The 60,948-nt window shown below is 49.4% G+C and overlaps 1 protein-coding gene across 1 annotated transcript; it reads right to left on the reverse strand.

The window, feature by feature from the left end:
* Positions 1-45,194: 45,194 nt before the first annotated feature.
* LOC142583611 (uncharacterized) lies at positions 45,195-46,529 on the reverse strand. Its single transcript, XM_075694100.1, has one exon. The coding sequence runs from the start codon at positions 46,527-46,529 to the stop codon at positions 45,195-45,197; it is 1,335 nt and encodes a 444-aa protein (XP_075550215.1).
* Positions 46,530-60,948: the final 14,419 nt, after the last annotated feature.

Raw genomic sequence — 60,948 nt, forward strand, 5'->3', positions numbered from 1 at the left:
GCTGGGTTTCTATTGACGTGCGCAGCTTCGCCGAGCTGGGGCGAGAGAGCTGAGAAAAAGCGAAAGCAGCGTATAAAAATAGCATCGCGCAGCATAGCGACGCGGTGAGGGTGGGTGGAGCCTAGCGAGGGACGCGGCCCGGATGCGTGCCCTCTCCTGCGGCGCGCGAGGCAGGGGGGTCAGGCGAGGGAGGAGGTGCGTTCTCCGGCGGCTGCTAGGCTTAGCAGGGTGCCTCGATGTTCTCGCCCACCGCTCATCGCGGACGCCGTAGGGACGCGTTGCGGCGCTCGTGTGTCTTGTGTGCGGTTTGGCACTACTTTACTGGCATTCCCCCAGCTCCACTGGTCTCTGATGTTTGCGATAGCAGAGCCACGCATAATTTTTGTGTGTATAATGTAGTCATACTTAGCCTTATTGCTACACGATGTAAGCAAATTTTGCCCCGCGTCACAACGTCACGAGAATGTTGATGAAGTGAAGACCAGTGTTTCGAGAACAACTTTAGTATCAGATTGAAACACAAGTGTTTCCCAACCTTCAGACTTCCCAAGCAAGAAGCAAGTTGTAGAGCGTCTACAACTTCAAAAATGTTATGCCTGCACCCCTTTAATGCTTTTTATTTTCTATCTTTTTTGAGGAGGGAGGGGAGGCAGTCAACCTTCGCATTTCTCTTGGTTGTTTCGCTTCTATTGAGTTACCTCAAATCAGCAGCAGGTTGTAGCATTTTCGCATATTTTTAGGGTGCCTCGATGCGCGCGCCCGCACAGCGGCGGAGGGGAGCGCGCACATCGAGGCACCCTAATATTTTCTTTGTGGACTGCTGACAACATTGAGGTAGTGCAGTGGTCATTATGTGTACGTGTGGATGTTTGTTCAGGGCAGAAAAACATGATATGCTGGTTTCACCATGCATTTGTAGATGAAAGGTGATTACTGCGGACTGAACTGGATTTTTCAATGCATGTACCAACGTAGTCCTCAAATGAAATGCAGTAACCCATTCTTTGCTAGTCTGCGATTCAGTGAAGGCAACGTTCTTGAGGAGGTAGTAAAAACGTTCACTTGGCACGGCGTCACTTATGTCGTTCAGACTGAAGTGTTCTTCAATAAAACGCTTCTAAGCTGTAGGGCCGCTTTTTGTCCCGGTTCGGGGCAAATTATTCAGTCCCGGTCAACTTGAGCATTAAATAAGGGCTCATATTGGTTTAATTGGTTTATGTTTGCCTGCACTGGGGTATAATAGTAATGACAGGGATAAAAGGGGAAGCGTATACATATAGATAGAAACTTAAAGGTGTAAATAAAAGAAAACAAATATGCCTGAATTTAGCAAAAAGAAAGACGTATATAAAATTGAAAACCCTGGAGAAGCCATCTCACAATTTGTTTACGTTAATGCGACCACGATTAAAGTAACATAGGGGAACACCATATTGCTGAAGACGCCTACATATAGAATCTGTAGTGGTCATTCTGGGATTTCCATTTTCCGCTTTATGCGACATACACTGTCTCCAGGATCGTCCCACCTTGTTATATGACGCTCGCCAGGGTCGGCCGTGACCACGACCGAATAACGATGACCGTATGACAAGGACGCAGTGACAGCGATGGAACTACGAGGAAGGATTGACGTTGATGTAACAAGGAAGGCGACATATGACAACGACAACATGACGACACTGGGATAACGACGGCACGGTATGACGAGGATTCGATGACGGAGCTGAGCTAGAATGACCACGATGGAAACAACGACAGCATCACGTCGACGGTATGATAAAGAATGCATGGTGAGCAATGTATGTCGATTGACGACGCATTATCTGACGACAATGACATGACAGTGGCGTCATAATCACGATTACTTGCGCTACTTCTTTTAAAGAAACTGCTGTTTTATGCATTGAAGCACAAAAGTAACTGGAACACCGATGCATTTCGTCGGACACATTAAAAATTAATATCTTGAAACTCTTGCAGTCCAGAGAATTTATTCCAAGTGGATACGCCTTGCGAACTCGCTAGCTACAATTCGTAGATCGAAATATGTGCCTCAAAGTAATTCATTAAAATATTAGTGTAATTGTGATCATTATTCAATTAAGTATATTTATTTATCGTAGAAGTAATGGCCGCCTCACCTAGTAATTTTAGATCAAGGGTTAGAATTCTGCTTTCTGCCACAGGAAATGTTTAAAAATTGCCGCAGTACAGTTATGTTACGCAATGAAGCATGCACATTATAGTGAATCATATTTGCCGTGCAGTGGAGCATACCAATAATGGAATGGGGGCACTGTCAAGGGACCTAGTCCAGATGTGCTATAAGAGTGGCACGCTTACGCAAGATGTCAGACCGAGGCAAGTCAGCGAGATGATTACGCTGACGACGATCGCACATGGCGCCCCCTACTGCGGCAGCACCTGCCCGGTTGCAAACTACCCGCGCGACCCACCTCAAGGCACCTGATGCGCGAATGTCCGGCACACGAAGTGGTGCGTAGTAGAAAGCTCCTCCGTCAGGAGGGCATACCGAGCTACGAGAAGTGGAGCCGACCGGTGGGAGGCTGAGAGGACCGTATCAGATGTCCCTCCTGGCTTTTGCCAGGGAATCCGGCTTATTAAACCGGCTGTAGATCCTGCTCCTCGCGTCGCGCCTTCCAGTCCCGACACACTTTTCCCATTTCCCATTTTCCCGGCATTAGACCATATAGACGCACCAAAAATGAAACAACCAATCAATACACGCGCGTACGCTCCGTATCCGCCACCGAGACGTCTACCAATTAAGTGAACTGGAATGCCTTCGGAGTTGTTTTTGACGTGGCTTTGGCGATTTGAACCCTTGTTTCGCCCACATTGCGCACTCTGTACGTGAGACCATTACGGGGCATAGCACGCGCGTTCTGACACTGACACGCCTAATAACTGTACATGGTTGGCCTTATCGAACTGTTTCTGACGTATACATAGCACGGCGCAGAGCACTTCAGCCTAAGTACAATGTGTGCAACGAAGCCGACAAATGCAAAATGGCGGCCCCGCCACCCAGATTATGCTGTCCCGGATGTTCGCTTTTTAACCACGACGCAAGCGCTGATATTTTGCGCATGCGTGGCTGCTAGTTCCAGTAACTGGCTCGCAAGCCGCCGTCTTATCGCCGAGATAAGCGCGACACAATGAATAATACAAAAAAAAAAAGGAAACGTTCCAGAAGCGCGTTCGATAAACGGCCCGACTGTGTATCGATAAAACGCTATCGCGGTCGTCCTCTTGCAGCATGACTTGCAACTCGAGAGTGCGCATCGGAGCAAGTTTCGAACTCTCCGCGTCGACTCCCATATTTCTGCTGTCTCGTTCCGTAGACAATTTCGCCGTCTGTTGGAATAAGTGAACGCATTTCGGTCGTTTCAATATTCAAAGTGCTTGCACTTTCTCGTTATGTCGGCGCCTGAAAAGACAGATGGTGTGACTTTGCTATATAGTAACGCGCTTCAACGGTGGGCGACGAAAGTAAGCCCTTCTTCACGTTCTTGGCATGAAATATAGAAGGGGCGTTGTGCCGAGGGAAGCATTACCATGCGCCTACGCGCCGTTCTAATGCAGATCGCAGCAGCCGCTGTACCCGCTGTATATGTACTATCCCCGTCATATACGCCTATACCGCTGCCCAGTGCATGGAAACGATGGACGCATCACCGGAGCCACCTCTTGAATCGGATTCACCAGCCTTAGCGACTGTACCTGCACGCATCACCGTCAGCAAACAATGCGTGCCGTCAACTGTCTCTCAACTACTAAAACAGCCGCCCCTCCCCGTCACGGCAGGGCCCGGTGACGACGAAGGCATTACAAGCGCCTACGTACGCCGTTCTAATGCAGGTTAGTGATGATACCTATCGGTTATACTACTCCTAAATTTAGAGAACCGCCGTTTGATTTCGTTATCACGCGCGTGTTTCTTGGTGCTCGCATTTTCGGAGTTGTGTCTCTCACTTTGTTTGACAGCGAAAGTTTTTGTAGGGCATCTGCATGTGTTTCTGCTTGGAGACTTCGAGCTAAACCCAAAGCCTCTAACTGAAGATCAGAATGCAAAAAATATGAAGGCTATCGAAGCTATTCCCTTAACTCAAGAAAGCCAGCAAATTCTCCTAAACAAGGAGGTCCCAGTAGTTCAAACCGAACGGAGAATTGGCCGAGTAACTATAGATTCTTTGACAGCAAATGTTATATAACGTAAAAGAAGAGCTCGCGACCCTCAGAGAGACATGTGAAGACAATGGGGAACCTTCAGTGGACCATTGAGTGTCTTACAAAACAGGCACATGATTTGTTAGGAAAAAAAATCAAGAAATAAAATAACGAAGACTTAGAAATGGAGACGATGTAACGTTGCACTTTATGACATTCCGGATACAGAGAGAGAGAGAGAGAGAGAGAGAGAGGGCAGAAGGGAAGAAAAAAACAGGGAGATTAGCCACTGTAAATACCGGCTGGCAACTCTGTGCTGGGGAAAGGGGTAAAGGGAATACAAGGAGAAAAAAAGAGAGAAAAGAAACGAGAAAAATTCACACACTAACGCGATGCTACGCGCAACAACAGTCAAAGGCGGTCACGCAATTCGCAGGCCATTAAAAACTTCAGCAAAGCCCTTAAGGCCTTGAGTGCCGAAACCCGTGTGGGGAAGAAACATGCATGGGGCCAACCGGGAAAGTATGCTATTCGATCGTTAATGTAATTTTAGGACGTGCTTGGCGTGAACATTTGTCACACTGTCCCAGTATATATGGATCGCGCACACAAGGATCGCGCACACAAGGTCTTAAAGCGCACAAGCCACGCCCAACCGTAGGTGCCATTTCGCCCTTCAAAACTAAGCAGGACACCCTGTTCCAGGGTCGGAAGCTAAGCTATTCAATCAATCAAAAGAACGTTTATTATTTGCAGAGGTGGCACACATGGCCGGGCTTGCTTATGCAGAAGGTGGTTTCTTAGCTAAAGGGGACCTCCTGTTTTGAGGCGCATGAATAGAAGTGAGTAAGCAACAGGGATTATACATTAACAACTAGTAAGTACAACATAATTCACATAGAACAAAACGATAGTACTAAACATGATGAGCATCAATCAGTTATTACAAACTGCTACAGCTGCAAATTGGGCCATGTGTTTTCCATATTTACTGTGTACTTTTGGTAGAAGAAAGGTGTTGTTCAAGGCAAACCTGCAGTGTTATTGGAATTGTGAAGGCACACCTTGTGAAATACAATAATAGGAATGACGTTGTTTATAGTCTTGAATAGCGTGATGACTACGTGATAGTTAACCATAAGCGTTAATGGAAAGACGTTGACGCGGAAAGAACTTGAGGTGATCAACCAGATGGCTTGGTTCTGTAAAGGCTGTAATAGGAGTAAATGTGTGGGGTAGGTATTACCCCAAGATGATATACAATAATTAAAATGGCTGTGAATGAAGGCGTAGTACAATGACAGTAAAGTAGGACGGCTAAAGTATCGTTGCGCTTTTATTGTGATTCTTATTACGTAGGCCATTTCTTCTTTTGGGTGCAAAATGTGTTTATTCTATTTTCAGCTGGAGTCTAAAATAACGCCTAGGAAGGAACATTAACAGCATATAATTTAAGTGATTGAAACGTAATTTCTGGAGAGTAGGTTGGAGGTTTAGAGGTACATAGAGTTAAATAGCATAAATATAGTTATCGATGGGTGAATCTGTAGAGAATAGAGTTCGCACCATTCTGTCAAGTTCTTAAAGCCGTTGTTAAGCTTTGCAGCTGAAGAAATCGTTGATTAATCTATTACTACTATTGTAGTGTCATCCGCCTAGAGAAATGGTATGGAGTTATAAAGTCAGTTAGCGATATCGTTAATGTAAATAAATAATATAAGCGGTCAAAATTTGGAGCCTCATGGCACGCCTTTTGTCGTTATTTTGAAGCTAGAAAATACTCAAAAGTTTGTCGTCTGTCCGATAAGCAACCTTTTACAAGGGCTAGTGCAAGTGCAACAATTCCATAAGCGGTTGGTTTGGTTGCAATAATTTTATAACTGATGGAACCAAAGGCCAATGAATAGCGCAGCGGCATATAAGGCTGAGTCGATAGCAAACTTAATCTGGTCCGTAAACGAAAACAGTGCTAGGTTACTTGAAAAAAAACTGGGCGGTATCCGACTAGATGGGGTGATAACAAGTAAAATTTAGATAGGTATTTCATTAAACGCCTTTCTTTACATTCTTCAAATATACCTTGCTAAACTAAAGTAAAATAGAAATGGGACGATAGTTTGAAATGAGTTTGTGGTCCCCTTTTTTGTGAATGGAAATTATTTTCGTTTCTTTTAGTTCTGGAACTATACCTGCCTTAAACATGAAATTTGTAATGTGCGAAAGAGAGCAAGCGATGATACGTGCAACTACCTTTATATTTGCTGGGCGAATATTGATTGTCAAGGCCGGCACTGGCTAGTTGTGTGGTGATGGTAGCTGTTTCTTCAGGACAAGTAGGAAAGAGCAAGAAAGATGAGGCACAAGGAATAGGTGACGCAAGTATAATGTCTTGCACTGATTGGAGGAATTATTAATAACGAACGCGCGAGAGTCTGGCCCTCAGATCGCAACTCGTCATTTGTTGTGTCGTGAGTTCCTGTTCAGGAAAAGTTTAGCATTTTTCCGTTGCTCCTCATTATTATTATTGGCTTGATGGATCTTGTTGTCATAATACGATCTTTTAACTTCTCTCAATACCTTATTTAGCGTCTTAGACTATGTAGAGTATACAGACTTAAGTTTAAGATGAACGAACGTTTTTGTTATACTTTTTATTAGTTTTTTCCCCACATGTAGCTTAAGAGAGCGTTAGTCAGTCCAGGATTGTGCTGGGCGGGGTATATTTCTTTTAGGCAAGAATTTAGTATAAGCCATGTGGCCAGTGAGCGTGTGTGAATTACCAGAAACACATGTTGTTGCAAGGGTTGGTTCGTAACTGTAGCCACAAAAGCAGTTAGTGTAACGAGTATAGTCGGAGGTGCTATCGTTTAAAATGTTGATATTGATGTCCTCGATGGTGGCAACTCTCTTCTGTTGCGCAGCTGTACTGAGTAGTGCATTGATTCAATACGAAAATCTGATACCGATGGGGATGGTGAACGATAGATGAAGCCAATGATAATTTTATTTGTGCTTGATGACATTGGCAACTGTATTTCTACCAATACTGCCTCACAGTTTTCGAAAGAAGGCTTAAGGTCGGCTCTTCGTTTATAGGACACTGTATATGAGATGAATATTGCGGTTCCATCGTGGTTGATCGATAAACGAAAACAATGTTCGGCAACATACGAAGGGAAATATTTTTTTTTTTGTCAGGAGAAATCCATGTCTCTGACATGCTGATGAATGAGCAGGGATGGTCTAGTGACGTCAGCAGAACATAAATTTGGCAATGACACTTTTTTTTAGTACTGTGCTTATTGAACTGGATAGCTGACGTAGAATCTTCGGAGAGAAAGCTCTTAACATGTTGAGAATAAAAGTAAGGTGTTATGTTGGCTAAGGTACGTATAGGACGTCAGGATAGAGTACTTATAAAAGTAGTTCCTATCGAAGTAAAGGTAGACCGATCAGCGAAAGATAGGCACATCAACCTTCGAAGTTGTACGGCAGACGCGGATATTTCAGGTCCGCTTTTCACACTAATTCACAGATCCGCAGTTCCGCTTTGCCAGCCTGCGCTGCAATATTTGAACAAATACACGACATTACGTTGTCAGCAAATGGTACGTTCCAGATTCCCAGGGGCCCAGAGATTACTAAAGTGACAAAGCCTGAATGGCGCACCAAACCGATTGCTAAAGGAATGCTCTGGATTTTTGGGCAATCTTTTTTACGCGTTGCACCTTAAGAGGAAGCTTTAGCTCGGGCGCAACTCCCATGCCGCCTATTCAAATACATTTAAAATGCGTGTGTGCTTTTGAGATAACCCCTGGGCTAATTTTAATGACATTTGTTGCATTTTAGAGAGAAAGCTAAATTCTCGTGTCTGCTGAAGCGAAATATTTATTCAGGGCCTGAATTTTTCAAAGAACTTATGAAATTGTAAGTTTAAAGAAAACGGAAGCCCAAGTTTACAAATGTGTCCATCTGCACAAGAAAAAGGTAGATATCTCTGTTTTTTAAACTGTATACATTAGAACATATAAAGCGGACAAATTTAATATATCAATTTACAGCTTACGTGAATTTTTTACAATGTTTACAAGTGTTTGCAATAGTCACACTCACCCAGTAATGGTACACTGCAGATCAATGTATAATGCGTCAATCTTTCTGCTTTATATGTACTATTAGATGCAATTTACAGAATTTCGATATCATTTTTCATTGCTGAGATACAGAGTTGTAAACTTGATGGTTTAAGTTTCTGAAAATTTGCGATCTTCGACAATGTTAATTAAAAAGTTGACAGCCCAAATCGAAAATCAGCTTCCACCAGTTCCTATATTTTAACTTCTTCTTTGAAATACAACAAACCTCACCAAATTTGGATCGATGGTTCCCGAGAAAAACGATTTCTCATTTCCCATGTCTTTAGATAGCAGGCCCCGAGCTAAAGCTTCCTCTTAAGTCATCGAGCGACGGAGCTTGACATATGAATGCAAATTTGTCTCTGTAATCCCTGCCAATAAGCAAGGATATCCAAATATCTCATAAAAGCTAATGAGCTGGTTGAATAACTACTTGACGAGTCGTAGGCAGGCTACTTTGATCCATGGACCCTTGTCATTATATATTCGAGTTGCGTTTTGCGTGCTGCAGGAGCTCCGTATTAGGCCACTTATTTTTCTTATTTTTATCAATAATCTCTATGATTGCATGCGGATGGCTGCGTTTCTTATCGCTCAGTGAACAAACCGAACGGCTACGATATTTTACAAAAGAGCTTAACAAGATTTCGGGATGATGTGCCACCTGGTGTGGGACGTTAAATTAATCAAAGTGCAACTATACGTGCGCTTTTCTGGGAAAAGAACTGACTCTTCGCACCCCCTCAATCTCATCAGTACGATAATTCAGATAGTATCAACGGTCCGGTATCTTCGTGTTCATCTTTCGAGCCCTCTCAGTCGGCAGGCATCGTATTGCCAAAACTGCTACGAAAACAAGCAGCATGCTAATGTTCATGACTCGAAACGTTCACCCATTTTCCCCATTCACTGAGAAGTTGTTGCATATTACCTTATTTGAGGGTATTATGTTCAGGTTTGTGACACGAATATAACACATTTCTTTTTTTTTCTTTTACTTTTGGCTTGTTCGCGCGCCGTACTGTCCGCGCCCGCTACCACTTGTATTCGCGCAGGAGAGGCAAGATAGGAGTTGCCACCGTCAATTTTTTGCATCGTCTTGCTTTTCCTGAATTAGAACTCCACTACTGCCGCATTAATGGGGTTACGGCGTATTTATCGCAAACTTGATCAAGAAGAAGGAGAACAACAACTTTATTGAAGAATAAAACGCTCAATGGGTGGAGCCCCTATGGACAAGGGCCCCACTGGCTTCCGCGCGCCGTCTTGCCTGCCGGATGATGGCCCGTTGGACCTCTTCCTGTGAGCTGGACAGCGCCGCCTGCCATTGTGTATGCTCTGTAATTTCTGCGCTTGTCTTTTGTGTATATGCCGTGCATGCCCATGAGATGTGGTCTAAGGTTGGCGCTGCCCCGCACCACGGGCATGTGTCCGTATATCTTTCGGGATGAATTTTATGGAGAATGTGCAGGTTGTTATATGTATAGATTTGGCAGCTTTCTCCATATAACCTGTTCTTCCTTACTGAGATCTGGGGGTGGTAGTTTCATTCTATTTCATGCTGCTCGTTGTCCTACACTGGCGAGACAAATGACTTTCCGGAGAGGTTGCGATAACATCGAAATGAAGGTGATGCCCTCAAGCGAATGTGTTGCAATCCGTCGAGACGCCGCAGTGGTGGCGGCGAGCGACCATTGCTTCTTTTTCTCGTCGGCTAGTCAGAAAGCGTCCAAAACTCTGTGAAGCCAAAATCCACTCGGCCAGAGAAAAACGAGCGCGCACCTAAGTGCGCCGCGCGGTTGTCATGGCAACACGTGAAAAACGCATGACCTTTGGCTGGCTCTGGCAGCCCGCGGTTAGTGAGAACAAGAAAATTGAAGAGGCTCAATGTGGTCCTCGTGAATAAAAGTCAAAAGTAGAAAAAATAAATAAGAATGTAGTTATCTTTGCTGGATTTATATCGTGTCTCGACATGGCTGCTTTGGTGCAGGTGAAAAAATGATAATCTTTTCTGTGACATGACGTCACAAATGAACTATCACAACGCTTCGTCTCATCGGATCTCGCTGCGTGGTTTGTCAACTTCTCTGATAGTGTGTTGATTTGGCTTGTCTCGTTGTATAGTTCGATGTACGACTTTAGAAAAGTCAATGCACCTTTGGCGTCTAATGTTTGAGAACACTAAACCCACAAATATCCGGAATTGAAAATCTGAAGCGCGACTTTGGAAATGACAATGCACCTTTCGCATCAAAAGTTGATCTGATCTTTATACCCATAAAGCTTTCGAATTGAAATGCATGCTCTCCGTAGATTCCGCGGCATCCTCGAGATGCCGCGACGAGCCCGCTCGCCATCAAAACGCCCTTGAAACGTTGTGCTCGGATGGGGCTCTTTGCGTTGTCTGACTCCAGCCGCATGGACGTTGCAACGAAATCCAGCCCGAGTTCACAATCTGCGTGCCGAAACGTCTTCTCGGGCGCGAACAATACATTCTGGACAAAATCCAGAATGATTTCCGGCGCCGGGGGTTGTTTTGGTCTCGGTGCATGACAGCACGAAAAAATTTCGGGGGGGAGGGAGCTGAAGCCCCATAAGCCCCCCCCCCCCCCACCCTGGCTACGCCCCTGTAATATACATAAGCACTCACCACTTCTCTTATCATCATCAGCCATCCCAGTACTTTCACTCCCCTTCCCTCCTCCCCAGTGCAGAGTAGCAGACTCGAGCGCAGTAGCTCATGTCTACCTCTCTGTTTTTCCTGTCGATAAATTCTATGTATTGTATCCTTGTACGAAAAAAAAATTATGTTCTGGAATACGACAACGCAGCCTTGTCACTTCGATACTTCGAATTGTGGGTTAGGACACCGTTATCGGTTCCAAAGATACTTTAGATGCACAGAGTCCGTAGATTTTTCGGACGAGATGCTTTTTCTGTCTTCGGTCAAGGAAAACTGCCTATATCTGGCCGCAGTGATATGCACAGTTGTTGTCGTCGTCGTCGTCGTCGCATCGTTAAAAATTAAATTATGGGATTTTACGTGCCAAAACCACGATCTAATTATGAGGCATGCCGTAGTGGGAGATTTCGACAATTTGGACCACCTGGAGTTTTTTAAAGTGCACCTAATTCTAAGTAAACGGGTATTTTCGCATTTCGCCAACATCGAAATCCGGCCGCCATGGCTAGGATTCGATCCCGCGACCTCGTGCATAGCAGCCCTACACCGTATCCACTAAGCAACCACGGCGGGTGTCGTCGTCGTCGTCGTCCTCGTCGTCTATAGAACCTGCGGCTCCTACCCACTATGTGGGATTGGCCATGAAATGGATGAATCATTTTAAGTTAATGAAAAAAATGTTGCTTTTGGTTTGCTTAAGGAATTTCTTGGGCAGCGGAGCAAGCATCCCTATGGCTGAATCCCAGAGTGGAGGCCCGATACGAAAGAGTAGCAGGTACTGGTAAGTTCAGGCCAAGTGCTCGAAGACACAGCCGCGCGCTAAATTACGTGAGGTGACAACTGACGTGGCCCTGTGGCTAGCTAAGCCCGAAACTACGTAGGTTGGTACTCCTGTGATGTATTAGAGCCCCCGCAAAACTCCAATACTCTTTTTTTCTTGCCGCATTAAAGCGGCAGCAATATAGAAGAAAGCGGAGCTGCGGAGCGGAACCCTCTTTTCCAGTCCCACTCCATTGCGGAGAATGGAGTTTATCAGTGATTCCACTTCGAACTCCTCAGAGCAGCGACAGTTGCACCATTCTCATTCCAGGAGTGACTGAATTGATCGAATTCATCCCTTCAATTCCGTTAAATTAAACACTTTCTCCATACTATTTAGTACTTGCCCTTGCGTGCCCATAGTAACAACAAATACATTTCAGAGTCTTAATAACGTAAAAAATAATGTTCCACATAGTATTTTCGCGAATACTGTTATTGTTACTTACTGTTTTTCAAGTTAAGCTTGTATTGGCTCACAAATGGCATTGTCGTGGTCACACAAAAACCCAGTTGCCCCCAGAGGAGAACAGCTGCGGCGAAGAGCGGTTTGATGAGTTTACAGCTGCGCCGGCGACGGAGCGTGAGTCATTACTAAGGATTCCAGGTGCATAGGCGCGCGCTCAGACCACGCGCGTAACCAATCACAGCCGTTTCGCTTCCGCCGGCGAGGGAAAGGGCAGGAAATGGTATCGCGCGCGCTGCGCCGGCTTCGTTTTCGTTCAGTTCAATCTCGGAAAACGGCTGGGACGGCCACGGGTTGTGCGTTCCCCCGAAGAACAGGCAGCGTTCGACGAGTTTCGGCGAGAACTCACCCGTGAAAGGGTCCGCTGTTGGCGTGCCGACCCAGCCGTTAGAGCCGCCCGAGTTCAGGCAATCTGAAGGCAACGAGAAGAAGATCTCGAATTGAGCAAGCTGAAGGCCGAAGCAATCTGGCACCATTACCTGTGGGTTACTTAACTGTGAAGGTCAGCTCCACGCAGAACAAGCTTATTACCCGCATTTTCTGGTATGGGAAGAGTTTCTTTTTTTCACATTTACTGACATATTAATGTGCACGATATTTCAGCACACCTCTGACACCTATGACAGCATTAATATCGTTTTCTGGACCCTCGACAGTGTCCCAAAATAACAAGACACGCGTTCCAAATCGCTGTAGATTCGTGTATGGTGCACCTGTTAGCGATTTCGCTGTTTTTGGCCTGCTCCCTCTGTTGTAGGTCAAGCGTGACCTTGCTAAATAAATATTTCTTCGAATCCTTACATAAAGTTTAATGAGTTAACTAAAACTAAAGAGTTAGCTTATCTCCTTATCAATAGTAAAGTAATTTCCTCTAGCTAAAACTTGCACTTCAACATTGTACTCAGGAAGGTTTCTGGGTCTTCATAAGTTTAAAATATGTGGAATATCACGTTGCTTATAGTTGCTGCGATATAATTAGTCACTTATATGTGCATATTGAAAGAGTAAAATTTGAGACGTCTAATAAATTGGCTAGATATAAGTCTAAGTGGCAAATTCACCGGTTATGCAGTCTCACTTAAAACCAAGATTTAGCGCTCCGAGATCTGAGACTATGTGGCCATTCCATTCATTCCAGACTCTCGGGCTTCCATTCTACTCCCACTCCAAGTGCCAGACAGATGCCATCATTCCATTTCCATTATACATCCCGCGACTGAAAACGAGGATTGATTCTGTAATCATTCCAACTCCGGATTTGCCGCTTCGCAACTCTGGAAGGAAATATCAGAACCTTGCCTAAATTGCCTTTGTGAGCTCCTTGAGTGTTTCATGCATCATAGTAATATTATTTGTTTACATGTTTCAGCTGAAAAGCGATGTGCCTTCTCCCTCCCTCCTCCTCCTTCCCTCGTTCATCTCTTTCTTCAAATCTCGCGTCTTCGATCGGGGCTTTATTTACCACCGCTTCCTTTGTATCTTCTTCATTGCGCGCACAGCTCGCGCGACGCTCCAGTCCCGCAATTATCCTCGACGATGCTCGCGGCGATGACCGGACCACGGCGATTACGCGCGTATGTAATCTCGATGTCATTCCCTTGAACGAGATGTCGAATGACTCGCGTCATCACGGCATTGCAATGGAGACACCAGTAGGGACGCCAAAGCTGGAACTCGGACTGCTGGTTAGTGGGTTTGGGGCTCGCCGAGGCCTGCCCATGCCCGGGGATTTCAAGATCGCTAGTGGATCTGGCACGCGAACACCCCCCGACACACCGGCCTCGTAGGCCCTAACCCGCGGAACGCTCTGGTTCCAGATTGGATGGACGTGCTGAGCCGCCCGGTTTATTATATTATCCGGTGCTCTTTATGGAGCATCCGTTTGCCGGTACTGTTATTTGCGCATGCTAAACTACTTTGTAGGCCGAAACCACACAGTAAAGTTAGGGGTGATGTTGGCGGCGAATGTATAATTTCTTCAACGTTTAGTCCAACACAAGAATGGTGAGTTGACGTCAAACGTTACCTTGCGTGCACCACTGCTGTTTGTCTGCGTAGTCCACAGGACACACAGGGACACGTGTTTACTTTAGGCGTTCTTGTGCGTCATTGTTCATATCTCTTAGAGGGTTGAGTATTATCACTGCCTCACATGGCACAGCGCATTGTAGTCTATAGCCATCCAACGTCCCGTAAGACGATGAATGGCTCATACCTCCTTAAGCAATGGCTCGTACCCCCGTAAACGCGGCTTCCCCATTTCGAGGACAGAAAAGAAGTGAAATTCTACGCTGGAATGACGAGCAGCAACGGAGCTAGCTGTGGAAGAAGACAGCGGCGACGAACGCGGGAGCAGTGGCAATGCTCGTTCGCGCGGCAGCGCTGTGGAAGACGACGACGCTCGAGCCATTGCTAGTGATGATAGTTTCGCCGACAACGACGGCACATGGTCCGCATAAACAGCTGCGTAATAGGATAGGCTTAGCGGCCTATCCTATTACGTATACCCTCCTGCCCGTGGCACCACTGTAGTGAACGTCATCCTGCGCAAAACTGGTGGGAGCCAAGCTCGTACACCAGCTTACTTCCATTACGCCGTACGCCGTACCCCGAATGACACGGCTAGCCTCAAAGGCTAGCAGTGTCATTAGACTCAGAAGTGGCAAACCTCAGAATGTTAGTCGTATTAAAATAGATGGTGTAAAACGTTATCTCAGGCAGTAAATAGCCATTAAAGGCATCGCTTTAATCGAAATAGAAACGCCGCAAATTAAAATGTTGATCTCAATGCATTCTCCCCTTCCCTTCACGAACATCCACAAGTAGGCTGAATTGCGGCATGCGACCCCCCCCCCCCCCCCTCCCAACACATTGCAAGTTTTCAATCTACTACGGGCACACGCGCAAGGCGGCTCCACGTGTCATAACAGAGCGTATTTCCCGCAACTCAGCCGCCCCGTACACGCACCAGAGACGACGGCTTCGTGCGTCGCGCTCGCTCGTCACTTCCTGTTCATAGGATCATACGCGCATGGTCTTGGCAGCTGGTTACCTCGTTTACAAACGTCCTCCTGTAAGCAGTCTATATATAGCGCCGTAACGCGAAAGGTCAAAAACGCAGTGCAAATTTCCACGTGATCTAACGTTTCGGTAAATGTGTCCTCTAGATACATGCGGCACATTTAAATAGATGTATTCGATACCTACCTAACTGGTACATTACTGAGGCTATTTGGTAAAACAAGTCATGGTATCTTTTGTTAAACATTGTCAGAAAATAACAGGCTGCCTATTTTGCAGCGGCACGGCACTTGAGTCGGCTAGGTATCACGTGAGGCGTCGAAGGGCGCCTCACGTGACCATGCTCGACCAGGTCGGCATTGTTTGGATCCGACCTGCTGGTACGATCTGTTGGGAACTCGGCGCTGACGCCCGTGGTTGTACCTGGGTCGCAAGCCCCAAGGGTAGCGTTGGCCTGGCGGCCTGGGGTACAACTGCAAGCATCCGAAGGTCCCGGCAAAGCATGAGTCGACAGGTAACAACGAAACAACTTGTTTATTTTAACATCGCAAAGAGTTGGCGGTCAGGTTTGACCGAAGTAGAGAGACGGGAGAGCACTTCACTCAACGGAAGAAATCGGAGCCCTCCTTCTGGCGTCCGGGGGCAGCTGTTTTTATACTCTCGCAGTTGAGGGCAAGAAGGAACCCCTCAAAAGACGAGCACGTGAATGTACAATGGGCTAATGGTGACGCACACTGTCGTAGCGATGCCGTAGCACCATGTCGTGGCGCTGCGCAAGATCTCGTAGCAACTGGTCGTGGCGCTGCGCAGCACACTGTCGTGGCGCTGCGCAGCACACTGTCGTGGCGCTGCCGGTCGGACACAATGACTGTAACGAGAAGATGGTCCCTGCTTTGGCTTCGCCTGTTTCGGGCACAATGACTGGAACGAGATCCCTGCTTTGGCATCGCCTGTTTCGGGCCCAATAACTGGAATGAGATCCCTGCTTTGGCATCGCCTGTTTCGGGCACAATGACTGGAATGCGAGGGGGATCCCTAGGCGGTCGCATCGCCGCAGACGCGCCTGGAAACACCTGGCGATGAGTGTTGCGGCGACGACGATCGGGCCAAAATGTCTGCCGCCCCGCCGCAGTTGGCGCCGGCAAAACCACGTGTCGCAGGCGAATCGTAACAGACCGCCCCGCCGGGGAAAGGAGATCCCGATGGACAGGGGACTGCATCCGCTGTCCGGAGGGATGTCGCTCGATGATGCTCATAACCGAAGTCGGGCGTCCCTTGACGTTTCTTGAGCGCAGCGCACAGAGAAGGCCTCGTTCTCTCGTTCAGGTTCGCACGGGACACTGCAAAGTGACTTCGGGAGAGTTCACATTTTTGTTCTCGTTCCCGGCAAGCGTTAGAACTACGCTGAAAACTCAACCGCTCAGTCAGCAAGCACGGCACAACCCTCACTAAGCCCTGCCAGGCTCTTTCCCCTTTTTATACCACTGCCTAGTTCCTTACAGTAGTCTAGCATCACTCAGAACGCGTCCACAAATTGAAAAATTGCACTAGAAAGCATATCATCACTTTGAAACACTAAACAAAAGCAATATGTTAAAAAAAATCCTGCCTCAGGAAGAAAAACATCAGTAACAAACAATTTTGAGGCTGATTCCTACGTTAGGGGCTTCGACTTAAGCCATCGGCGTTACCGTTGAGACTCCCCTTTTTGTAACGCACCTCAAAGGAATATTGTTGTAAAGCGAGGCTCCAGCGCAGGAGGCGGCCATTTTTGGGAGAGATGGTCTGCAGCCATTGGAGAGGGCAGTGATCTGTCTCAATGATAAACCTCGAGCCGGCTAGATAGCATGACAATTTCTGAACGGCCCACACGAGACATGCACACTCTTTCTCGGTGGCGCTATACGCCTGCTCACGACTGGTCAGCTTACGACTAGCATACAGGACGGGGTGTTCTACTTCTCCATTTTCCCGTTGGCACAGTACAACGCCCATGCCTCGCTCACTAGCATCGCACTGAACAATGAACTCTTTTGTATAGTCTGGCGATCGTAGCACAGGCTGGCTTGTTAGGGCACTCTTTAGGGCGCTAAAAGCTCTTTCCTTGGTCTCGTCCCAGACGACTGTTTGAGGCTCTGTCTTTCTTAGAGCATCCGTCAGGGGAGCCGCGATATCAGAGTACCTAGGGATGTACCTCTGATAGTAGCCGGCGACACCTAAGAACGACCGAATATCGGTCTTTGTGCGCGGTTGCGGAAAGTCTCGCACAGCGGCCACTTTTATTTCAGAGGGGCGGCGACGACCCTGACCAATCACGTGACCGAGGTAGACAACCTCGGCCTGTGCTAACTGGCACTTAGGAGCCTTTACTGTCAAGCCTGCTTCGCGCAGGCGGGTTAGCACTGCCCGCAAGTGTGTCATATGCTCAGACCAGGATGCGGAGAATATCGCTACGTCGTCTAGATACGGTAAAGCGAATTCTTGCTGTCCCCGCAACACTTTATCCATGAGGCTTGAAAAACAGTATGGCGCGTTCTTCAAACCAAAACTCAACACTTTAGGACGGAATGTTCCCATTGGTGAAATGAACGCCGCATACCTACTAGCCTCTTCTGTAAGTGGAACCTGCCAATAACCCCTGACCAGATCTAGGGTGGAAATAAACTGAGCGCTACTAACTTTCTCAAGGCGCTCCTCGATGTTAGGGATCGGATAAATTTGATCCTTAGTGATGGAATTAAGCCTGCGGTAGTCGACGCAAGGACGAGGTTCCTTGCCCGGTACCTCAACTAAAATCAAAGGGGAGGTATAATCACTCTCACCTGCCTCAATAACACCGAGCTGTAGCATTTTCTTTACCTCAGCCTCCATAATATCGCTCTGGCGGGGTGACACCCGATACGCCTTGGATCGTACTGGCTCTGTGGAGGTAAGTTCTATATCATGAGTAAGTACAGAAGTCCTACCAGGCCTCTCAGAGAACAGACCTTGAAACTCTTGTAATAGCTGGTGTAGTTCGGTTTTCTGCTCGGGCGACAGCGGTGCTTTACTGATAAGGTCACTAATGACTTGACCGGTGTCTTCCCCGTTCGTCACTAAGCCTAGTCCTGGAAGCTCGACCGGAAGCTCTTCAGGAACGTTTACCATCATGCACACCACTGCTTCCCTTTGTCTATAAGGTTTGAGCAGATTACAGTGGTAAACTTGCTGTGCTTTCCGCTTTCCTGGCAGACTTACCACGTAGTTAACGTCCGACAGTTTCTGAACAATTCGCGCTGGGCCCTCCCACTGCACGTCTAGTTTGTTGTTTGGCGATGTGCGCAATATCATGACCTCATCGCCAACCTCAAAACGACGGGCCCTGGCTGTCCGATCATAATAAACCTTGGCCCTCTGCTGGGCCTTTGTCATTGCTTCACCTGACAACTCCTGTGCCCTTCTTAAGCGTTCGAGGAGCTTAAGCACGTACTCCACCACGACTGGGTCGTCGCCCCTACCTTCCCATGATTCTCGAAGCATGCGAAGCGGAGATCGAAGCGAGCGACCGTACACCAGTTCAGCTGGCGAAAACCCCGTAGCCGCATGCGGCGCGGTCCTTAAAGCAAACATCACCCCAGGCAGACACAGCTCCCAGTCAGTTCGATGTTCAAAACACAACGCTCTCAACACGCGCTTCATGACGGAGTGGAGCTTCTCAACGGAATTCGACTGTGGGTGGTACACTGAGCTGTGTAACAGCTTTACCCCACACCTTTCGAGAAAAGTTGTCGTCAAAGCGCTAGTAAACACTGTGCCCTGATCTGATTGAATTTCTGCAGGAAAACCAACTCGCGCAAATATGGACAGTAGTGCATTAACTATCTCAACTGAGCTGAGTTCTTTAAGCGGCACTGCTTCAGGGAACTTTGTCGCTGGGCAGATCACAGTCAAAATGTGTCTGTACCCCGTGGCTGTTACCGGCAGAGGTCCCACAGTATCAATAACGAGCCGTCTAAAAGGCTCCGTAATGATAGGTACCAATTTCAACGGCGCCCTCGATTTGTCCCCTGGTTTGCCCACCCGCTGACAAGTGTCACATGTCCTCACGAAATGGTCTGCGTCCCGAAAACACCCTGGCCAATAGTACTCTTGCAAGAGACGGTCCTTAGTTTTCTTAACTCCTAGGTGTCCGGACCACGAACCCCCATGTGACAAGCGCAACAGATCCTGACGATAGCATTGAGGCACGACCAGCTGATCGAACTCCACTCCTCTGCGGTCTAGATACTTCCGGTACAGGACTCCACCTCTTTCCACAAAACGCGCAGTTTTCCTGGCGATACCTTCTTTGACATTGCAGCGCACGTTTTCCAGGCTGCCATCCTTTTTTTGCTCGGCTATCAAAGCCGTCCGGCTGACTTTTAGCAACCTATCAAGTCCGTCTGACGTAGGCGCGATGAGCAAATCAGTAGATAGCTCTTCTAACTTTCCCGCGTCGGGATTTTCCTCTCCAGTATCTGGCGCCTTCAACGCTACAGACTCAATTTTATTCAGTTCGGGCGTGCTCTGAATATCAGCTTGCTGCGCCTCTGACCCTTTTTCGTTGTTTGATAACGTCGGCCCCGCAACTACCGCCTTTGCAGCGAGCTCCCGAACCTTCGATCTGGTTAAGGCCTGAACACTAGCTTCACCAAACAAAAGCCCCTTCTCGCGCAGGAGGTGATCGGACCTGTTTGAAAATAAGTACGGGTACTGGGGTGGCAGCATAGATGACACTGCCGCCTCTGTCTCAACCGCTCCGAAAGGTCCTTCAATAAGCACCTTTGCTACTGGCAGACACACGCTATGAGCTTCCACGGCTTGCTTGATCCATGCGCACTCGCCCGTGAACATATGGGGTTCTACGTAAGATGGGTGAACTACATCCATCGTAGCTGCGGAATCGCGAAGCACTCGGCACTCTTTCCCGTTCACGAGGAGGTCTCGCATGTAAGGCTCGAGAAGCTTCATGTTCTCGTCCGTGCTGCCTATTGAAAAAAAAACAACTTTTGGTGTTGTTTCCGGACACTGCGCCGAAAAGTGACCCGGCTTCTGGCACGTATAACAAACGCCCGCTCGCCTCATCTCGAACCGCTTTCTGCGTTCGGCTTCGGCTGCCGTCTCTTTACGTTTGGTCGGATTGCTTTCACTCGCATCCTCACTACGCGTGTCCCCCTTAAATCTCATGGGCGTGAACCTTGGCCTCTCAGACTTGGAGCCAAATTCACCCTTTTGACCGTCCTTAGCTCCGCGAGCTCGACGCGTCACAAACTCCTCGGCTAGCTCAGCGGCTCTAGCCACCGTACTCACGTCTGGCCTATCCAAGACCCAGTATCGCACGTTCTCCGGTAACCGACTATAAAACTGTTCTAGCCCGAAACACTGCAGAACTTTATCGTGGTCACCAAACGCTTTCTCTTCTTTGAGCCACTCCTGCATGTTCGACATAAGCCTATACGCAAACTCTGTATATGACTCACTTCTGCCTTTCTCATTTTCCCGAAACTTCCGACGGAACGCTTCCGCAGACAGCCGGTACTTTTTTAGCAGACTCGATTTTACTTTGTCGAAATCCTCTGCTTCCTCTCTATCCAAGCGAGCGACTACGTCGGCCGCCTCGCCGGGTAACAAAGTGAGCAAGCGCTGTGGCCACGTTTCCCGAGAGAACCCCTGCTTCTCGCACGTTCGCTCAAAGTTAACCAGGAACAAACCAATGTCCTCTCCAAGCTTAAACGGCCGCATCAGGTCAGTCATTTTGAACAATACGCGTTCTCCTGCACCGTGTGCCTGACTTCCATTACGAGCGCGTTCCATCTCTACCTCAAGACGCTTCATTTCCAAAGCGTGTTGACGGTCACGCTCTTGTTGCTCTCGCTCTTTCTGTTCTTTACGTTCACGCTCTTCTTTTTCTTTCTGTTCTTTACGTTCGCGCTCTTCTTTTTCTTTTTGCTCTTTAAGTTCGCGCTCCTGTCTTTTTGCAGTCTCCCTCTCTTCAATTGTCTCAAGGCATTCCGACAGCTCGTCATCCTCAGCCTCTAACTCAAGAATAGCCTTTATCAGTTCTGGTTTTCTGAGTTTGTCCGAGACATCCAGACCCAACTCTCTTGCAAGCTCCAACAATTTCGGTTTGCGCAACGACTTCAAATCCATGGCTGCTCTGAATGCTGCTTTCTCTACTGCTTACTATTGTCTTGCCGCAAACTAACCCGGCAGCAACGACAACCACAATTACCAGCTCTGTTTCTGACACTAACAAAAAGCCTGGCAAAGCTCAGAAGAAGAAAGTCCCGCACTCACCAAACCTCGCAGGCAGGAATTCCGCGCAGTCGTTCCGCTGCAGGCAACCAGTCGTCACACAGGGCTCGTTGCACTGCTCCCGGATCGTCGTTGAGCTGCTCAGCATACTGTCAACTGCATCTCTTTGCTGCTGGCCTCCGTTGTCGTGATCTCGCCGCTGGCAGACAGTTGTTTGAAGTCGTAGGCGATCCCACCGCTGGCAACCAGATGTTTGGATCCGACCTGCTGGTACGATCTGTTGGGAACTCGGCGCTGACGCCCGTGGTTGTACCTGGGTCGCAAGCCCCAAGGGTAGCGTTGGCCTGGCGGCCTGGGGTACAACTGCAAGCATCCGAAGGTCCCGGCAAAGCATGAGTCGACAGGTAACAACGAAACAACTTGTTTATTTTAACATCGCAAAGAGTTGGCGGTCAGGTTTGACCGAAGTAGAGAGACGGGAGAGCACTTCACTCAACGGAAGAAATCGGAGCCCTCCTTCTGGCGTCCGGGGGCAGCTGTTTTTATACTCTCGCAGTTGAGGGCAAGAAGGAACCCCTCAAAAGACGAGCACGTGAATGTACAATGGGCTAATGGTGACGCACACTGTCGTAGCGATGCCGTAGCACCATGTCGTGGCGCTGCGCAAGATCTCGTAGCAACTGGTCGTGGCGCTGCGCAGCACACTGTCGTGGCGCTGCGCAGCACACTGTCGTGGCGCTGCCGGTCGGACACAATGACTGTAACGAGAAGATGGTCCCTGCTTTGGCTTCGCCTGTTTCGGGCACAATGACTGGAACGAGATCCCTGCTTTGGCATCGCCTGTTTCGGGCCCAATAACTGGAATGAGATCCCTGCTTTGGCATCGCCTGTTTCGGGCACAATGACTGGAATGCGAGGGGGATCCCTAGGCGGTCGCATCGCCGCAGACGCGCCTGGAAACACCTGGCGATGAGTGTTGCGGCGACGACGATCGGGCCAAAATGTCTGCCGCCCCGCCGCAGTTGGCGCCGGCAAAACCACGTGTCGCAGGCGAATCGTAACAGCATCGACGTTCTGATGCATATGCTGATGGTGCCGCTGTCGACGTGTGCCTCCTCGTTGCCGGTGTAGCCGGACTCTGCTTCGACGTTGGTGCCTCTGCGGTTGGAATCAGAGACCGACCGACAGCGAGAAGTGGCCTCTTCCGACCGGTCGCTGTGCCGCCCCGGTGAACACACAGCCGCCTCGCTGCGCGCGAGGTGCGCGGAGAGAGCCTGCTCTTTCTTCTTGAGCTTCAAAAGCTTCTTGCGCCGCATGTCTCGTCTGTGGCGCTGGTGGTTCTCTTCCCGAGCCGCAGGTTCCTGTTCGGCCCGTTCGCTGCTCCTTCTGGATTCCCGGTCGTACCGGGTCAGGAGCCACTCTAACGGAAGAAGCGACGGCAGGCGTGCGGTTGCGCTTGCCGGCGCCGTCGGGTGGTGGTGCTGCTGATGAGCTGCACTCGTGACCGGGGACGACACGTACATCCTGTGGGCTATCCTTACCAACGAGTTGCAGCGCCGTGGACCACCCCGCACCACTACGCAGCTGGCCGTAGTCTTGATGCACCTCATTTCTTGCACGGCTGCTCGAAGGAGAAGTCGCACGCAGCACGACCGATGACGTTTTGCCGGTGGCTGCAAACAGTTCTTTAGATTGCCACTCGGCAGATGCGGCAGGAGCCGGACCGATCGAAACTTGCGGTTGGACGCTCATCGTTTCAACGTCGGATGCAGCAACGCATTCGGCGCGGAGAGGTGTTCCAGCCGACTTCTCGGATGATTCGAAGATCCACCGCAGGTCTTTGTACAGGTTTGCAGCCGGCGGCCTTGCTGGCAATGCCTTCTTGAACCGCTGAGGGCTAACCCGCGGCGTCGACATGCGCGAAGAACTGCGCGGGGAACTGCGTGCCTGTATCCTACGCGTAGCCGCCGCAGGTTGTCTCGGGTGGCTCGGATAGAGCGCGACGAGTTCAAATAGCTCGAGTTCGCCGGGCGGCGACAGAGCGTAGCTGTCTTCTTGGCAGGGGTCCCACGCGGCCACCTTTTCTTCTAAAGGTGCTTGCCGCGGTTGGCCTTTGCCAAGGTTTAGGGTCGCCCAGCAGCTTTGGCTATTTCCAGCGCGTCCCAACTGCGCGCTTGTAGCCTCGATCAGGCCACTGATGTCCAGCAGACGCTCGGAGCGTTCCTCGCTTAGCTGATGTGGCTCTGAGCTTCCCCTGGCGCCGCTGGCTGCAAGCCCGAGACAAGGCGTTGTTGTGTCTTTTAACGAGTCGCTCTTTTCAAAACCGCAGTCCCTGCCGCCTTGTTCGTCTTCAAGCGAAATCGTCACCGGCGCCCTAGACAGGACGCACGGATTCCCGAATGTGACCCATTTCGAGTGGCGCTCTGAAATGGCCTCCGCTTCGCTTTCGGACGATTCCTCGGCCAGTGTCTTTTTGCGGCGGCGGTTTCCGGGACTACGCAAGACGTTGGCGCTGCACTGGCCAGCCAAGGTTCTCTGTCGCGCAGGAGTGCACGGCGTGGCGAACTCCATTCTGTCGGCGCTCGGCGGTCGCCGATCGGGCACTGTCGCAGAACGGGCTGTCGGAGGCGCCCCACTCTCGTCGTCGTCGTCGTCTTCAGAGCGCACGAAGGTAGGCATCGTAGCGGGGCTACTACGGGGCGCCGCCGCGAAGCTCGCGTCGTCCAAATCCTTGAAACCGCTTCCGCCGCTGGGACTGGAGCTGCAGGTGCGGCCGACTCGCGATGGTCGAGGAGCTGCAGGCCGGTTCTTTCTCGGGATGATCGCCGCACGTGGCGCGACCAGCCTGGAGGACTGGACAGCTCGACCAGCAACCAGCAGCGAAAGCGTGGGAGGAGTATAGTCGACTTGCGACGGGGACGTCGCTATCGGTGTTGGACGGCGTCGCTTACACCGCGGAGTGGCGCGGCACGGCCTCCGCGGAAGAACGGATCACTGCGCGGTGATCGCTGACGTGCAGATCAGTCGCGTTCTGCAGCAGAGGGCCGAGAACGTTCGGAGCCAGTGTCGGCGACGACCTTCCGCCCTCTTGGAATTCTTCTTCTGTGCCGCGTGGTCGCGTGGCGTGGCGCATGACCGCGTGGTACTTGAGTCTTCAACTTCATTCGCAGCGGCGCGAAAGAAGCGATGATGATTCTTTACCCATCCAGTAAAAGAAAAGAAAAAGTACCTCGAAAACGCTGACGTATTGGGCTAATTTTAGATTACTTAAAGCCAGATAAAGTGGGCAGTATGTGACGAGTTTCAGAGAAGATAATCAAAGACACCGTTTATCTGAAGGTAAAGTAAACGATGTTATAATCTAAATAGGAGGAGCGTGAAGATGGATTACCGGAAGGACAGACCCTAAGTAAACGTGTGGCACAGTTGCAGGCAGCATTTCATTGCCTCATCCCTGCGAATTAAGCGCTGCATAATGAATGAGAAGAGCTTAATTGCGTCAAGTGCGCCTAATTAGCGTTCGTCTGCTAAGACTTTACTTTACGGAGAACTAAAGGTGGAAACATTCGTCGAATTGGAGTTCGCTGGCGGAGAAAACGGCAGTGAACACCACGCATTTCTTAATGGCCACTACCTTTCTTTTATTTGATAATTTTTTTAACCCATTCACTACCACCGAGTTCAGAACTCTCACTCCGAGTAACTCAGTCGAAGCTATGAGCGAAGCCAGATAATGAGAAACAACTGTGCGTATACCCAGACGGAGGAATGCAGGCACCCATTGTGCGCCTCAACGGGCGTCGAGTGCAAAGAATTTAAAAGCGGACAGTAGATGATCGTTTATTTCTATTACAATTCTTGCTTGACTAATACAAGTGGCTTCCGTTGCGCTGCACAGAATTTGTGGAACGGTGATCGACTAATAATCCAAGGTTCAAGGTACGATTATTAAACCAGCGCCCGAAAACACCAGTCCATGCACACATGAGACGAGCGATTGTACTGAAAATTAAATTGGTGGAATTTCACGCACCAGAACCAATCTGATTATGAGGCACGCCAAAGTGGGAAACTCCGAATTATTTTCGAACACCTAGGGCTCTTTAACGTGCACCCCAATGCACGCGTGGTACACGAGCTTATTTGCATTCCGCCTTCGGAATTCCGCTGCCGGAGCCGGGATCAAACCCGCTACCTCGAGCTCAGCAGCGCAACCTACGGCGACTGATCGTATAGCACTCGGAAGTGCTGACCTTTGAATAGAGGGCTCGTGGTCTCCCGCCGTCGCGTCTACTTTCGCGAGATGAACCACTTCACCCGAACGTCGCACACTTTTGCAAATGCAGGGCCGGGACGGCCGTTCTCGACACCCTGTCAGCCCATCGCGAGGCTAACGACAAGAACTGACGACGCACACTCCGCTTTGGATCTTTACGACGCTTCCACTGCAGACCGATCTCGCCACACTCGAGACTGCACGCGCAGCTGACCCGTCAACACCACGACAGTGCTTCTCGCGGCTTTCCCGCTATATTGGAGCTCAAGGCAACATCGAGGGGGAATTCCGAGGAGCACGCCATTGTGAATTTTTTTCTAGTCAACTCCAGTCTGGGATGATCGAGTCTCCGCAACACCACTCCTATGGAATATCCTTATTTTCACCTCGCTGTCCCCGCCTTTCAATCCCAAGAGAGCTAATCGGATTTGTCATATAGTCCAATGACAACACGCTTCTTACCATAGCTGCCCTTCATCCCGGCAGTCCTCTGAGGATTACTACTACCGGTATGCTGTGGCAGTGGAGTGAAACACGTCGGCACGTAAACGAGCACAAAAGGCTGGTTCTTGCAACTTACGATGTCTGGTGCAATCGAGTCTGGTGAGTCGCTGAAAACAGCCGGTCCTACTAATGGAGCCTGCATATCTTGGGTAATCGTGGATCTACCACTTTCGGGTCTCCCCCGTCAGCACGGGGCACGTCCCCTATAGGGGTGGCGCAGTTCTTGAGCAAAGCTGGGGCTCAGCCGCAGAAAACGTTTATGGCGTAGGCGAGCGGTTCGATTGGCTGACCGGCGTAGCATATGGCTACGCATGGGCTACGAGAGACGCTGTAGCGATCAATTTTGACCGCGTGGGGGTTTGTTTATGCAGTAAATTCCCGGTACACAGCGTTGGTAACAGCTCTTGAAAGATGTTCATCGAAGCTGGCTTTTCCGCAGCGTCGGGAATTGTGCAAGAAAGCCTACCTCACTGGCACCATACGAGCCAATATATCGAGGTACGGAGTGCTTTCGCGCGCCGTATCCCAAACGGCGACGCGGCGAGATGTCGGCGTCCCGCGCTGTGTTGCGAGACGTCGTCGAATTAACACATCGAACGCTGAACGTGCGCAAGAAGCGCAGTTATGTAGTTGCCAGAAGATTATAGTGCGATCCCATTCCGCTACATGAACCGTTGGGGTCGTCGTGCCGTGCGTCATCGTATTTGTTGATGGCCGGGCTACCGTTCTTACGACTCCCTTATCGGAACGTGGTCGCCGCGATCAGGTATTGAGCCTCCGACCACCGCACCAAGCCGCACAACGCCACAATCGCGAATCCTCCATAGTGACATACGTCAGCCCATTTTCTAGTGGCGCTAGGTGAGGATAGCCGAGCTGATGTCATCGCGTTCTACTTCAGTATGTGTGCATCTTTGACAGACTGAGAAATCAGACATCTTTCATTGCTCCACATTTATATGCACCATGCTACACGAATGAAGGCGCAACGGAGTGTTTTTTTCGTTGGCACAAGCGCATATATAGGGCTCATTGTCAACAAAAATATATATAATCACACGAAAGTATTATAAGAAGCCAACAAACACTGACACCAACGACAAAATAGGGGAGATTACTTGTGCCTAATAAATGAAATAAAGAAACGATAAATTAATGGAAATGAAAGTGGATAAAAAAACGTGCCGCTGGTGGGGAACGATCCCACAACATTCGCGAAGGCTGTGGGATCGTTATCGTTGTAGCACCCTTCACGTTATAGTGATGGTCGCGTTATTTACGCGCTAAATACGATACAGACGTAATTTCAATACTCTGATATTGAAATTACATAGGGGTCATTACATAGGGGTCCCATGTTACGCGTGCGTAACATGGGACCCCTATCAGCAACATTTCGAGCAGTGCATTTCGAGCAGAATCAATCTGTGTGTTTTTATCCCTGGGAACGTTATTGCAGATACTGTAACGTGAGAGAAATGGAAAGAAACTTGGCTCTTGCGACGTTGTCTGAACGCTGGCGTTGCTTGCGTCTGAAAATTATTCTCATAATTTTTTACGCCGAAACTGTTTATGGCTAGGGTGCCGTGAAATGTTCATGTGTGCGAGCACAAACTATCATCATCAGCAATGGCTCGTGCCATTGCTCGTGCGTTCGTCGTCGTCGTCGTCTTTCACAGCTGGCTCCCTTGCCACTCATCATGTCAGCGTTCTCATACTGCCCTTCGCGCTCGTGCCTCGTCTTGCGCCTTCGTCGTCATTCTCTTCCACAGCTGGTTCCGATTCCACTCATCATGTCAGCGTTCTCATACTGCCCTTCGCGCTCGTGCCTCGTCTTGCGCCTTCGTCGTCATTCTCTTCCACAGCTGGTTCCGATTCCACTCATCATGTCAGCGTTCACATACTGCCCTTCGCGCTCGTGCCTCTTCTTGCACCTTCGTCGTCATTCTCTTCCACAGCTGGTTCCGATTCCACTCATCATGTCAGCGTTCCCATATTGCCCCACCATCTGCGAAGGCGTTGACAGCACTGGCCCGCTGCCAGTCGGTGTGGTGATTTCGGTCTCAAATTCTTTGCCTCAGTATATCGCTCGAGCCTTCGTCGTCGTCTTCCACACCTGGCTGTGATGGCGCTCATCTATTCAAAATTTAACTTGCTCATGTTTAAGTATATCCTTTACGTATTTCAGTGATAAGTTCTTGTTACTACTGCTATCTAGGCAAGGCTGACTATTTTATTCAACACTACTTTATTTCACCTGTGAACTGCTTATTTCTCATTTTGGATTATTAGTTGATTTTCCTTTTTTGTATTAGTTATTTATATAGTAACTATTTTATTTCATTTTTTTAATCATATTACCACCAGATTCGTGGTCAATCCCCCATAGTGGGTTTGTGTCATTAATTGAGGCTTCTTCATCATCATCATCATCGACACCACCACCACCACCAATTTATTAAAGGGTACTTTTATTTTCCATGATCAGTAAGTGGAATGGATTGCCCGAGAACACAGCTTCAAAGACATCAAACTCGACCTTTTACAATAAATTGTAAGAGGTGCGGTTAAAATTGGTACTGTGCATATGAAAATTTTTTCTCTCTATTTCGTTGCTGTATATATTTTCTCTCTCTTTTGCTGTACACAATAATGCGCTGCCCGTTCTGCTACGTCTGTCACTGTGTGCCTTCTTTTTTCGTTTGATTTTCGTTGTTGTTTGTTGTTTTAGAATTTGCTATAAATATATACACTGGCGTAACAAGGCACTAATTTGCGTGTTGCTTTACCTCTGTAGTTCCTATGTATATATATATATATATATATATATATATATATATATATATATATATATATATATATATATATATATATATGATAACGGAGAAGTTGTTTTGATCGGCGCATTTGGCTCATTTATTGTATAAAAAAGAAAAGTTAGGATCTAGTGGCTACAGAAAGCAGATTTTTCATTTAAGCCGTCAAGTTTCTCACCAAAATGGGTGGAAAATGCAAACTTAGAGAGAAAGAGAAAGAAATAAAATAACTCGAGTAGGAAATTTTTAACTCTGTAATTCAGTAATAAATAACAATATGAGAATTCTGTAAATCGCACTTTTTACGAAATATAAAGCAGACAAGCACCGCACGTGTAATGCGGAAGACGTGGATTCAGTCCTCACCTGCGGCACGACATTTTCCGTACACTTTCATTTCCCTTTATCGTATTTTGTCTACATTTCAGATAAAACACAATAAACTTCCCCCTTTCTTTCTCTAAGTTCGTTGCAGAGCATTATAAATATAGCATTCGCATTCGATTCGTTACACTCACATTTCCATTTCGCTAGCACTCAATTCGATTTCCGTTTACCGAAACAGTTCTCGTCAAATCTGCTTTTCCACAATAAGATAAAGTGGGCAGGGAAGCCTGCTTCTCAAAAATATTTTTGTTTCGCATATTATTAAACCGCATGACAACACCGGGCAGGTTCATGCGCTACTGCGGGTACAGAAATTGCGAGCAAAACATTCAGTCACCGTTCTCAAATCGCGCGGCCACCAAGTACGTACGCAACATGGCAGAGGAAATGACGTGACTTTTATGAATACACACAAGTGAACTGCCGTTTGAAACAGCGGTGAGACAAGCGCCGGCATAAGTATTGTATTCGAATGCTGAACCGGCGAAATACTGAAATAACGTTTCACAATAATTTCTTTTAATTGGGTGCGTCGAAAGAGGAAGCAAGTCAGTGTCATCGAAGTATGTATCAAAAAAGGCAATTCGGCCACTGCGAAACAATATATATGCAGTTTTGCGCATGTCGCGACTGGAGTATCGGAATTTACCGCAGAATATACGTTGAAGCATAGTGTGCTCGTAATTATGGTTCTGGTAGCACAAGGGACATGAACAATCCGACAAGGAAGCCCACCGCGTGGCACACTATCCACAAGTCAGGGAGCACGAAGTAGAGAAGATCGACTTCAAGTATGGCGCCCACGAGGCTCGGCAGCGGCAAGGAGAAAATCAGCATCGGGTACTTTTTCAGCCAGCGGCCCTCACCGTAGAGCGCCTTCAGGGCGAGCAGGATCGCCGTCGGTCCTGCGAAACACTTGTGCGGCATCTCGGCCGGGGCCACACCAGCAATCTCGTCGTAGTTGGGCAGCACGTAGTGGGTCGTCAGACAGAAGGCGACATTCGTGGCGATCGCCAAAATGACCGTGTCGACCAGGAAGCGAACGCTTCCCACTTTTCGCTCCAATCGGTAGCCGAGACCGAGCAGGGTAGCCACCGTATAGGCAAGGTGCAGGTGTCCCGAACAGCGAAACACCGGCAGGAGCAATAGATGCCACTGGCCCTTGTCGATCACGAGAGAGGACGTCCAACTAGGGCTGTCCGTAGCCTGCGGCTTCAACTCCGACGTCGGCACCAAGTCCGCGTGCATGGCCAGTGACGCGGCTGAGAGCAGGATTGCACCGTACGGCACCCGCCTCAAACAAGGACAGAAGCGTTTGATCACCTTCCTGGGTGCCACAACCAGGACTAGCCACAGGAGGTCGAAAGTTGGTCTGATCAAGAAGACGTAAACAAGGCGCGCAAGGACCCCGCCGAAGTGGCCGACGAAGGAGCCGTTGCCCGTGATAAGCTGAAGTAGGAGGGGCTCGAACCAGACGACAAATCCTGAAGGCAGGGTGACCTGGACGCCCAAGATATTTCGACTCTGTCCCGGATACTTGGCGTTGTTGAGCACCTTGAGCGCGAAAATGACACCAGAGAAACCGATGCCACAGTGCCTGTAAAATATGGGATCGACATAGGTGCCCAGCAAATAGTAGAGGCCGATGATGAGTACGCCAGTGAGTGCGGTCAGCAGGAAGATGACCCCGACAAACTGCACAGAGCCGACGATGCCTTCGAGTATCATCCCCTTCCAGATGAAGCTCACCATGTTGTAGTAGAGGTGCAGACTGTCCATGTGCTCAATCGCACCGTAGAAGGTGCGCCACCATTCGCCCTTGAACAGGACGCCGTCCACACCGATGCAGACGTCGTCGACATCGGACCAGGGCAGACTGAAGAGCCGCAGATACACGCACGCTTGCAAAAAGGTGATCAAGAACGTTGCAGGTGGTATGGCATCCAGGCCGACGCTGACCAATGCGTGAAATAGAAGCAGGAACGCTCCGGACGCCTCCCTGACACGCTTCTGTTGCATCCTAGCAAGTTTGCGGGATTCCTCGAAAGATGGTGGCCTCCATGCACTGTGAATTTGCTGGCGCTGTTGCTGTTGAAGAACAGATGGTAAATAAATGCCTGTTGTGCCTATGACGGCTTCTTCTTCTTCGTCTCCTTATTCTTCCTCCCGATATGCTTTGAAATTCACGGCCGCCGCGCCACCCGTACTAGCGCGGCAAATCTAGGTCCGAAGACGCCGGGGACGCTCTGTGCAGGGTGATACGGACTAACGCGGTACTTTCTCCATGTCTATTTTCCATCTCTCGCTGTATAGGTGTATGTGTGTGTATGTTGAGTCTGCAACTACCGGCGACGTTGCCAGTCCTATATGGACGATTGCGTGTGCTGGTAACGCACATAAAATATTTGGATAGACGTGGAAACTGGCGGGACATTACACTACTCTTTTACAGTGTAAGCTGTTGTGGGCTCATTACAATAGCCGCTTCGATTTTGATGACGAGCCCGCTCGCCATCAAAACGCCCTTGTAACGTTGTGTTCGGATGGGGCTCTTTGCGTTGTCTAACTCCAGCCCCATGGACGTTGCAACGAAATCCAGCCCGAGTTCACAATCTTCGTGCCGAAACGTCTTCTCGGGCGCGAACAATACATTCTGGACAAAATCCAGAATGATTTCCAGCGCCGGGGGTTGTTTTGGTCTCGGTGCATGACAGCACGAAAAAATCTCGGGGGGGCTGAAGCCCCATAAGCCCCCCCCCTCCACCCTGGCTACGCCCCTGTAATATACATAAGCACTCACCACTTCTATTATCATCATCAGCCATCCCAGTACTATCATTCCCCTTCCCTCCTCCCCAGTGCAGAGTAGCAGACTCGAGCGCAGTAGCTCATGTCTACCTCTCTGTCTTTCCTGTCGATAAATTCTATGTATCCTATCCGTGTACGAAAAAAATTATGTTCTGGAATACGACAACGCAGCCTTGTCACTTCGATACTTCGAATTGTGGGTTAGGACACCGTTATCGGTTCCAAAGATACTTTAGATGCACAAAGTCCGTAGATTTTTCTGACGAGATGCTTTTTCTGTCTTCGGTCAAGGAAAACTGCCTATATCTGGCCGCAGTGATATGCACAGTTGTTGTTGTCGTCGTCGCGTCGTTAAAAATTAAATTATGGGATTTTACGTGCCAAAACCACGATCTAATTATGAGGCATGCCGTAGTAGGAGACTCCGAAAATTTGGACCACCTGGAGTTTTTTAACGTGCACCTAATTCTAAGTAAACGGGCATTTTCGCATTTCGCCCCCATCGAAATCCGGCCGCCATGGCTAGGATTCGATCCCGCGACCTCGTGCTTAGCAGCCCTACGCCGTATCCACTAAGCAACCACGGCGGGTGTCGTCGTCGTCGTCGTCGTCTATAGAACCTGCGGCTCCTACCCACTATGTGGGATTGGCCATGAAATGGATGAATCATTTTAAGTTAATGAAAAAAATAATTTCAGAATTGCCAGGAACGAAGTTCTGTAGGAGGTGAAATTATCTGTTAAAATAAAAGCGAGGATTGCAGGAACAATTAATAACCGTTCGAAACGTACACAGAAAAGTAAAATAGAATATACAACCTTGACCAGGGAATTCGGTTGGTTTCTATAAGGAATTTCTTGGGCAGCGGAGCAAGCATCCCTATGGCTGAATCCCAGAGTGGAGGCCAGATACGAAAGAGTAGCAGGTACTGGTAAGTTCAGGCCAAGTGCTCGAAGACACAGCCGCGCGCTAAATTACGTGAGGTGACAACTGACGTGGCCCTGTGGCTAGCTAAGCTCGAAACCACGTAGGTTGGTACTCCTGTGAAGTATTAGAGCCCCCGCAAAACTCCAATACTCTTTTTTCTTGCCGCATTAAAGCGGCAGCAAGATAGAAGAAAGCGGAGCTGCGGAGCGGAACCCTCTTTTCCAGTCCCACTCCATTGCGGAGAATGGAGTTTATCAGTGATTCCTCTTTGAACTCCTCAGATAAGCGACAGTTGCACCATTCCCATTTCAGGAGTGACTGAATTGATCGAATCAATCCCTTCAATTCCGTTAAATTAAACCCTTTCTCCCTACTTTTTAGTACTTGCCCTTGCATGCCCATAGTAACAACAAATACATTTCAGAGTATTAATAACGTAAAAAAATAATGTTCCGCATAGTATTTTCGCGAATACTATTATCGTTACTATCTGTTTTTCAAGTTAAGCTTGTATTGGCTCACAAATGGCGTTGTCGTGGTCACACAAAAACCCAGTTGCTCCCCGAGGAGAACAGCTGCGGGGAAGGGCGGTTTGATGAGTTTACAGCTGCGCCGGCGCCGGAGCGTGAGTCATTACTAAGGTTTCCACGTGCATAGGCGCGCGCTCAGACCACGCGCGTAACCAATCACAGCCGTTTCGCTTCCGCCGGCGAGGGAAAGGGCAGGAAATGGTATCGCGCGCGCTGCGCCGGCTTCGTTTCCGTTCAGTTCAATCTCGGAAAACGGATGGGACTGCCACGGGTTGTGCGTTTCCCCGAGGAACAGAGAGAGATTCTTGTTTGGGAAGTAGGAACATGGGGTAAAGTGCAGCGCAGTAACTGTCTCTCAGATGAGGGCACCTCAACCGCGCTGCACAGGGGGGAAGGGATAGAAAGAGTGGTGAAAGAAAGAGGGAAGGAGCAGCAGCGGTGGAAACGCTGTGAGCGTGGGGAGGGGGCTTAGAGGCGATCAGCTAGGGCGATGTCCTCGGCGGACTCCAGAATCGCTCGGAAGAGGCGCTTCTGGCTTGACATGCAGCCCGAGGGGTGCAGCAGATTGTCCACCGTTGCACAGGGATGTTTGTGGGTATGGTAGACTTTTGCGAGGGCCGCGCGCGCGTTCGAGATAGTCGGGCACTCACACAGCAAATGCGTTCGACGAGCTTCGGCGAGAACTGACCCGTGAAAGGGTCCGCTGTTGGTGTGCCGACCCAGCCGTTAGAGCCGCCCGAGCCCAGGCAATCTGACGGCGACGAGAAGAAGATCTCGAATTGAGCAAGCTGAAGGCCGAAGCAATCCGGCACCATTACCTGTGGGTTACTTAACTGTGAAGGTCAGCTCCACGCAGAAGAAGCTTATTCTCTTACCCGCATTTTCTTGTAGGGGAAGAGTTTCTTTTTTTCACATTTACTGACTCATTAATGTGCACGCTATTTCAGCACACCTCTGACACCTATGACAGCATTAATATCGTTTTCTGGACCCTCGACAGTGTCCTAAAATAACAAGACACGCGTTCCAAATCGTTGTAGATTCGTGCAGGGTGCACCTGTTTGCGATTTCGCTGTTTTTGGCCTGCTCCCTCTGTTGTAGGTCAAGCGTGACCTTGCTAAATAAATATTTCTTCGAATCCTTACATAAAGGTTAATGAGTTAACTAAAACTGAAGAGTTAGCTTATCTCCTTATCAATAGTAAAGTAATTTCCTCTAGCTAAAACTAGCACTTCAACATTGTACTCAGGAAGGTTTCTGGGTCTTCATAAGTTTAATATATGTGGAATATCACGTTGCTTATAGTTACCACGATATAATTAGTCACTTATATGTGCATATTGAAAGAGTAAAATTTGAGACGTCTAATAAATTGGCTAGATATAAGTCTAAGTGGCAAATTCACCGGTTATGCAGTCTCACTTAAAACTAAGATTTAGCGCTCCGAGATCTGAGACTATGTGGCCATTCCATTCATTCCAGACTCTCGGGCTTCCATTCTACTCCCACTCCAAGTGCCACACAGATGCCATCATTCCATTTCCATTATATATCCCGCGACTGAAAACGAGGAATGATTCTGTAATCATTCCAACTCCTGATTTGCCGCTTCGCAACTCTGGAAGGAAATATCAGAACCTTGCCTAAATTGCCTTTGTGAGCTCCTTGAGTGTTTCATACATCATAGTATTATTATTCGTTTACATGTTTCAGCTGAGAAGCGATGTGCCTTCTCCCTCCCTCCTCCTCTTTCCCTCGTTCATCTCTTTCTTCGAATCTCGCGTCTTCGATCGGGGCTTTATTTACCACCGCTTCCTTTGTCTCTTCTTCATTGCGCGCACAGCTCGCGCGACACTCCAGTCCCGCAATTATCCTCGACGATGCTCGCGGCGATGACCGGACCACGGCGATTACGCGCGTATGTAATCTCGATGTCATTCCCTTGAACGAGATGTCGAATGACTCGCGTCGTCACGGCATTGCAATGGAGACACCAGTGGGGACGCCAAAGCTGGAACTCGGACTGCTGGTTAGAGGGTTTGGGGCTCGCCGAGGCCTGCCCATGCCCGGGGATTTCAAGATCGGCTGTCCGCTAGTCGATCTGGTACGCGAACACTCCCCGACACACCGGTCTCGTAGGCCCTAACCCGCGGAACGCCCTGGTTCCAGATTGGATGGACGTGCTGAGCCGCCCGGCTTATTATAATATCCGGTTCTCTTTATGGAGCATCCGTTTGCCGGTACTGTTATTTGCGCATGCTAAACTACTTTGTAGGCCGAAACCACACAGTAAAGTTAGGGGTGATGTTGGCGGCGAATGTATAATTTCTTCAACGTTTAGTCCAACCCGAGAAGGGTGAGTGGACGTCAAACGTTACCTTGCGTGCACCACTGCTGTTTGTCTGCGTAGTCCACAGGACACACAGGGAGACGTGTGTACTTTAGGCGTTGTTGTGCGTCAATGTTCATATCTCTTAGAGGGTTGAGTATTATCACCGCCTCACATGGCACAGCGCATTGTAGTCTATAGCCATCCAACGTCCCGTAAGACAATGAATGGCTCATACCTCCTTAAGCAATGGCTCGAACCCCCGTAAACGCGGCTTCTCCACTTCGACGACAGAAAAGAAGTGAAATTCTACGCTGGAATGACGAGCGGCAACGGAGCTAGCTGTGGAAGAAGACAACGGCGACGAACGCGGGAGCAGTCGCACAGCTCGTTCGCGCGGCAGCGCTGTGGAAGACGACGATGACGCTCGAGCCACTGCTAGTGATGATAGTTTTGGCGAACGCCGACAACGACGGCACATGGTCCGCATAAACAGCTGCGTAATAGGATAGGCTTAGCGGCCTATCCTATTACGTACACCCTCCTGCCCGTGGCGCCACTGTAGTGGACGTCATCCTGTGCAAAACTGGTGGGAGCCAAGCTCGTACACCAGCTTACTTCCATTACGCCGTACCCAAGTCGAGCCATTCGAGCCAGTCGAGCCTGAATGACACGGCTAGCCTCAAATGCTAGCAGTGTCATTAGACTCAGAAGGGGCTAACCTCAGAATGTTAATCGTATTAAAATTGATGGTGTAAAACGTTATTTCAGGCAGTAAATAGCCATTAAAGGCATCGCTTTAATCGAAATAGAAACGCCGCAAATTAAAATATTGATTTCAAAGCATTCTCCCCTACCCTTCACGAACATCCACAAGTAGGCTGAAAATTATTGCGGCATGCGACCCACCAACACAACACACTGCAACGCAATGCGCGCGTCCCGTATAGACCTTGGCTGGAGTTTATGAACAGTCTTCCCTTGGGGTCCCTAAAAGGAGCCTATACAGTGACTCTAGCCTTGGCACACAGAGAAAGTTTTCAATCTACTACGGGCACACGCGCAAGGCGGCTCCACGTGTCATGACAGAGCGTATTTCCCGCAACTCAGCCGCCCCATACACGCACCCGAGACGACGGCTTCGTGCGTCGCGCTCGCTCGTCACTTCCTGTTCATAGGATCATACGCGCATGGTCTTGGCAGCTGGTTACCTCGTTTACAAACGTCCTCCTGTAAGCAGCCTACATATAGCGCTGTAGCGCGAAAGGTCAAAATCGCATTACAAACTTCCACGTGATCTAACGTTTCGGTAAATGTGGCCTCTAGATACATGCGGCACATTTAAATAGATGTATTCGATACGTAACTAACTGGTACATTAGTGAGGCTATTTGGTAAAACAAGTCATGGTATCTTTTGTTAAACATTGTCGGGAAATAACAGGCTGCCTATTTTGCAGCCCCACGGCACTTAAGTCGGCTAGGTATCACGTGAGACGTCGATGGGCCACACCATGCTCCTCCACCTGGTCGGCATCGACGTTCTGATGCATATGCTGATGGTGCCGCTGTCGATGTGTCTCTCCTCGTTACCGGTGTAGCCGTACTCTGCTTCGACGTTGGTGCATCGGCGGTTGGAATCAGAGACCGACCGACAGCGAGAAGTGGCCGCTTCGGACCGGTCGCTGTGCCGCCCCGGTGAACACACAGCCGCCTCGCTGCGCGCGAGGTGCGCGGAGAGAGCCCGCTCTTTCTTCTTGAGCTTCAAAAGCTTCTTTGCGCCGCATGTCGCGTCTGTGGCGCTGGTGGTTCTCTTCCCGTGCCGCAGGTTTCTGCTCGGCCGGTTCGCTGCTGCTCACGACGCCTTCCTTGGCTTCGTCCTTCTGGATTCCCGGTCGTACCGGGTCAACAGCCACTTTAACGGAAGAAGCGACTGCAGGCGTGCGCTTGTCGGAGCCGTCGGGTGGTGGTGCTGCTGAAGAGCTGCCCTCGTGACCAGGGATGCCATGTAGATGCTCTGGACTATCCTTACCAACGAGTTGCAGCGCCGTGGACCACCCCGCACCACTACGCAGCTGGCCGTAGTCTTCATGCACCTCATTTCTTGCACGGCTGCTCGAAGGAGAAGTCGCACGTAGAACGACCGATGACGTTTTGCCGGTGGCTGCAAACAGTTCTTTAGATTGCCACTCGCCAGATGCGGCAGGAGCCGGACCGATCGAAACTTGCGGTTGGCTGCTCATCGTTTCAATGTCGGAGGCAGTAACGTATTCGGCGCGGAGAGGTGGTCCAGCCGACTTCTCGGATGATTCAACAATCCACCGCTGGTCTTCATACAAATTTGCAGCCGGCGGCCTTGCTGGCAATGGCTTCTTGAACCGCTGCGGGCTAACCCGCGGAGTCGACATGAGCGAAGAACTGCGCGGGGAACTGCGTGCCTGTATCCTACGCGTAGCCGCCGCAGGTAGTGTCGGGCGCCTCGTATAGAGCGCGTCGAGTTCAAATAGCTCGAGTTCGCCGGGCGGCGACAGAGCGTAGCTGTCTTCTTGGCAGGGGTCCCACGCGGCCACCTTTTCTTCGAAAGGTGCTTGCCGCGGTTGGCCTTTGCCAAGGTGTAGGGTCGCCCAGCAGCTTTGGCTATTTCCAGCGCGTTCCAACTGCGCGCTTGTAGCCTCGATCAGGCCACTGATGTCCAGCAGACGCTCGGAGCGTTCCTCGCTTAGCGGATGTGGCTCTGAGCCTGCCCTGGCCCCGCTGTGTGCAAGCCCGAGACAAGCCGTTGTGTCTTTTAACGAGCCGCTCTTTTCAAAACCGCAGTCCCTGCCGCCTTGTTCGTCTTCAAGCGAAATCGTCCCCGGCGCCGTCGACAGGACGCACGGATTCCCGAATGTGACCCATTTCGAGTGGCGCTTTGAAATAGCCTCCGCTTCGCTTTCGGACGATTCCTCGGCCAGTGCCTTTTTGTGGCGGCGGTTTCCGGGACTACGCAAGCCGTTGGCGCTGCACCGGCCAGCCAAGGTTCTCTGTCGCGCAGGAGTGCACGGCGTGGCGAACTCCATTCTGTCGGCGCTCGGCGGTCGCCGATCGGGCACCGTCGCAGAACGGGCTGTCGGAGGCGCCCCACTCTCGTCGTCGTCGTCGTCTTCTTCAGAGCGGACGAAGGTAGGCATCGTAGCGGGGCGACTACGGAGCGCCGCCGCGAAGCTCGCGTCGTCCAACTCCTTGAAACCGCTTCCGCTGCTGGGACTGGAGCTGCAGGTGCGGCCGACTCGCGATGGTCGAGGAGCTGCAGGCCGGTTCTTTCTCGGGATGATCGCCGCACGTGGCGCGACCAGCCTGGAGCACTGGACAGCTCGACCAGCAACCAGCAGCGAAAGCGCGGGAGTAGTAGTCGACTTGCGACAGGGACGTCGCTATCGGTCTTGGACGGCGTCGCTTACACCGCGGAGTGGCGCGGCACGGCCTCCGCGGAAGAACGGATCACTGCGCGGTGATCGTTGACGTGCTGATCAGTCGCGTTCTGCTGCAGAGGGCCGAGAACGTTCGGAGCAAGTGTCAGCGACGACCTTCCGCCCTCTTGGAATTCTTCTTCTGTGCCGCGTGGTCGCGTGGCGTGGCGCATGACCGCGTGGGACTTGAGTCTTCATCTTCATTCGCAGCGGCACGAAAGAAGCGATGATGATTCTTTACCCACCCAGTAAAAGAAAAGAAAAAGTACCTCGAAAACGCGCACGTGTTGGACTAATTTTAGATTACTTAAAACCAGATAAAGTGGGCAGTATCTGACGAGTTTCAGAGTCAAAGACACCGTTTATCTGAAGGTAAAGTAACCGATGCTATAATCTAAATAGGAGGAGCGTGAAGAGGGATTACCGGAAGGACAGACCCTATAGGTAAACGTGTGGCACAGTTGCAGGCAGCATTTCATTGCCTCATCCCTGTGAATTAAGCGCTGCATAATGAATGAGAAGAGCTTAATTGCGTCAAGTGCGCCTAATTAGCCTTCGTCTGCTAAGACTTCACGGAGAACTAAAGGTGGAAACATTCGTTGAATTGGAGTTCGCTGAGGGAGAAAACGGCAGTGAACACCACGCATTTCTTAATGGTCACTAGCTTTCTTTTATTTGATAATTTTTTTTAACCCATTCACTACCACCGAGTTCAGAACTCTCACTCCGAGTAACTCAGTTGAAGCTACGGGCGAAGCCAGCCAAGGATAATGAGAAACAACTGTGCGTATACCCAGACGGAGGAATGCAGGCACCCATTGTGCGCCTCAACGGGCGTCGAGTACAAAGAATTTAAAAGCGGATAGTAGATGATCGTTTATTTCCATTACAATTCTTGCTTGACTAATACAAGCGGCTTCCGTTGCACTGCACAGAACTTGTGGAACGGAGATCGACTAATAATCCAAGGTTCAAAGTACGATTATTAAACCAGCGCCCGAAAACACCAGTCCATGCACACATGAGACGAGCGATTGTACTGAAAATTAAATTGTGCAATTTCACGCACCAGAACCAATCTGATTATGAGGCACGCCAAAGTGGGAAACTCCTAATTAATTTCGAACACCTAGGGCTCTTTAACGTGCACCCCAATGCACGCGTGGTACACGAGCTTATTTGCATTCCGCCTTCGGAATTCCGCTGCCGGAGCCGGGATCGAACGAGCTATACCTCGAGCTCAGGAGCGCAACCTACGGCGACTGATCGTATAGCACTCGGAAGTGCTGACCTTTGAATAGAGGGCTCGTGGTCTTCCGCCGTCGCGTCTACTTTCGCGAGATGAACCACTTCACCCGAACGTCGCACACTTTTGCAAATGCGTGCCCGGGACGGCCTTTCTCGACACCCTGTCAGCCCATCGTGAGGCTAACGACAAGAACTGGCAACGCACACTCCGCTTTGGATCTTTACGACGCTTGCAGGCCGATCTCGCCACACTCGAGACTGCACTCCCAGCTGACCCGTCAACACCACGACAGTGCTTCTCGCGGCTTTCCCGCTGTATTGGAGCTCAAGGCAACATCGAGGGGGAATTCCGAGGAGCACGCCATTGTGAATTTTTTCTAGTCAACTACAGTCTGGGATGATCGAGTCTCCGCAACACCACTCCTATGGAATATCTTTATTTTCACCTCGCTGTCCCCGCCTTTCAATCCCAAGATAGCTAAGCGGATTTGTCATATAGTCGAATGACAACACGCTTTTTACCATAGCTGCCCTTCATCCCGGCAGTCCTCTGAGGATTACTACTAGCTGTATGCTGCGGCAGTGCAGTGAAACACGTCGGCACGTAAACGTGCACAAAAGGCTAATTCTTGCAACTTAGGATGTATAACTAAAATTTGCAATCGAGTCTGGTGAGTCGCTGAAAACAGCCGGTCCTACTAATGGAGCCTACATATCTTGGGTAATCCTGGATCTACCACTTTCGGGTCTCCCCCGTCAGCACGGGGCACGTCCCCTATAGTGTTGGCGCAGTTCTTGAGCAAAGCTGGGGCTCAGCCGCAGAAAACGTTTATGGCGTAGGCGAGCGGTTCGATTGGCTGACCGGCGTAGCATATGGCTACGCATGGGCTACGAGAGACGCTGTAGCGATCAATTTTGACCGCGTGGGGGTTTGTTTGTGCAGTAAATTCCCGGTACACAGCGTTGGTAACAGCTCTTGAAAGACGTTCATCGAAGCTGGCTTTTCCGCAGCGTGGGGAATTGTGCGAAAAAGCCTACCTCACTGGCACCATACGAGCCAATGTATCGAGGTACGGAGTACTTTCGCGCGCCGCATCCCAAACGGCGACGCGGCGAGATATCAGGGTCCCGCGCTGTGTTGCGAGACGTCGTCGAATTAACACATCGAACGCTGAACGTGGGCACGAAGCGCAGTTATGTAGTTGCCAGAAGATTATAGTGCGATCCCATTCCGCTACATGAACCGTTGGGGTCGTCGTGCCGTACGTCATCGTATTTGTTGATGGCCGGGCTACCGTTCTTACGACTCCCTTATCGGAACGTGGTCGCCGCGATTGGGTATTGAGCCTTCGACCACCGCACCAAGCCGCACAACGCCACAATCGCGAATCCTCCATGGTGACATACGTCAGCCCATTTTCCAGTGGCGCTAGGTGAGGATAGCCGAGCTGATGTCATCGCGTTCTACTTCAATATGTGTGCATCTTTGGCAGACTGAGAAATCAGACGTCTTTCATTGCTCCACATTTAAATGCACCATGCTACAAGAATGAAGGCGCAACGGAGTGTTTTTTCGTTGGCACAAGCGCATTTATAGTGCTCATTGTCAACAAAAATATATATAACCACACGAAAGTGTTATAAGAAGCCAACAAACACTGACACCAACGACAACATAGGGGATATTACTTGTGCTTAAAAAGTGAAATAAAGAAACGATAAATTAATGGAAATGAAAGTGGATGAAAAAATGTGCCGCTGGTGGGGAACGATCCCACTACCTTCACGGAGGCTGTGGGATCATTATCGTTGTAGCACCTCTCACGTTATAATGGTGGTCGCGTTATTTACGCGTAAATACGATACAGACGTAATTTCAATACTCGGATATGCGTGCGTAACATGGGACCCCTATCAGCAACATTTCGAGCAGTGAATTTCGAGCAGTGAATTTCGAGCAGAATCGAGCAGTGTGTTTTTATCCCTGGGAACTTTATTGCAGGTAGTGCAACGTGAGAGAAATGGAAAGAAACTTGGCTCTTGCGACATTGTCTGAACGCTGGCGTTGCTTGCGTCTGAAAATTGTTCTCATAATTTTTTACGCCGATACTGTGTATGGCTAGGGTGCCGTGAAATGTTCATGTGCGCGAGCACAAACTATCATCATCAGCAATGGCTCGTGCCATTGCTAGCGCGTTCGTCGTCGTCGTCTTCTTTCACAGCTGGCTCCCTTGCCACTCATCATGTCAGCGTTCTCATACTGCCCTTCGCCCTCGTGCCTCTTCTTGCGCCTTCGTCGTCATTCTCTTCCACAGCTCGTTCCGATTCCACTCATCACGTCAGCGTTCCCATATTGCCCCACCAGCTGCGAAGGCGTTGACAGCACTCGCCCGCTGCCAGTCTGTGTGGTGATTTCGGTCTCGAATTCTTTGCCTCAGTATATCGCCCGCGCCTTCGTCGTCGTCTTCCACACCTGGCTGTGATGGCGCTCATCTATTCAAAATTTAACTTGCTCATGTTTAAGTATATCCTTTACGTATTTCAGTGATAAGTTCTTGTTACTACTGCTATCTAGGCAAGGCTGACTATTTTATTCAACACTACTTTATTTCACCTGTGAACTGCTTATTTCTCATCTTGGATTATTACTTTATTTTCCTTTTTTGTATGAGTTATTTATTTAGTAACTATTTTGTTTCATTTTTAATCATATTACCACCCGATTCGTGGTCGATCCCCCATAGTGGGTTTGTGCTATTAATTGAGGCTTCATCATCATCATCATCATAATCATCATCATCATCATCGACACCACCACCACCACCACCAATTTATTAAAGGGTACTTTTATTTTCCATGATTAATAAGTGGAATGGATTTCCCGAGAACACAGCTTCAAAGACATCAAACTCGGCCTTTTACAATAAATTGTAAGAGGTGCGGTTAAAATTGGTACTGTGCATATGAAATTTTTTTCTCTCTATTTCGTTGCTGTATATATTTTCTCTCTCTTTTGCTGTACACAATAATGCGCTGCCCGTTCTGCTACGTCTGTCACTGTGTGCCTTCTTTTTTCGTTTGATTTTCGTTGTTGTTTGTTGTTTTAGAATTTGCTTTAAATATATACACCGGCGTAACAAGGCACTAATTCGCGTGTTGCTTTACCTCTGTAGTTCCTATATATATATATATATATATATATACATATATATATATATATATATATATATATACATATATATATATATATATATATATATATATATATATATATATATATATATATATATATATATATATATATATATATATATGATAACGGAGAAGTTGTTTTGATCGGCGCCTACTGCGCCGATTTGGGTCATTTATTGTATAAAAAAGAAAAGTTAGGATCTAGTGGCTACAGAAAGCAGATTTTTCATTTAAGCCGTCAAGTTTCTAACCAAAATGGTTGGATAATGCAAACTTAGAGAGAAAGAGAGAGAAATAAAATAACTCCAGTAGGAAATTTTTAACTCTGTAATTCAGTAATAAATAACAATATCAGAAGTCTGTAAATCGCACTTACTACGAAATCTAAAGCAGACAAGCACCGCACGTGTAATGCGGAAGACGTGGGTTCAGTCCGCACCTGCGGCAAGACATTTTCCGTACACTTTCATTTCCCTTTATCGTATTTTGTTTACATATCAGATAAAACACAATAAAATTCCCCCTTTCTTTCTCTAAGTTTGTTGCAGAGCATTATAAATATAGCATTCGCATTCAATTCGTTACACTCCCATTTCCATTTCGCTAGCACTGAATTCGATTTCCGTTTACCGAAACAGTTCTCGTCAAATCTGCTTCTCCACAATAAGATAAAGTGGGCAGAGAAGCCTGCTTCTCAAAAATGTTTTTGTTTCACAGAATATTAAACCGCATGACAACACCGGGCAGGTTCATGCGCTACTGCGGGGACAAATTGCGAGGAAAACAATCAGTCACCGTTCTCAAATCGCGCGGCCACCACGTACGTACGCAACATGGCAGAGGAAATGTCTATTATGAATACACACAAGTGAACTGCCGTTTGAAACAGCGGTGAGACAAGCGCCGGCATAAGTATTGTTTTCGAATGCTGAACCGGCGAAATACTGAAATAACGTTTCACAATAATTTCTTTTAATTGGGTGCGTCGAAAGAAGAAGCTAGTCAGTGTCATCGAAGTATGTATCAAAAAGGGCAACTCGGCCTCTGCGAAACTATATATATGCAGTTTTGCGCATGTTGCGACTGGAGTATAGGAATTTACCGCAGAACACACGTCGAAGCATAGTGTGCTCCTAATTATGGTTCTGGTAGCACAAGGGACATGAACAATCCGACAAGGAAGCCCACCGCGTGGCACACTATCCACAAGTCAGGGAGCACGAAGTAGAGAAGATCGACTTCAAGTATGGCGCCCACGAGGCTCGGCAGCGGCAAGGAGAAAATCAGCATCGGGTACTTTCTCAGCCAGCGGCCCTCACCGTAGAGCGCCTTCAGGGCGAGCAGGATCGCCGTCGGTCCTGCGAAACACTTGTGCGGCATCTCGGCCGGGGCCACACCAGCAATCTCGTCGTAGTTGGGCAGCACGTAGTGGGTCGTCAGACAGAAGGCGACATTCGTGGCGATCGCCAAAATCACGGTGTCGACCAGGAAGCGAATGCTTCCCACTTTTCGCTCCAATCGGTAGCCGAGACCGAGCAGGGTAGCCACCGTATAGGCAAGGTGCAGGTGTCCCGAGCAGCGAAACACCGGCAGGAGCAATAGATGCCACTGGCCCTTGTCGATCACGAGAGAGGACGTCCAACTAGGGCTGTCCGTAGCCTGCGGCTTCAACTCCGACGTCGGCACCAAGTCCGCGTGCATGGCCAGTGACGCGGCTGAGAGCAGGATTGCACCGTACGGCACCCGCGTCAAACGAGGACAGAAGCGTTGGATCGCGTTCCTCGGTGCTACAACCAGGACTAGCCACAGGAGGTCGAAAGTTGGTCTGATCAAGAAGACGTAAACCAGGCCCGCAAGGACCCCGCCGAAGTGGCCGACGAAGGAGCCGTTGCCCGTGATAAGCTGAAGTAGGAGGGGCTCGAACCAGACGACAAATCCTGAAGGCAGGGTGACCTGGACGCCCAAAATATTTCGACTCTGTCCCGGATACTTGGCGTTGTTGAGCACCTTGAGCGCGAAAATGACACCAGAGAAACCGATGCCACAGTGCCTGTAAAATATAGGATCGACATAAATGCCCAGCAAATAGTAGAGGCCGACGATGAGGACGCCAGTGAGTGCGGTCAGCAGGAAGATGATCCAGACGAACTGCACAGTGCCGACGATGCCTTCGAGTATCATCCCCTTCCAGATGAAGCTCACCATGTTGTAGTAGAGGTGCAGACTGTCCATGTGCTCAATCGCACCGTAGAAGATGCGCCACCATTCGCCCTTGAACAGGACGCCGTCCACACCGATGCAGACGTCGTCGACATCGGACCAGGGCAGACTAAAGAGCCGCAGATACACGCACGCTTGCAAAAAGGTGATCAAGAACGTTGCAGGTGGTATGGCATCCAGGCCGACGCTGACCAATGCGTGAAATAGAAGCAGGAACGCTCCGGACGCCTCCCTGACACGCTTCTGTTGCATCCTAGCGAGTTTGCGGGATTGCTCGAAAGATGGTGGCCACCATGCACTGTGAATTTGCTGGCGATGTTGCTGTTGATGAACAGATGGTAAATAAATGCCTGTTGTGCCTATGACGTCTTCTTCTTCTTCGTCTCCTTCTTCCTCCTCCCGATATGCGTTGAAATTCACGGCCGCCGCGCCACCCGTACTAGCGCTGCAAATATAGGTCCGAAGACGCCGGGGACGCTCTGTGCAGGGTGATACGGACTAACGCGGTACTTTCTCCATGTCTATTTTCCATCTCTCGCTGTTTAGGTGTATGTGTGTGTATGTTGAGTCTGCAACTACCGGCGACGTTGCCAGTCCTATATGGACGATTGCGTGTGCTCGTAACGCACATAAAATATTTGGATAGACGTGGAAACTGGCGGGACATTACACTACTCTTTTACAGTGTAAGCTGTTGTGGGCCCATTACAATAGCCGCTTCGATTTTGATGACGAGGCCGCTCGCCATCAAAACGCCCTTGAAACGTTGTGCTCGGATGGGGCTCTTTGCGTTGTCTAACTCCAGCCGCATGGACGTTGCAACGAAATCCAGCCCGAGTTCACAATCTTCGTGCCGAAACGTCTTCTCGGGCGCGAACAATACATTCTGGACAAAATACAGAATGATTTCCGGCGCCGGGGGTTGTTTTGGTCTCGGTGCATGACAGCACGAAAAAATTTCGGGGGGGGGGGGGGCTCAAGCCCCATAAGCCCCCCCCCCTCCGCCCTGGCTACGCCCCTGTAATATACATAAGCACTCACCACTTCTCTTATCATCATCAGCCATCCCAGTACTATCACTCCCCTTCCCTCCTCCCCAGTGCAGAGTAGCAGACTCGAGCGCAGTAGCTCATGTCTACCTCTCTGTCTTTCCTGTCGATAAATTCTATGTATGGTATCCGTGTACGAAAAAAAATTATGTTCTGGAATACGACAACGCAGCCTTGTCACTTCGATACTTCGAATTGTGGGTTAGGACACCGTTATCGGTTCCAAAGATACTTTAGATGCACAAAGTCCGTAGATTTTTCTGACGAGATGCTTTTTCTGTCTTCGGTCAAGGAAAACTGCCTATATCTGGCCGCAGTGATATGCACAGTTGTTGTTGTCGTCGTCGTCGTCGCGTCGTTAAAAATTAAATTATGGGATTTTACGTGCCAAAACCACGATCTAATTATGAGGCATGCCGTAGTAGGAGACTCCGAAAATTTGGACCACCTGGAGTTTTTTAACGTGCACCTAATTCTAAGTAAACGGGTATTTTCGCATTTCGCCCCCATCGAAATCCGGCCGCCATGGCTAGGATTCGATCCCGCGACCTCGTGCTTAGCAGCCCTACGCCGTATCCACTAAGCAACCACGGCGGGTGTCGTCGTCGTCGTCGTCGTCGTCTATAGAACCTGCGGCTCCTACCCACTGTGTGGGATTGGCCATGAAATGGATGAATCATTTTAAAAATAATTTCAGAATTGCCAGGAACGAAGTTCTGTAGGAGGTGAAATTATCTGTTAAAATAAAAGCGAGGATTGCAGGAACAATTAATAACCGTTCGAAACGTACACAGAAAAGTAAAATAGAATATACAACTTTAACCAGGGAATTCGGTTGGTTTCCATAAGGAATTTCTTGGGCAGCGGAGCAAGCATCCCTATGGCTGAATCCCAGAGTGGAGGCCAGATACGAAAGAGTAGCAGGTACTGGTAAGTTCAGGCCAAGTGCTCGAAGACACAGCCGCGCGCTAAATTACGTGAGGTGACAACTGACGTGGCCCTGTGGCTAGCTAAGCTCGAAACCACGTAGGTTGGTACTCCTGTGAAGTATTAGAGCCCCCGCAAAACTCCAATACTCTTTTTTCTTGCCGCATTAAAGCGGCAGCAATATAGAAGAAAGCGGAGCTGCGGAGCGGAACCCTCTTTTCCAGTCCCACTCCATTGCGGAGAATGGAGTTTATGAGTGATTCCTCTTCGAACTCCTCAGAGCAGCGACAGTTGCACCATTCCCATTTCAGGAGTGACTGAATTGATCGAATCCATACCTTCAATTCCGTTAAATTAAAAACTTTCTCTTTACTTTCTAGTACTTGCCCTTGCGTGCCCATAGTAACAACAAATACATTTCAGTCTTAATAACGTAAAAAAATAATGTTCCGCATAGTATTTTCGCGAATACTATTATCGTTACTATCTGTTTTTCAAGTTAAGCTTGTATTGGCTCACAAATGGCGTTGTCGTGATCACACAAAAACCCAGTTGCTCCCAGAGGAGAACAGCTGCGGGGAAGGACGGTTTGATGAGTTTACAGCTGCGCCGGCGCCGGAGCGTGAGTCATTACTAAGGATTCCAGGCGCATAGGCGCGCGCTCAGACCACGCGCGTAACCAATCACAGCCGTTTCGCTTCCGCCGGCGAGGGAAAGGGCAGGAAATGGTATCGCGCGCGCTGCGCCGGCTTCGTTTCCGTTCAGTTCAATCTCGGAAAACGTATGGGACTGCCACGGGTTGTGCGTTTCCCCGAGGAACAGGCAGCGTTCGACGAGCTTGGGCGAGAACTGACCCGTGAAAGGGTCCGCTGTTGTTGTGCCGACCCAGCCGTTAGAGCCGCCCGAGCCCAGGCAATCTGACGGCGACGAGAAGAAGATCTCGAATTGAGCAAGCTGAAGGCCGAAGCAATCCGGCACCATTACCTGTGGGTTACTTAACTGTGAAGGTCAGCTCCACGCAGAACAAGCTTATTCTCTTACCCGCATTTTCTGGTAGGGGAAGAGTTTCTTTTTTTCACATTTACTGACATATTAATGTGCACGATATTTCAGCACGCCTCTGACACCTATTACAGCATTAATATCGTTTTCTGGACCCTCGACAGTGTCCTAAAATAACAAGACACGCGTTCCAAATCGCTGTAGATTCATGCAGGGTGCACCTGTTTGCGATTTCGCTGTTTTTGGCCTTCTCCCTCTGTTGTAGGTTTAGCGTGACCTTGCTAAATAAATATTTCTTCGAATCCTTACATAAAGGTTAATGAGTTAACTAAAACTGAAGAGTTAGCTTATCTCCTTATCAATACTAAAGTAATTTCCTCTAGCTAAAACTTGCACTTCAACATTGTACTCAGGAAGGTTTCTGGGTCTTCATAAGTTTAAGATATGTGGAATATCACGTTGCTTATAGTTACCGCGATATAATTAGTCACTTATATGTGCATATTGAAAGAGTAAAATTTGAGACGTCTAATAAATTGGCTAGATATAAGACTAAGTGGCAAATTCACCGGTTATGCAGTCTCACTTAAAACCAAGATTTAGCGCTCCGAGATCTGAGACTATGTGGCCATTCCATTCATTCCAGACTCTCGGGCTTCCATTCTACTCCCACTCCAAGTGCCACACAGATGCCATCATTCCATTTCCATTATCTATCCCGCGACTGAAAACGAGGAATGATTCTGTAATCATTCCAACTCCGGATTTGCCGCTTCGCAACTCTGGAAGGAAATATCAGAACCTTGCCTAAATTGCCTTTGTGAGCTCCTTGAGTGTTTCATACATCATAGTATTATTATTTGTTTACATGTTTCAGCTGAGAAGCGATCTGCCTTCTCCCTCCCTCCTCCTCCTTCCCTCGTTCATCTCTTTCTTCGAATCTCGCGTCTTCGATCGGGGCTTTATTTACCACCGCTTCCTTTGTCTCTTCTTCATTGCGCGCACAGCTCGCGCGACACTCCAGTCCCGCAATTATCCTCGACGATGCTCGCGGCGATGACCGGACCACGGCGATTACGCGCGTATGTAATCTCGATGCCATTCCCTTGAACGAGATGTCGAATGACTCGCGTCGTCACGGCATTGCAATGAAGACACCAGTGGGGACGCCAAAGCTGGAACTCGGACTGCTGGTTAGAGGGTTTGGGGCTCGCCGAGGCCTGCCCATGCCCGTGGATTTCAAGATCGGCTGTCCGCTAGTCGATCTGGTACGCGAACACTCCCCGACACACCGGTCTCGTAGGCCCTAACCCGCGGAACGCCCTGGTTCCAGATTGGATGGACGTGCTGAGCCGCCCGGCTTATTATAATATCCGGTTCTCTTTATGGAGCATCCGTTTGCCGGTACTGTTATTTGCGCATGCTAAACTACTTTGTAGGCCGAAACCACACAGTAAAGTTAGGGGTGATGTTGGCGGCGAATGTATAATTTCTTCAACGTTTAGTCCAACCCGAGAAGGGTGAGTGGACGTCAAACGTTACCTTGCGTGCACCACTGCTGTTTGTCTGCGTAGTCCACAGGACACACAGGGAGACGTGTGTACTTTAGGCGTTGTTGTGCGTCATTGTTCATATCTCTTAGAGGGTTGTGAGTATTATCACCACCTCACATGGCAAAGCGCATTGTAGTCTATAGCCATCCAACGTCCCGTAAGACAATGAATGGATCATACCTCCTTAAGCAATGGCTCGAACCCCCGTAAACGCGGCTTCCGACGACAGAACAGAAGTGAAATTCTACGCTGGAATGACGAGCGGCAACGGAGCTAGCTGTGGAAGAAGACAACGGCGACGAACGCGGGAGCAGTCGCACAGCGCTGTGGAAGACGACGACGACGCTCGAGCCATTGCTGATGATGATAGTTTTGGTGAACGCCGACAACGACGGCACATGGTCCGCATAAACAGCTGCGTAATAGGATAGGCTTAGCGGCCTATCCTATTACGTATACCCTCCTGCCCGTGGCACCACTGTAGTGAACGTCATCCTGTGCAAAACTGGTGGGAGCCAAGCTCGTACACCAGCTTACTTCCATTACGCCGTACCCAAGTCGTCAGCCTGTACCCCGAATGACACGGCTAGCCTCAAATGCTAGCAGTGTCATTAGACTCAGAAGTGGCTAACCTCAGAATGTTAATCGTATTAAAATTGATATTGTAAAACGTTATTTCAGGCAGTAAATAGCCATTAAAGGCGTCGCTTTAATCGAAGTGGCAACGCCACAAATGCAAATGTTGATTTCAATGCATTGTCCCCTTCCCTTCACGAACATCCACAAGTAGGCTGAAAATAATTAAACACACTGCAACGCAATGCGCGTGCTTCCCGTATAGACCTTGGCTGGAGTTTATGAACAGTCTTCACTTGGGGTCCCTAAAAGGAGCCTATACAGTGACTCTAGCCTGACTACGGGCAGACGCGCAAGGCGGCTCCACGTGTCATAACAGAGCGTATTTCCCGCAACTCTGCCGCCCCATACACGCACCCGAGACGACAGCTTCGTGCGTCGCGCTCGCTCGTCACTTCCTGTTCATAGGATCATACGCGCATGGTCTTGGCAGCTGGTTACCTGGTTTACAAACGTCCTCCTGTAAGCAGTCTATATATAGCGCCGTAACGCGAAAGGTCAAAAACGCGTTGCAAATTTCCACGTGATCTAACGTTTCGGTAAATGTGTCCTCTAGATACATGCGGCACATTTAAATAGATTATTCGGTACGTAACTAACCGGTACATTAGTGAGGCTATTTGGTAAAACAAGTCATGGTATCTTTTGTTAAACATTGTCAGAAAATAACAGGCTGCCTATTTTGCAGCGGCACGGCACTTGAGTCGGCTAGGTATCACGTGAGGCGTCGAAGGGCGCCTCACGTGACCATGCTCGACCTGGTCGGCATCGACGTTCTGATGCATATGCTGATGGTGCCGCTGTCGACGTGCGTCTCCTCGTTACCGGTGTAGCCGGACTCTGCTTCGACGTTAGTGCATCGGCGGTTGGAAGCAGAGGCCGAGCGACAGCGAGAAGTGACCTCTTCGGACCGGTCGCTGTGCCGCCCCGGTGAACACAGCCGCCTCGCTGCGCGCGAGGTGCGCGCAGAGAGCCTGCTCTTTCTTCTTGAACTTGAAAAGCTTCTTGCGCCGCATGTCGCGTTTGTGGCGCTTGTGGTTCTCTTCCCGAGCCGCAGGTTCCTGTTCGGCCGGTTCGCTGCTGCTCACGACGCCTTCCTTGGCTTCGTCCTTCTGGATTCCCGGTCGTACCGGGTCAACAGCCACTTTAGCGGAAGAAGCGACTGCAGGCGTGCGCTTGCCGGAGCCGTCGGGTGGTGGTGCTGCTGAAGAGATACCCTCGTGACCAGGGATGCCATGTAGATCCTCTGGACTATCCTTACCAACGAGTTGCAGCGCCGTGGACCACCCCGCACCACTATGCAGCTGGCCGTAGTCTTGATGCACCTCATTTCTTGCACGGCTGCTCGAAGGAGAAGTCGCACGCAGCACGACCGATGACGTTTTGCCGGTGGCTGCAAACAGTTCTTTAGATTTCCACTCGGCAGATGCGGCAGCAGCCGGACCGATCGAAACTTGCGGTTGGGCGCTCATCGTTTCCATGTCGGAGGCAGTAACGTATTCGGCGCGGAGAGGTGGTTCAGCCGACTTCTAGGATGATTCAACAAACCACGGCAGGTCTTCATACAAGTTTGCAGCCGGCGGCCTTGCTGGCAATGGCTTCTTGCACCGCTGAGGGCTAACCCGCAGCTTCGACATGCGCGAAGAACTGCGCGGGGAACTGCGTGTCTGTGTCCTACGCGTAGCCGCCGCAGGTTGTCTCGGGCGCCTCGGATAGAGCGCGTCGAGTTCAAATAGCTCGAGTTCGCCAGGCGGCGACAGAGCGTAGCTGTCTTCTTGGCAGGGGTCCCACGCGGCCGCCTTTTCTTCTAAAGGTGCTTGCCGCGGTTGGCCTTTGCCAAGGTGTAGGGGCGTCCAGGAGCTTTGGCTATTTCCAGCGCGTTCCAACTGCGCGCTTGTAGCCTCGATCAGGCCACGGAAGTCCAGCAGACGCTCGGAGCGTTCCTCGCTTAGCTGATCTGGCTCTGAGCCTCCCCTGGCGCCGCTGTCTGCAAGCCCGAGACAAGGCGTCGTTGTGTCTTTTAACGAGCCGCTTTTTTCAAAACCGCAGTCCCTGCCACCTTGTTCGTCTTCAAGCGAAATCGTCACCGGCGCCGTCGACAGGACGCACGGATTCCCGAATGTGACCCATTTCGAGTGGCGCTCTGAAATGGCCTCCGCTTCGCTTTCGGACGATTCCTCGGCCAGAGTCTTCTTGCGGCAGCGGTTTCCGGGACTACGCAAGCCGTTGGCGCTGCCCCGGCCAGCCAAAGTTCTCTGTCGCGCAGGAGTGCACTGCGTGGCGAACTCCATTCTGTCGGCGCTCGGCGGTCGCCGATCGGGCACCGTCGCAGAACGGGCTGTCGGAGGCGCCCCACTCTCGTCGTCCTCGTCGTCTTCAGAGCGGACGAAGGTCCTCATCGTAGCGGGGCTACTACGGTGCGCCCCCGCGAAGCTCGCGTCGTCCAACTCCTTGAAACCGCTTCCGCTGCTGGGACTGGAGCTGCAGGTGCGGCCGACTCGCGATGCACGAGGAGCTGCAGGCCGGTTCTTTCTCGGCACGATCGCCGCACGTGGCGCGACCAGCCTGGAGGACTGGACAGCTCGACCAGCAACCAGCAGCGAAAGCGCGGGAGTAGTAGTCGACTTGCGACAGGGACGTCGCTATCGGTCTTGGACGGCGTCGCTTACACCGCGGAGTGGCGCGGCACGGCCTCCGCGGAAGAACGGATCACTGCGCGGTGATCGTTGACGTGCTGATCAGTCGCGTTCTGCTGCAGAGGGCCGAGAACGTTCGGAGCCAGCGTCAGCGACGACCTTCCGCCCTCTTGGAATTCTTCTTCTGTGCCGCGTGGTCGCGTGGCGTGGCGCATGACCGCGTGGGACTTGAGTCTTCATCTTCATTCGCAGCGGCACGAAAGAAGCGATGATGATTCTTTACCCATCCAGTAAAAGAAAAGAAAAAGTACCTCGAAAACGCGGACGTGTCGGACTAATTTTAGATTACTTAAAACCAGCTAAAGTGGCCAGTATCTGACGAGTTTCAGAGAAGGTAATCAAAGACACCGTTTATCTGAAGGTAAAGTAACCGATGCTATAATCTATATAGGAGGAGCGTGAAGATGGATTACCGGAAGGACAGACACTAATTAAACGTGTGGTACAGCTGCAGGCAGCATCTCATTGCCTCATCCCTGCGAAATAAGCGCTGCATAATGATTGATAAGAGCTTAATTGCGTCAAGTGCGCCTAATTAGCCTTCGTCTGCTAAGACTTCACGGAGAACTAAAGGTGGAAACATTCGTCGAATTGGACTTTGCTGGGGGAGAAAACGGCAGTGAACACCACGCATTTCTTAATGGTCACTAGCTTTCTTTTATTTGATAATTTTTTTTAACCCATTCACTGCCACCGAGTTCAGAACTCTCACTCCGAGTAACTGAGTCGAAGCTACGGGCGAAGCCAGCCAAGGATAATGAGAAACAACTGTGCGTATACCCAGACGGAGGAATGCAGGCACCCATTGTGCGCCTCAACGGAGGTCGAGTACAAAGAATTTAAAAGCGGACAGTAGATGATCGTTTATTTCCATTACAATTCTTGCTTGACTAATACAAGCGGCTTCCGCTGCGCTGCACAGAACTTGTGGAACGGAGATCGACTAATAATCCAAGGTTCAAAGTACGATTATTAAACCAGCGCCCGAAAACACCAGTCCATGCACACATGAAACGAGCGATTGTACTGAAAATTAAATTGGGTGGAATTTCACACACCAGAACCAATCTGATTATGAGGCACGCCAAAGTGGGAAACTCCGAATTAATTTCGAACACCTAGGGCTCTTAACGTGCACCCCAATGCACGCGTGGTACACGAGCTTATTTGCATTCCGCCTTCGGAATTCCGCTGCCGGAGCCGGGATCGAACCCGCTACCTCGAGCTCAGCAGCGCAACCTACAGCGACTGATCGTATAGCACTCGGAAGTGCTGACCTTTGAATAGAGGGCTCGTGGTCTTCCGCCGTCGCGTATACTTTCGCGATATGAACCACTTCACCCGAACGTCGCACACTTTTGCAAATGCGTGCCCGGGACGGCCTTTCTCGACACCCCGTCAGCCCATCGCGAGGCTAAAGACAAGAACTGAAGACGCACACACCGCTTTGGATCTTTACGACGCTTCCAGGCCGATCTCGCCACACTCGAGACTGCACGCGCAGCTGACCCGTCAACACCACGACAGGGCTTCTCGCGGCTTTCCCGCTGTATTGGAGCTCAAGGCAACATCGAGGGGGAATTCCGAGGAGCACGCCATTGTGAATTTTTTTCTAGTCAACTCCAGTCTGGGATGATCGAGTCTCCTCAACACCACTCCTATGGAATATCTTTATTTTCACCTCGCTGTCCCCGCCTTTCAATCCCAAGAGAGCTAAGCGGATTTGTCATATAGTCCAATGACAGCACGCTTCTTGCCATAGCTTCCCTTCATCCCGGCAGTCCTCTGAGGATTACTACTACCGGTATGCTGCGGAAGTGCAGTGAAACACGTCGGCACGTAAACGTTCACAAAAGGCTGGTTCTTGCAACTTACGATGTATAACCAAAATTTGCAATCGAGTCTGGTGAGTCGCTGAAAACAGCCGGTCCTACTAATGGAGCTTGCATATCTTGGGTAATCCTGGATCTACCACTTTCGGGTCTCCCCCGTCAGCACGGGGCACGTCCCCTATAGGGGTGGCGCAGTTCTTGAGCAAAGCTGGGGCTCAGCCGCAGTAAACGTTTATGGCGTTGGCGAGCGGTTCGATTGGCTGACCGGCGTAGCATATGGCTACGCATGGGCTACGAGAGACGCTGTAGCGATCAATTTTGACCGCGTGGGGGTTTGTTTATGCAGTAAATTCCCGGTACACAGCGTCGGTAACAGCTCTTGAAAGACGTTCATCGAAGCTGGCTTTTCCGCAGCGTGAAGAATTTTGCGAAAAAGCCTACCTCACTGGCACCATACGAGCCAATATATCGAGGTACGGAGTACTTTCGCGCGCCGCATCCCAAACGGCGACGCGGCGAGTTATCAGGGTCCCGCGCTGTGTTGCGAGAGGCCAGATGCGCGGAATTAACACATCTAACGCTGAATGTGCGCACGAAGCGCAGTTATGTAGTTGCCAGAAGATTATAGTGCGATCCCATTCTGCTACATGAACCGTTGGGGTCGTCGTGCCGTGCGTCGTCGTATTTGTTGATGGCCGGGCTACCGTTCTTACGACTCCCTTATCGGAACGTGGTCGCCGCGATCAGGTACTGAGCCCTCGACCACCGCACCAAGCCGCACAACGCCACAATCGCGAATCCTCCATGGTGACATACGTGAGCCCATTTTCCAGTGGCGCTAGGTGAGGATAGCCGAGCTGATGTCATCGCGTTCTACTTCAATATGTGTGCATCTTTGACAGACTGAGAAATCAGACATCTTTCATTGCTCCACATTTAAATGGACCATGCTACACGAATGAAGGCGCAACGGAGTGTTTTTTTCGTTGGCACAAGCGCATTTATAGTGCTCATTGTCAACAAAAATATATATAACCACACGAAAGTATCGTAAGAAGCCAACAAACACTGACACCAACGACAACATAGGGGATAGTACTTGTGCTTAATAAATGAAATAAAGAAACGATAAATTAATGGAAATGAAAGTGGATGAAAAAACGTGCCGCTGGTGGGGAACGATCCCACAACCTTCGCGAAGGCTGTGGGATCGTTATCGTTGTAGCACTCCTCACGTTATAGTGGTGGTCGCTTTATTTACGCGTAAATACGATACAGACGTAATTTCAATACTGTGATATTCAAATTACATAGGGGTCATTACATAGGGGTCACATTACATTAGATAGGGGTCCCATGTTACGCGTGCGTAACATGGGACCCCTATCAGCAACATTTCGAGCAGAATCGAGCAGTGTGTTTTTATCCCTGGGAACTTTATTGCAGGTACTGCAACGTGAGAGAAATGGAAAGAAACTTGGCTCTTGCGACATTGTCTGAACGCTGGCGTTGCCTGCGTCTGAAAATTGTTCTCATAATTTTTTACGCCGATACTGTTTATGGCTAGGGTGCCGTGAAATGTTCATGTGTGCGAGCACAAACTATCATCATCAGCAGTGGCTCGTGCCATTGCTCGCGCGTTCGTCGTCGTCGTCTTCTTTCACAGCTGGCTCCCTTGCCACTCATCATGTCAGCGTTCTCATACTGCCCTTCGCCCTCGTGCCTCTTCTTGCGCCTTCGTCGTCATTCTCTTCCACAGCTGGTTCCGATTCCACTCATCACGTCAGCGTTCCCATATTGCCCCACCAGCTGCGAAGGCGTTGACAGCACTCGCCCGCTGCCAGTCTGTGTGGTGATTTCGGTCTCGAATTCTTTGCCTCAGTATATCGCCCGCGCCTTCGTCGTCGTCTTCCACACCTGGCTGTGATGGCGCTCATCTATTCAAAATTTAACTTGCTCATGTTTAAGTATATCCTTTACGTATTTCAGTGATAAGTTCTTGTCAGTACTGCTATCTAGGCAAGGCTGACTATTTTATTCAACACTACTTTATTTCACCTGTCAATTGCTTATTTCTCATCTTGGATTATTAATTTATTTTCCTTTTTTGTATTAGTTATTTATTTAGTAACTATTTTATTTCATTTTTTAAATCATATTACCACCAGATTCGTGGCCAATCCCCCATAGTGGGTTTGTGCCATTAATTGAGGCTTCTTCATCATCATCATCATCGACACCACCACCACCACCAATTTATTAAAGGGTACTTTTATTTTCCATGATCAATAAGTGGAATGGATTGCCCGAGGACACAGCTTCAAAGACATCAAACTCGACCTTTTACAATCAATTGTAAGAGGTGCGGTTAAAATTGGTACTGTGCATATGAAATTTTTTTCTCTCTATTTCGTTGCTGTATATATTTTCTCTCTGTTTTGCTGTACACAATATCGCGCTGCACGTTCTGCTACGTCTGTCACTGTGTGCCTTCTTTTTTCGTTTGATTTTCGTTGTTGTTTGTTGTTTTAGAATTTGCTATACATATATACACTGGCGTAACAAGGCACTAATTTGCGTGTTGCTTTACCTCTGTAGTTCCTATATATATATATATATATATATATATATATATATATATATATATATATATATATATATATATATATATATATATATGATAACGGAGAAGTTGTTTTGATCGGCGCCTACTGCGCCGATTTGGGTCATTTATTGTATAAAAAAGAAAAGTTAGGATCTAGTGGCTACAGAAAGCAGATTTTTCATTTAAGCCGTCAAGTTTCTCACCAAAATGGGTGGAAAATGCAAACTTAGAGAGAAAGAGAGAGAAATAAAATAACACGAGTAGGAAATTTTTAACTCTGTAATTCAGTAATAAATAACAATATCGGAATTCGGTAAATCGCACTTTTTACGAAATATAAAGCAGACAAGCACCGCACGTGTAATGCGGAAGACGTGGGTTCTGTCCGCACCTGCGGCAAGACATTTTCCGCACACTTTCATTTCCCTTTATCGTATTTTGTCTACATTTCAGATAAAACACAATAAACTTCCCCCTTTCTTTCTCTACGTTCGTTGCAGAGCATTATAAATATAGCATTCGTATTCGATTCGTTACACTCCCATTTCCATTTCGCTAGCACTCAATTCGATTTCCGTTTACCGAAACAGTTCTCGTCAAATCTGCTTCTCCACAATAAGATAAAGTGGGAAGGGAAGCCTGCTTCTCAAAAATATTTTTGTTTCGCATATTATTAAACCGCATGGCAACACCGGGCAGGTTCATGCGCTACCGCGGGGACAGAAATTGCGAGGAAAACATTCAGTCACCGTTCTCAAATCGCGCGGCCACCACGTACGTACGCAACACGGCAGAGGAAATGACGTGTCTATTATGAATACACACAAGTGAACTGCCGTTTCAAACAGCGGTGAGACAAGCGCCGGCATAAGTGTTGTATTCGAATGCTGAACCGGCGAAATACTGAAATAACGCTTCACAATAATTTCTTTTAATTGGGTGCGTCGAAAGAGGAAGCTAGTCAGTGTCATCGAAGTATGTATCAAAAAGGGTAACTCGGCCTCTGCGAAACTATATATATGTAGTTTTGCGCATGTTGCGACTGGAGTATAGGAATTTACCGCAGAACATACGTCGAAGCATAGTGTGCTCGTAATTATGGTTCTGGTAGCACAAGGGACATGAACAATCCGACAAGGAAGCCCACCGCGTGGCACACTATCCACAAGTCAGGGAGCACGAAGTAGAGAAGATCGACTTCAAGTATGGCGCCCACGAGGCTCGGCAGCGGCAAGGAGAAAATCAGCATCGGGTACTTTCTCAGCCAGCGGCCCTCACCGTAGAGCGCCTTCAGGGCGAGCAGGATCGCCGTCGGTCCTGCGAAACACTTGTGCGGCATCTCGGCCGGGGCCACACCAGCAATCTCGTCGTAGTTGGGCAGCACGTAGTGGGTCGTCAGACAGAAGGCGACATTCGTGGTGATCGCCAAAATCACGGTGTCGACCAGGAAGCGAATGCTTCCTACTTTTCGCTCCAATCGGTAGCCGAGACCGAGCAGGGTAGCCACCGTATAGGCAAGGTGCAGGTGTCCCGAACAGCGAAACACCGGCAGGAGCAATAGATGCCACTGGCCCTTGTCGATCACGAGAGAGGACGTCCAACTAGGGCTGTCCGTAGCCTGCGACTTCAACTCCGACGTCGGCACCAAGTCCGCGTGCATGGCCAGTGACGCGCCTGAGAGCAGGATTGCACCGTACGGCACCCGCCTCAAACAAGGACAGAAGCGTTGGATCACCTTCCTGGGTGCCACAACCAGGACTAGCCACAGGAGGTCGAAAGTTGGTCTGATCAAGAAGACGTAAACCAGGCCCGCAAGGACCCCCCCGAAGTGGCCGACGAAGGAGCCGTTGCCCGTGATAAGCTGAAGTAGGAGGGGCTCGAACCAGACGACAAATCCTGAAGGCAGGGTCACCTGGACGCCCAAGATATTTCGACTCTGTCCCGGATACTTGGCGTTGTTGAGCACCTTGAGCGCGAAAATGACACCAGAGAAACCGATGCCACAGTGCCTGTAAAATATAGGATCGACATAAATGCCCAGCAAATAGTAGATGCCGACGATGAGGACGCCAGTGAGTGTGGTCAGCAGGAAGATGATCCAGACGAACTGCACAGTGCCGACGATGCCTTCGAGTATCATCCCCTTCCAGATGAAGCTCACCATGTTGTAGTAGAGGTGCAGACTGTCCATGTGCTCAATCGCACCGTAGAAGATGCGCCACCATTCGCCCTTGAACAGGACACCGTCCACACCGATGCAGACGTCGTTGACATCGGACCAAGGCAGACTGAAGAGCCGCAGATACACGCACGCTTGCAAAAAGGTGATCAAGAACGTTGCAGGTGGTATGGCATCCAGGCCGACGCTGAC

This window comes from Dermacentor variabilis, chromosome 5 (genome assembly GCF_050947875.1).
Source record: "Dermacentor variabilis isolate Ectoservices chromosome 5, ASM5094787v1, whole genome shotgun sequence".
NCBI lineage: Eukaryota > Metazoa > Arthropoda > Arachnida > Ixodida > Ixodidae > Dermacentor > Dermacentor variabilis.

Excerpts from the sequence above, each read along its gene's own strand:
- LOC142583611 (XM_075694100.1), bottom strand. The coding sequence starts at position 46,529 with ATGCAACAGAAGCGTGTCAGGGAGGCGTCCGGAGCGTTCCTGCTTCTA.